Consider the following 71,877-nt stretch of genomic DNA (forward strand, 5'->3'; position numbering starts at 1 on the left):
CAGCCCAGGGCTAGGGTTAGGGTTAGGGCTAGGGCTAGGGTTCACAGCCCAGGGATAGGGTTAGGGTTAGGGCTAGGGTTAGGGTTCATAGCCCAGGGCTAGGGTTAGGGTTAGGGCTTGGGTTCGCAGCCCAGGGCTCTTCTGTCCAGTTCTCTCCTCTCTCCAGTGTGCGATGACGGCAGCAAAATGTAAACCAGCGCGTGACGTCTTTTGGAGCCAGTGCTACCTACTGTCAGTGGAAGATCAAATGTGATGGAACATTCATACAGGATGGATCTATATAACCCCAACCCTGAGGGGTGAGGGGCTATAGATAGTGGGAGATAAGATTCAATTTAAAAAAAAAGATTAAGATTATAAAATCGTCATGCCATCAACTCCATCCAAATTCTTCTCTAAGTTGTCCATAAATTAAAATTGTACACGTATTCACAATTGTACGATAGGGTAGAAATAGCAAATAATAAAATGTATGAAATACAAAAATTAACAAAGAGATGATAAAACAAGCATCCAGGCATCAGGGAAGTCTTTGGTACAGACAAACCCAAAAGAAAAGGCCAAAAGAAAATCAAATCGTTACAAACCACACAGTAGCCTGCCGTCTGCCAGACCCCAAAGTGAGTCAAACGGGTAAAGGGTAGGTGAGGGTAACGCTCTGTCCCCAAGGTGTGTAGTGTTAGAGCTGTAGTGTCCTCAAGGTGGCCAGGGTTTGAGCTGAAGTGTTCATACAGAGCAGGCGCTCAGACAGTGTAAATCTGTGTTAAAGGGGACATATCATACCACCAGGTGTGAGTGTGATTAGCCACTACAAGCAGGTTTCAAAATGTGCAGCATTGTGACATCACAGGTGGGCGTGTCCACCTAGATGTGTGACGGATAGATGAGCAGTGTTTGCTAGTCCACTGGGTAGGCTGGTCGACTGATCTATCCAGCACACATCTAGGTGGACACGGCCACCTGTGATGTCACAATGCTGCACATTTTCAAACCTGCTTGTAATGCTAATCACACTCACACCCGGTGGTATGAGATGTCCCCTTTAAAGCTGGGGTTAGGGTAAGCGCTCAGACTGTGTGTTCAGCGGTAGTAGTGTGTGTAGTCTTTAGTGTGTGTAGTGTTTAGTGTGTGTAGTGTTTAGTGTGTTTAGTGTGTGTAGTCTTTAGTGTGTGTAGTGTTTAGTGTGTGTAGTCATTAGTGTGTTTAGTGTTTAGTGTGTGTAGTGTTTAGTGTGTGTAGTGTGAAGTGTTTAGTGTGTGTAGTGTATAGTGTGTACTGTGTGTAGTGTGCAGTGTGTAGTGTATAGTGTGTAGTGTAAAGTGTGTATTGTGTAATGTATATTGTGTGTAGTGTTTAGTGTGTGTAGTGCAGTGTAGTGTAGTGTGTAGTGTGTAGTGCAGTGTGTAGTGTATAGTGTAGTATAGTGTGTGGTGTGTAGTGCAGTGTGTAGTGCAGTGTGTGTTGTGTGTATTGCAGTGTGTAGTGTTTAGTGTAGTGTAGTGTGTATAGTGTGTGTTGTGTGTAGTGTAGTGTGTAGTGCAGAGTGTGTGCAGTCAGACTACGGACTCAGGGTCGGGGGGGCTGCACCGGAGCACCACCTCGTGACGGAGTTCTACGGCCGCCGGGACAAGACACTTCTGGGTAGCGACTGTCGGGGGCGTGTCTGGCGGGTGGTCCTTCTGCCCGTCTCCATACAGCTCTCCTATTCGCTGGAAGATGAGGCCCTGGGACTCGGGCGCGGGCTGGGGGCCCGGGTGCCCCTCACGCTGCCCCCGGTAGGTGTAGGAGGCGTGGTGTACCGTCCGCCGCCACAGGTGCTTCCGGAAGGCCCTCTGGATGACCAGCGCCGCCACCTCTTCCTGCTTCCTCTTCAGCGTGCTGCTGATTGGCTCGTAGGACACCTGCATTCACCAATCATCCATCATGAGTGTATATATATATTTGTATATATTATGAGTATTATGATATCAGCACATCATTAACCATCATTTCAACAACCATCATCATGTGTATGATCACCCTGATCTATATATACAGTATATATGTATACACACATCAAGCTCAAACTAGAGTTGGGGACTAGTTAATGATTAGCGGATTAACACCAGGTTGGTCAGCTCAGTACCTTGGACGGGTTGTTGGCCATGAACTTCTCCTCCATACTCGCTTTGAGGGCGTCCATTCCTTCCGAATCGCCCAGGACCTAAGAGAGAGGAAAACCACAGAACACCGTTTATAAGGACGGATACGGCGAAAACGCAGAGAAAATACGCTTTGACTTATTATCCAGATCGATAACAACAAAAGGTTAGGGTTGTCCACTATATTGGGGACATAGGGATTAGGAAGTGGGGTTATGGTTAGGGTAAGGGATTGAGGTTAGGGCAGGGTTAGGGTTAGGGAGTGAGGTTAGGCCAGGGTTAGGGTTAGGGAGTGAGGTTAGGGTAGGGTAGGGTTAGAGTTAGGATTAGTGAGGTTAGGGCAGGGTTAGGGTTAGGGTTAGTGAGGTAAGGGTAGTAGATTACCAGGGCAGTGAGAGCCAGCAGAATGTCCAGACAGTGGATCTTGTCTCCGGGGACCAGGGGCAGGTCCATGTTGATCAGCTTCATGGCGTTTGGTTTAGGGATTCTCAGGGGATCCTTCAGCGTGTCACAGAAATCCGACAACGCACTGAACAGCGTGGAGAGTACAGAACATCACACACTGGGTTAGGAGAATACAAACACTAACCCGAGCTAGTGTCTGGGGCTAAAGGAGGAACACCACCGTTACATTTACATTTAGGGCATTTATCAAAAGGGACTCACAATAAGTACATTTGTCAGAAGAAAGAAAAACAACAATATGTCTCTGTCGGTACAGTAAGGATGTTCATAGAACCAAGTGCTAGGCACTAACAATCACTAGGTTAACCCGTCCTGACTCTGAGCAGAGTGACCTACCTGTACTGTATGAACTGGGAGGCGTCGGGGTCAAACTTCTCCCAGGTCTCGTAGAACATCTCAAAGTCGTCCTCGCACAGCGGATCGGCGCTCTCCTCAGTCGCCACGTTGAAGTTCTCCAGGATGATGGCGATGTACATGTTCACCACCACCAGGAAGGACATGATGATGTAACTGCAGAAGAACACGATGCCCACCAAAGGGTTCCCACAGTTGCCCCTGACCTCCGACCCCGGGTTCTCGACGTCGGGGTCGCAGTCGGGGGGTCCGGAGTTCAGGATGGGGAAGAGCAGTCCGTCCCAGCCGGCCGAGGTGGTGATCATAAACATGCAGATGATGCTGTTCCCAAAGGTCTCAAAGTTGAACATGTCGTCGACGATGGCCTCTTTTTTCACGTAGGCAAAGTTTGACATGCCGAAGATGGAAAATATGAACATTATGAGGAAGAGGAGAAGCCCGATGTTAAACAGGGCAGGAAGTGACATCATCAGAGCAAACAGGAGCGTGCGGATGCCCTTGGCACCGCGGATGAGACGGAGGACTCGGCCGATACGGGCTAAGCGAATCACACGGAAGAGCGTCGGCGAGACGAAGTACTTCTCTATGAGGTCGACGAGGAGGATACCTGGAGGAAAGGAAAGGAAAGCCATTACTGCTATAAAACGAGAGCACAAAGGAATGATATGGTTTAAATATGACCAACATGGACAGGGTAGGTAGCAGATGGGTTTGAAGAGCTAACCCTGTGTTTTATTGCATTTTAAAATACTTGAAGATATTAATGTTTATCAACACCACAACATGAAATATTATTAATAACCAACCTAAGATGGAGAGAATTACAACCACAAAGTCAAAGATGTTCCATCCAACGGCAAAGAAATGTTGCCTGAGAGCGAAGAGCTTCAGAGAACATTCAGTGGTGAAGACCACGATGAAGACCAGATTGACCAAATACAGAATCTCTTCCTTCTCAGGACTCTGTTCATCTGTTTCCACCATCATGGTCACCATGTTGAGACAGATCAACACCATGATGAAGATGTCAAAAAACTGCTTTGTAACCAAGTCAAAAACCAACCCTTGGCACATATTCTGAAACATAAACATTAAGAGACAAGATCTTGCGTGAATAACGGATGATGAAATGCATGCTGATATATGGGTAGTGTGTGTTGAAAAGTGGGTTGTGTGAATATATTGGTACTGTTTTATGTTAAAACACATCAAAGAAGGTCGGAGGTAGTGAGTAACTTAACCATAAGGGTAAGTTAGTAGGAGGTAGTGAGTAACTTATCCATAAAGGTAAGTTAGTAGGAGGTAGTGAGTAACTTAACCATAAGGGTAAGTTAGTAGGAGGTAGTGAGTAACTTCACCATAAAGGTAAGTTAGTAGGAGGTAGTGAGTAACTTATCCATAAGGGTAAGTTAGTAGGAGGTAGTGAGTAACTTAACCATAAAGGTAAGTTAGTAGGAGGTAGTGAGTAACTTATCCATAAAGGTAAGTTAGTAGGAGGTAGTGAGTAACTTAACCATAAGGGTAAGTTAGTAGGAGGTAGTGAGTAACTTAACCATAAAGGTAAGTTAGTAGGAGGTAGTGAGTAACTTAACCATAAAGGTAAGTTAGTAGGAGGTAGTGAGTAACTTATCCATAAAGGTAAGTTAGTAGGAGGTAGTGAGTAACTTAACCATAAGGGTAAGTTAGTAGGAGGTAGCTAGCTGATGCTACAGGCTGCATGTCCTACCGTTGGCCTTGGAATGGGTTTCTGAGGTTTCTTGGAGCCAAGTTTCTTCATTGCGTTGTAGTATTTCTTCTGCTCCTCTGTCATAAAGATGTCTTTCCCTCCCAGGTAAAGAAACAAAAGAACTAACCATTCAATTACCATCACACATTACGACCATCACCAAATCCTCCTTACACTAATCACCAAAACCTTCTTACACTAATCACCAAACCCTCTCACCCCCTATCACCTAACCCTTAAAGACAGATTTTGCAGAATCTCTTTCGGTGTATAGATGTGATACTTATCTTGGACTTCTGCTGGTTGAAGTTATCAATAATAACACCAATGAAAAGGTTGAGGGTGAAGAAGGAGCCAAAGATGATGAAGATGACGAAGTAGATATACATGTAGAGGTTGGCTTCATATGCTGGCTGCTGTTCAACCTGTCCAAGGAACCAATGACCCAACTCAATTCATACAAGTACCTACACACACAGGCCCATACTGCACACACACAAACAAACATACGCTGTGTCTACATAACGGCGTATCCCAGTCATATTGGAGAGGCCACTTTCGGCCGTTCCCAAACACTGGCCTGGGAACGATCCCCCCATCAGAGCTGGTCAATCTGGCTAATATTGCCCCCCTGCTAGAGCTGCTGCCTCAGGGTGGGGTTATTATACTTTGTGTACAGGTGTCCATCTGATATAGTTCCACAGACCTCTCTGGAGTCCACCGCGCCGTACATGATGTCCATCCAGCCCTTAAAGGTAGCCTGGGGGAGAGGACAGCAAACAAGATGATGAGGAGTGTGGGTAAGGGTTAGGGTAAGGTGTGTGTGTGTGTTAGGGTTAGGTTTGTGTGAGTGTGTTAGGGTTAGGTGTGTGTGTGTGTGTGTGTGTCAGGTTGTGTGTGAGTGTGTACTCACCACCTGCAGCAGTGACAGGTAGCCCATGCCCACGTTGTCGTAGGTGACCTTCAGGTTCCTCCAGTGGATGCTGGTGTCGCTCTCGGCGAGGGCCAGGCACTCGCTGCGGTTGTTGACCTCCTCCGGCAGCATCGTGCTCCCTGACGTCGAGTTGAAGCAGTAGTAGAACTTCCCCGCGAACAGGTTGACCCCCATGATGCTGAAGATCAGCCAGAAGATCAGACACACCAGCAGCACGTTGAAGATGGACGGGATGGCCCCCACCAGGGCGTTCACCACCACCTGGCAGAGAGACAGGCGCTCAGACACACAGGGCGCACAGAGACACACCGTCTTACCATCATGCTTATAGTGACAGAGAGACAGGCGCTCAGACACACAGGTCGCACAGAGACACCCCGTCTTACCCTCATGCTTATAGTGACCGAAAGACGGGTTAACAGAGAGACAGACTGCCTGTCTTACCCTCATGCTTATAGTGACCGAAAGACGGGTTAACAGAGAGACAGACTGCCTGTCTTACCATCATGCTTATAGTGACCGAAAGACGGGTTAACAGAGAGACAGACTGCCCGTCTTACCCTCATGCTTATAGTGACAGAGAGACAGGCGCTAAGACACACAGGTCGCACAGAGACAGACTGCCTGTCTTACCCTCATGCTTATAGTGACCGAAAAAGACGGGTTAACAGAGAGACAGACTGCCTGTCTTACCCTCATGCTTATAGTAACAGAGAGACGGGTTAACAGAGAGACAGACTGCCTGTCTTACCCTCATGCTTATAGTAACAGAGACAGGTTAACAGAGAGACAGACTGCCTGTCTTACCCTCATGCTTATAGTAACAGAGAGACGGGTTAACAGAGAGACAGACTGCCTGTCTTACCCTCATGCTTATAGTAACAGAGACAGGTTAACAGAGAGACAGACTGCCTGTCTTACCCTCATGCTTATAGTAACAGAGAGACAGGTTAACGGAGAGACAGACTGCCTGTCGTACCCTCATGCCCTCAAAGCGAGACAGGGCCCTCAATGGTCTCAGGGCCCTCAGCGTCCTCAGAGACTTGATGGCTCCCAGTTCAGAATAACCCAGGAGGTTAGCGGTCAGAGACACCAGGGAGACCTGGAGTACACAGTATTACTGCAGTACTATATACTCAGAATAACCCAAACACAGTATTACTGCAGTACTATATACTCAGAACAAACCAAACACAGTATTACTGCAGTACTATATACTCAGAATAAACCAAACACAGTATTACTGAAGTACTATATATTCAGAATAACCCAAACACAGTATTACTGCAGTACTATATACTCAGAACAACCCAAACACAGTATTACCGCAGTACTATATACTCAGAATAACCCAAACACAGTATAACTGCAGTACTATATACTCAGAACAACCCAAACACAGCATTACTGCAGTTCCAGTTATTCTGAATAATCCAAACAAAGTTGCCATCGTACTATATATTCATAAATACTATGTAATATATTATAATAATGTAATGAAGTATACACAGTATTATAACTGTAGCACTGCTGTATTTTATACTAGTACTGGAGTAAAGAACAAATGAAGAAAGCAAGAGACAGTACTCATCCTACAACGAGCTCAGTACTGCAGCCGTGTGTAGTATGGTAGTACAGCAGTAGTAGTGCGGTAGTACAGCAACACGTTGTAAACCAGTAGTAAAACGAACACCGGGTGTGTGAGACGTACGTCCACGATGAGGAAGTCGAGCCAGCACCAGGCGTTGGTGAAGTACGTCTGGAAGCCGTACGCCACCCACTTCAGCAGCATCTCCACGATGAACACGTAGGTGAACACCTGGTCTGCGTACTCCAGAAGCGTCTTTATGACGCGACGCTGCTCCAGGTAGATGTCCTCAAAGGCCTGGATGCCCACAGGGTGTCGGTCAGTCATTAAATACACAGACCGGATCGATATATAGAAAAGTAAAGTCCAAGGAAAGGCCTCCTGTGGTCATGTTAGAAGCTCCTTTGCGGTTCACGGTCAGCCATGTTAGAAGTTCAACCAAATGCCACTGGTAGGTGCTCAGCTGTAAGAGACATCAGATGTGTTAGTGGCCACACAACAAACACCACAAACACACATTCTGATTGAATTAAAACACTAGCCATTACAGTACCCACTCCAACATGTAATCCAGGGTAAGGGTTAGTAGGGGTGTTTTTACCAAATTAGGTTAGGGTTAGTTAGGGTTGACTTTCCTAAAGCATAATTAGGTTAGGCTTAGCAAGTGCCCCCCCCCCTCCCCCCCAGAAGTCTGAGGATAACATAACGTTGCCTTTACCAACACATCACTAGCTGAGGGTGAGTAGGGGTTAGTGAGGGTTACTTTTAGGGTTGCCTTTACCAACACATCACTAGCTGAGGGTGAGTAGGGGTTAGTGAGGGTTACTTTTAGGGTTGCCTTTACCAACACATCACTCGCTGAGGGTGTGTAGGGGTTAGTGAGGGTTGTTCTTAGGGTCGCCTTTACCAAAGCACCACTGCTGAGCAGGATCATGAAGATGATGAAGGTCTCAAAGTAGTTGTGTTCCACGATGAGGAAGCAGGTCCGTCTGATGGTGAACCAGGTCTTCCCCCAGCCCTGTGAGGTGTCCACGTCCAGGCAGGGGTAACGGCCGTAACAATCTGAAATATCCGTGGCCAGAATTAACCTGGGAGATGATGAGGATCCAGACAGGACCCACTGCATGCCAGAGGACACAAGGCCCCCACAACAACCCTAAACCGCTAGACTGGGTCGCCCCGCCCGTTCTGCCGGCGGTTTGAATTTGCCCTGCTGAAGGGTCTGGAGAAGAGCAATACATTTCTTTCTGCTTCCGATATGTTTTTGCGGGAGCCAATCACCAAGCTGGCTTCTCCTCTTGGCGCGCTTTTGGCTGGTTTAACACAATGACCACAGGGAAGCGGCGGCAAGCAGCCAATCGCGTACAGAGTCAGTTGAACTAGGGCCCGTTGATCGCGCCTCTTGTGCTGAAGAAAATGACAGCAGCTTCCCCAGACCAACGTGCATTCTACGATTGAGCTTGGTCTGACAATAGCCAGACTACTAAACCACTACAGTTTACAAAGGAACACATGTTAACACAATTATATCGCCTTAAAAAGTTAAAAAGGACAAAGACTACCAGACAGTTCTACTAACCGTAGAAAAATACATAGGTTAGCTTAGTGATAGTATAGGACATATGTTCACAGGTTAGCCTTATGCTACTACAGGACATAGGTTAGCTTAGTGATAGTATAGGACATAGGTTCGCAGGTTAGCCTTATGGTTGTACAGGACATAGTTTAGTTTAGTGATAGTGTAGGACATAGGTTCACAGGTTAGCCTTATGCTACTACAGGACATAGGTTAGCCTGACAGTAGTGCGGTACAGGACATAGCTTAACGCTAGTACAGCAGAGGTCACCGTGTGTGTGTGTGTGTGTGTGTGTGTGTGTGTGTGTGTGTGTGTGTGTGTGTGTGTGTGTGTGTGTGTGTGTGTGTGTGTGTGTGTGTGTGTGTGTGTGTGTGTTCGTACTGGCACTATAGCAGTCTTCAGGCGTATAAGCATCCTGTTCTTCCTCCTCCTCTTCCTCGTCAGCATCTGGAAGTCTCTCCACTGTACTGCAAACTGATGAGTGTTCACCCTGAAGAAAACAAATATTATAGAATACAATATAGAATACAGACATAATGTACCTGTATCTATACATAGATACATCTATATACACACACATCCTAGTACTACTACATATAATAGTACCTCAGAAAGATAATTTTACTACAGTATTAGTAGTACCGTAATACATTACTTCTACATCCTGCTGTGGGATAAATAAAGGATTATTTTACTACTACGTTATACAGGATTATTAGATTATTATACAGGATAGTAATTATTATTACTATAACATAGTAGCATATCATGACATGATGGTGCTTAAGTTATACCAGTGCTCCTAAAGAATATTCTTACTACACTCATCCTACTTCTACTGCCCGTGCTACCACGTTACCATCATATAGTACTGCCTAACTTCAACACGATAGTTCTAACTACACTACGACTACTGAGACTTTCCCAACTAACACAACTTCTTGAGTACTACTACTACAGAACCATCCTGCTACACGGTGGTAGTACCCCACCTCAGAAAGATCCTCCTCCTCTTCCTCCTCCTCCTCGTTCTCCTCCTCCTCCTCTTCGGGCTCACAGTCAGACTCTGCGGTGGCCATGGGAACCCTCAGTGTGATGATGTTGCCGTAGTTACTGTTGCTATAGTTAGTGCTTAAGCCGTCCGGTCTGGACCAGGGCGGCTCAGGGTTCGAGGGCTCTGGTTGAGCCCGGTGCGGCTCTGGGTTTATGCCCATCAATGACAGATACTCCTTCTTCTCCTCCTCTTCTTTCTCAGCTAAACACAAGTAAAAAAAAAAAAAATCAACACTAATTCGTTTTTTTCAGCAAATAGGTCGGCAGTAACTTCCATTTTAGGAAGACATACATTATATAAATATACATTAATCGATTGTAAATATTTATCTACCTGATTGAACTGGCACGAATGAATCGATGGGGTTAAGTTTGACCCCCAAATAAAGGTTACTATGGAAACAGCTACTAATCATACAAGTGCATTATAAGTATGTGGACATAGCCCTAAACATTACATATCAGTTGTAGCTAGCCACACTGGGGCCAACATTAACCCATAAGTGTCACTATTCACACCAGGGCTGTATACATATGTGGACGGTTGATCATACCAGTCTGTGCTGGTTCATGCAAGAACATACCGATCTGTGCTGGTTCGGTGTTGTTCTTTGCCAACAGATTCCTTATGGCTGTCAGGGCCTTCGTTTTGGTCCAGGCGATGCCATTGGTGATTCTGTTGACAGCGATCTGAAGGTTGTTCTCGCCGTCTTCCTCAATTGCAGATAGATTGTCTCCACTAAATGAGCTCAGTAGCAAGGCCAAAAAGAGGTTTAATACCTGCAACACAAAGAAAGCATTGTCAGTATATCTGACACTGTGCACGTCACAAACCTCCTGTCTCAGGCATGTGAAAGGGTCGAAGAGATTGCTGACATACACTATAGATATTTGATGATCCATTTGAGCAAACCATTTTGTTACAAGGCTAATAGACGTTGTGTATCTACACCTTTACTGCCTAAGCCACAAGCAAACCAAAGTCTCTGTGTGTAGTAGAATGATTACGTTCACCTGGACATTGATAATACTGGCAGATGTCGATCGGGTAAAAAATTTTGTGTGGGTGCAGATAAACAAAAGTTTAAATTGGGTTGCAAACATTTTCAGAGCTAGAAACAGCCAAACAATGTTGGGAAGTACAGGGTCAGGGTATGGATGATTTACGGTTCTAGGAAGGGTCAGGGTTAGGGTCAGGGTCAGGGTTAGGTTTAGGGTCAGGTTCAGGGTCAAGGTTTAGGGTTAGGGTTAGGGTCAGGGTTAGGGTCAGGGTCAGGGTTAGGTTTAGGGTCAGGGTCAGGGTCAGGGTTAGGTTTAGGGTCAGGGTTAGGTTTACGGTCAGGATTAGGGTCATGGTGTTTCTAAATCTGCTACTCAAACAGGGGAGGTCGGTGTGGTACTGGAAAGTATTTAAGGATCCACATCTAAACATCAGCATGAGACAGGGTTTACCCAGAACGGATCCACTTACCACCAGGTTCCCGATCACCATGACCATCATGAAGATGGTCAGGCACATGGGGATGCCGGCCACCTCCATGCAGTCCCACATGGTCTCGATCCACTCCCCACACAGCACCCGGAAGATGATGAGGAACGCGTGGAAGAAGTCCGTCATGTGCCAGCGCGGGAGCTCGCAGTCCGTCGAGATCCTGCACACGCACTCCCGGTACGACTTCCCAAACAGCTGCATGCCCACCACGGCGAAGATGAAGACGATGATGGCCAGCACCAGGGTCAGGTTCCCCAGCGCGCCCACCGAGTTCCCGATGATCTTTATCAGCATGTTGAGGGTGGGCCAGGACTTGGCCAGCTTGAACACACGCATCTGAACACCAGATAAACCACAAGGTCGGTCCCCGAGCGGCAAACTGAGGCTGAGATGGTCGGTCAGAAATGGATGTGGAAAAAACGGATTCCAACCGAGCAAGGTTGGAAAGCTTAATATTGTTTATTTTTAATTAAATTAAGCAATATTTTGTTTGGTTTCAAATAAAATCCTAAAGTTGCAAATCCTCAGATTACTGTTTGCGATACATTTAGCTCTGTTTGTACCTCACATTTAACAAACATTTTGTAATTTACTCTGTAGACATAATACTGTATATCGTACTGACCAATCGGAAGGACCGTAGCACAGACAGACCCTGGACATTAGCCAACCCCAGCTCCACAAGACTCATGGTCACTATGATGCTGTCAAATATGTTCCAGCCAACCTGTTAACACAAAGGGATGACATCAGTGGTGAATCAATACAAACTATCACTAACATGTAGCCCTAACCTTTAACAGATATTGTTGGGTTATGTTCAACTCATAAAGTAACGTAACCTAACCATCACTAATGTAACCTAACATAAATTAAACTAACCTACACTAACCAAACATAAAGTCTACAGCTTTGATTTCCCTCTCTCTCTCTCTCTCTCTCTCTCTCTCTCTCTCTCTCTCTCTCTCTCTCTCTCTCTCTCTCTCTCTCTCTCTCTCTCTCTCTCTCTCTCTCTCTCTCTCTCTCTCTCTCTCTCTCTCTCTCTCTCTCTCTCTCTCTCTCTCTGCCCCTGAAGGTCTCTCTGTCATTGGGTATGAGTGGGGATTGATGTCATAAGGCAGATATGTGATCAAGTGTCATAGAACAAGACAAAGGTCATCAGGGCAGGGATCGACCTGGAAGTAGTAGTAGGGATCCATGGCCAGCAGTTTGAGGACCATCTCAGCTGTGAAGATCCCAGTGAAGACCTGAGAGAGAGACCAAAGCACTTCAAGACAAGATCTTTATGAAGATAAGAGAACTGTATTTATGGATCAGGATTTGGTCAATGAAGTGCTTAAAATAACATAGATAATAGTTAGTAGTATTTATTAGAATTTATTTATTGTTCTTTTTATTTTAATATTGTTTTAGTATTAGTATAGTATAGTATTGTGTTTTAGTATTGTTCTTTTATTCAGTGCTGGTGTTTTTGTGGTGCTTTTATTTTACTGTATTGTATCGTATGTATTGTGTGTTTGTTGTCTTAATTCTATTGTATGTATGCATGTTGTGCGTCCTCACCAGGTTGCCCACACTCAGCATGTCCTCGAAGGCGGGAGTCATGGGGTAGTGCTCCATGGCCATGAACACGGTGTTGAGCACGATGCACACGGTGATGCCCAGGTCCACGAAGGGGTCCATGACGATGACGTACAGCCAGCCCTTCAGCCAGCGCCAGCAGCCACAGCAGTCCCACTTCAGACACACGTCAGCGAACACGTACCAGCACGGCGGGCACGGCCGCTGATCCTCTTCAAATTCTGTTCAGAGAGCGGGGAGGGGGGGGGGGGAGAAGGAGAGGGGGGGAGAGAGAGGGGGGGAAAGAGAAGGGGGGGAGAAGGAGAGAGGGGGGGAGAGAGAGGGGGGGGAGAAGGAGGGAGGGAGAGGGGGGAGGGAGAAGGAGAGAGAGGGGGGGAAAGAGGGGGGGAAGGAGAAGGGGGGGAGAAGGAGAGAGGGAGGAGAGAGAGGGGGGAAAGAGGGGGGGAAGGAGAAGGGGAGGAGAAGGAGAGAGGGGGGAGAGAGAGGGGGGGAGAAGGAGAGAGGGGGGAGAGGGGGGAGGGAGAAGGAGAGAGAGGGGGGGGGAAAGAGGGGGGGAAGGAGAAGGGGGGAGAAGGAGAGAGGGAGGAGAGAGAGGGGGGGAGAGAGGGAGGAGTGGGGGGAGAGAGGGGGGGAGAGAGGGGGGAGGGAGAGAGGGGGGAGAAGGAGAGAGGGAGAAGAGAGAGGGGGGGAGAGAGGGAGGAGTGGTGGGGAGAGAGGGGGGGAGAGAGAGGGGGGGAGAAGGAGAGGGGGGGAGAGGAGGGAGGGAGAAGGGGGGGAAGAGGGGGGGAGAGAGGGAGGAGTGGGGGGGAGAGAGGGGGGGAGAGAGGGGGGAGGGAGAGAGCGGGGGAGAAGGAGAGAGGGAGGAGTGGGGGGGAGAGAGGGGGGGAGAGAGGGGGGAGGGAGAGAGGGGGGGGAGAAGGAGAGAGGGAGGAGTGGGGGGGGAGAGGGGGGGGAGAAGGAGAGGGGGGGAGAGAGAGGGTGGGGAGATAGGGAGGAGTGGGGGGAGAGAGGGGGGAGAAGGAGAGTGGGGGAGGGGGGGAGAGAGAGAGCGAGAGAGGAGGGGACACTTAAACGGGAAGATTTACACATTCAAAATGGAGATCTATGACAAAAAGTGTGTGTGTGTGTGTGTGTTTGTGTGGTTGTGCGCATGCGCGCACACGTGTGTGTGTGTGTCTTTGTGTGTGTGTGTGTGTGTGTGTGTTTGTGCTTATGTGTGTGTGTGTGTGTGTGTACCGTTTGCCCCAGTGTGGTTTTGATCGAGTGCAGCCGAATCTTCTGGATGCGCTTTATTTGCAATGGTCTGCTGCACACACACACACACACACACACACACACACACACACAAACACACAATAAATGTAGATAGTTGTAGTAATAAAACATTTAATAAAAATATATTTTCTAACCCTAGAAGTAGTAATAGTAGTCAGTAGTGATTAGCAGTAGTAGTTGATAGTAGTTAGTTGTTAATACTCAGTAGTAGTTAGTAGTCAGTAGTAGTTAGTTGTTAATACTCAGTAGTAGTTAGTAGTCAGTAGTAGTAATAGTAGTCAGTAGTAGTTAGTAGTAGTATTAGTTAATAGCCAGTAGTAGTTAGTAGTCAGTAGTCAGTAGTAGTTAGTAGTCAGTAGTAGTTAGTAGTCAGTAGGTGTTAGTAGACAGTAGTTAGTAATAGTAGTCAGTAGGAGGTAGTTGCTCCTCCCACCTCCTCCTGCCTCTGCTTCAGGGCCTCCATGAGGCCGGCGTACTCCTCCTCCTTCTGCTTGGCCTCGGCGAGGCTGGCCTCGTTCTGCTCGGCGTAGGCCATGGCCACCACCGCCAGGATGAGGTTGATGAGGTAGAAGGAGCCCAGGAAGATCACCACCACGAAGAACATCATGTAGGTCTTCCCCGCTGTCCTGAGGGTCTACAGCCAGAGACAGGGTTAACCCTCACCATAACCCTAACCATAACCATAACCCTAACCACCACGGAGAACATCATGTAGGTCTTCCCCGCTGCCCTGAGGGTCTACAGCCAGAGACAGGGTTAACCCTAACACTAACCACCACGGAGAACATCATGTAGGTCTTCTCCGCTGCCCTGAGGGTCTACAGCCAGAGACAGGGTTAACCCTAACCCTAACCATAACCCTAACCCTAACCCTAACCACCACGGAGAACATCATGTAGGTCTTCTCCGCTGCCCTGAGGGTCTACAGCCAGAGACAGGGTTAACCCTAACCCTAACCATAACCCACACACAACGACACATGGGACTGAAACATTTAAATATAAATAAATAAAGGAAAACCACCTGTTTGAGGTCTGCTCTGAGGTTGAACAAATAGAATAGAATTATTTAACTCATCAACAAACCGTTCATGTATATAACAGATGATACCTTTTACATAAATAGTTTTGCCTTCAAACGGCTCAGCTAAAGTTATAATGTCTGTGTCTGTGGAGAGAGGCTTAAGGTTAAGTTTCCTGTCGGCTCTACGGACCAGCTGGAAGAGGTTCTCCCAGAAGTCTTGGGTCATGAGTCTGAAGAGGGCGAGGAAGGCCCAGCCGAAGGTGTCGTAGCTGGTGTAGCCATAGTTTGGGTTCTCTCCCGCCTTCATGCAGCTGAAACCCTCCGGACACTGGCTGTAGAGACACCACATGGTTACTGACCCTAACCCGACTAACCAACCCTACTTACCCTAACCCTACTAACTAACCCTAACCCTACTAACTAACCCTAACCCTACTAACCCTAACCCTACTAACCCTAACCCTACTTACCCTAACCCTACTAACCCTAACCCTACTAACCCTAACCCTACTTACCCTATATTGTAGCCCTAAAGTGGTATTGCTAACCCTAACCATATATTGTAGCCCTAAAGTGGTATTGCTAACCCTAACCCTATAGTGTAGCCCTAAAGTGGTTATACTAACCCTATATTGTAGCCCTAAAGTGGTATTGCTAACCCTAACCCTATATTGTAGCCCTAAAGTGGTATTGCTAACCCTAACTCTATATTGTAGCCCTAAAGTGGTATTACAAACCTATATTGTAGCCCTAAAGTGGTATTGCTAACCCTAACCCTATATTGTAGCCCTAAAGTTGTATTGCTAACCCTAACCCTATATTGTAGCCCTAAAGTGGTATTGCTAACCCTAACCCTATATTGTAGCCCTAAAGTGGTATTGCTAACCCTAACTCTTTATTGTAGTATTAGGGCCTACCCCGCGTCGGAGCTGTTTCCACACAGAAGGGGGTCCATATCGTTGTTTCTGTAGTAGTAGTTCTCTGAAACAAGCACAGGGAGCGTTTTTAGGCCGTGGTGGTTTGCAGAAACCAAGGTCCAGTCTAACAAAGCCCTACACCTGCAGACCACAGCCCTACACCCCCTTCTTAATCACCAGGGTTGTTGATGTACTGATGGAAGTCGAAGGTTGAGTTATCGGTGCCATTGAAGATGTCACCGATGCTGTCGTTGAGAAAGAGTGGAGGCCACACAACACATTTCTGACGAAGGTTTCCCATGAAGAGCTGGAGACCGATCAGAGCAAAGACACTCAGGCAGAAGACGGTCAGGATCATGACGTTAGAGAGCTTCTTCACCGACTGGATGAGGGCACCAACGATGGTCTTCAGGCCTGGCAGGAAGGGGCAGAGCGGGATCAGTGGAACCCTCCACACCTTCTGCCCTGACGCTATAGACTCTGCCTTACCTAATAGATTCTATCTTAACGCTATAGACTCTGCCTTACCTAATAGATTCTATCTTAACGCTATAGACTCTGCCTTACCTAATAGATTCTATCTTAACGCTCTAGACTCTGCCTTACCTAATAGATTCTATCTTAACGCTATAAACTCTGCCTTACCTAATAGATTCTATCTTAACGCTATAAACTCTGCCTTACCTAATAGATTCTATCTTAACGCTCTAGACTCTGCCTTACCTAATAGATTCTATCTTAACGCTATAGACTCTGCCTTACCTAATAGATTCTATCTTAACGCTATAGACTCTGCCTTACCTAATAGATTCTATCTTAACGCTATAAACTCTGCCTTACCTAATAGATTCTATCTTAACGCTATAGACTCTGCCTTACCTAATAGATTCTATCTTAATGCTATAGACTCAGTCTTAACTTATAGACTCAGTCTTAACGCTATAGACTCTGCCTTACCTAATAGATTCTATCTTAACGCTATAGACTCTGCCTTACCTAATAGATTCTATCTTAACGCTATAGACTCTGCCTTACCTAATAGATTCTATCTTAATGCTATAGACTCAGTCTTAACTTATAGACTCAGTCTTAACGCTATAGACTCTGCCCTAACGCTATAGACTCAGCCTTACCTTATAGACTCATTCTTAACACTATAGACTGTCTTAACGCTCTAGACTCTGCCTTACCTAATAGATTCTATCTTAATGCTATAGACTCAGTCTTACCTAATAGATTCTATCTTAACGCTATAGACTCTGCCCTAACGCTATAGACTCTGTCTTAACGCTATAGACTCAGTCTTAACCCTATAGATAATGATAACCGACCTACAAGTAACAACATGTAGATCTATTAATGATAACAGACCTACCAGTGACAACATGTAGAGGTACTAGAGATAAATCCTACCAGTGATTGCAGACCTACCAGTGACAACATGTAGAGGTACTAGAGATAAGTCCTACCAGTGATGACAGACCTACCAGGGATAACGGTGATGGTCTTAAGAGCTCTCAGGACTCTGAATGTCCTCAATGCTGACACATTTCCCAGGTCCACAAACTCGGTTAGGTAACTGTTAAAGCAAGAAAGACACAGATATAGGTGTTAGAGATAGATAGGATCTTATGGTACGATTCAACATATAGCTAGATACAAACACATTTTCTTGCGTTTGTGGAGCTGATGATGTAGGAGGGAACCTACGCCATGCTGATGACCATGAAGTCCAGCCAGTTCCAGGGGTCTTTGAGGAAGGTGAACGGCCCGATGGAGAAGCCTCGGGCCACCACCTTCACCGTGGCCTCAAAGGTGTAGATGCCGGTGAAAACATATCTTCACAAAAACAGAGATAATGTCAACATGTAGAATTGGTGGAGTGTTTATTTCAAAACATAGCAGGTCAGACTTTGATGAGCTTGGATGCATCAGGGTTAGTTTGTCAGGTGTGTGTGTTGTACTTAATTAGGGTCAGTTTGTTGGGGTGTGTGCATTGTATTAGGGTCAGTATGTCAGGGTGTGTGCGTTGTACTTTATTAGGGTCAGTTTGTCAGGTGTGTGCGTTGCACTTTCTTATGGGAAAAGAGAGGGGGAGAAAAGGATATCACAACACAATCTTTCTTTAGTGAGGTAGTTCCGGTATATATGTGATGTATCTGTACCAATACATACATGACCATCTATCATAGTGCATGTTAAGGCACATTTACAAAAATCCTAATAACTACTTAGCAGTGTCTATGTTAGGACCCCCAGCTCACTCACTCCACGGTCTTGCCCCAGGCTGGAGGGTCGCTCAGGGTCATGAAGACACAGTTGGCGAGGATGGTCAGCATGATGAACAGGCTGAAGAACGTGGTTCTGTTACGGAAATACTAAAGTAAAGATGGAATATTTCCAATCGCCTTCAGTGGATGACACTATACATGGCAATACAACATAGAGCCAGCAGACAAATGACCAGGAGACATACAGTAAGGTCATGGTAAGGTTAGGGTTAGGGTCTATATTTCGGCAAAATGATAGGGTTAGGGTTAAGGGGTCATATGTTGGTGGAAGGATAGGGATAGGGTTAGGGTCTTTATGCAGGTAGAAGGATAGGGTTAGGTTTAGGGTCTATATGCTGGTTAGGGTTAGAGTTAGGGTATTTTTGCTGGTGGAAGGATAGGATTAGAGTTAGGGTCTATTTGCTGGTGGAAGGGTCTATATGCCGGTGGAAGGATATGAATGGATCAGGATCTTGATGGCGGTGATCCGACAGACACTGAAGGGACTGAGCAGGTAGCAGGCTGGATCTGCGTTAAACCGTTGGATGGTGTTTCCTTTATTGATCACGATGAAGGTCTGCCGATAAATCAATACATTAGGATTAGAACAGATGCTTTAAACAACCAGGCCTGATCTAATTAGAGAGTAGCAGACGGAGACCTTGGATGATTGGTAGTAGGGATCCAGCTCCTCCAATGGGGTGTTGATTAATCCGGGGGGCGGGTCTCCAAAGATGAATGGGAGGGTCTTACCAGCCTCAAGGTCACTGCTTGGTTTGGGGAGGTCATCCTCAGAAATCTGAGAGCCAATCACAATCGCAAGCTTGGTAGGAAGGGAGCTAGTGTTTTGTAGAGGGTAAGGGTTAGCCTCTGGTTCATAGGGTTAGCTGTTGGGAAGTCTATGGTTTATACCTCTATGTTTTATAGGGTTAGCTGTTGGGAGGTCTATGGTTTATACCTCTATGTTTTATAGGGTTAGCTGTTGGGAGGTCTATGGTTTATACCTCTATGTTTTATAGGGTTAGCTGTTGGGAGGTCTATGGTTTATACCTCTATGTTTTATAGGGTTAGCTGTTGGGAGGTCTATGGTTTATACCTCTATGTTTTATAGGGTTAGCTGTTAGGAGGTCTATGGTTTATACCTCTATGTTTTATAGGGTTAGCTGTTGGGAAGTCTATGGTTTATACCTCTATGTTTTATAGGGATAGCTGTTGGGAGGTCTATGGTTTATACCTCTATGTTTTATAGGGTTAGCTGTTAGGAGGTCTATGGTTTATACCTCTATGTTTTATAGGGATAGCTGTTGGGAGGTCTATGGTTTATACCTCTATGTTTTTCTCTTTCCTCCTCAGTTTTTCCCGCTCTTCCTTCTCAAAGCGCAGCTGTAGTTCGTCCAGAGAAGCCGGGGTGAAGCGCCTGAAGATCTCTTTACCAGCAGGGGGGAGCAGGGACGCCATACTGACATCCTGCAGCACTGGGCACCGCCGACGTCACCTAGCAACCGCCTCCTAGCAACTGCCTCCTGCAGAGGGATGGATGTTAATCAGAAGATGGAAACAGTTAAGTCGACGGTCAACAGAAATGATGTTATTTAGGCTTATCCAGATGGGCACTGAGCATCACAAAATGATGCTCCGTCAAATCCATCTCTTTCTCTGGTGATTCAGACTATGGATCTCAGCCCTCATCCGGCTGATTGAACGGGTGGCGTCTATGTTCCTTCCTGGTCCTCGCCGAGCGGGGTGGATTACAGCCACATTACAGCTCCGCAGGGCTGCTATGGCACTGTACCCCTTTGAGGAACTACAAACTACTAGAAATTCGAGACTGAGTTTATTGGCTAAGTCGATATTAATATACTTTGAAGTTTTCCACACATGATATACGGTAGGTGTGAAGAGTCTATGTCTCGTAGTGATACGGTATAGAGATTTATATGTAGTTACTATTACACATCATATATTGATTTAAAGTTAGTATTATGCATGATATATTTATGCAAAGTAAGTATAACACATCATATATTTATATAAAATAAATATAACAGTTCATATATTTATATAAAGTAAATATAACAGTTCATATATTTATATAAAGTAAATATAACAGTTCATATATTCATATAAAGTAAATATAACAGTTTGTATATTCATAAAGTTACTATAGCACATCATATATTTATGTAAAGTTAGTATAACACACCACATATTTATAAAGTTAGCATTACACATCATATATTGATTCAAAGTTAGTATCATGCATAATTTATTTGTTTAAGTTAGTGTAACACATAACACATGGTGTAGTTAGTGTAGTTAGGGTGGGGTTGCACCCCAACCCCACCCTTGCGTTGCCATGGAAGCAGCAGCTGTTTTGTCGCTTTAGTGCTCGGTGTAAATTTACACACACTAAGATGACTGAGCTCATTCCAACACAACACACACTCACACACTCCTCATATCCACCACATCCTATATCCCAACTCCTACCCACTACATCCTACCTCTCACCTCCTATCCCCTTCATCTCTGAACCTATATCCTAACTCCTATCGACTACATCCTACCTTTCACCTCCTATCCCCTTCATCTCTGGACCTATATCCTAACTCCTATCGACTACATCCTACCTCTCACCTCCTATCCCCTTCATCTCTGAACCTATATCTTAACTCCTTTCCACTACATCCTACAACTGGCGATCACGTATTTCCACCATACATCCCATAATGCAGCCAAATCGAAAATAAATGGTACACTTGTTTCCTCGTGTTTACTATACAGTGATTACGATATAGTGAATGAAGGAACAAGTGAGAAAAATCGAACACAGCCTAAACCTACTCTAAACTCCACACTATACAAGACACATGGCCTTCTTAGTGACATCACATCCTCTCTCCAAGTATCCCTAGAATCATAATTTAATCCAAAATGGATGTAAACAAGCAAACATACAGCTTCAGTTCTCATCCATTTTATATCATCAATCTATACTTTTTCACCTATCATATATCATCAATCTCAACTATATCACCAATATACATTTCATCACTATCTAATCTCACTTATCTCAATTTCCTTAAACACTCTATTTTATATGATGTCCCCAATAACTCCTTTAACACCTATCTAGTTTCTCTCATATCACATAACCCCAGATTACGTCGCTAAATCTCTATTGCATATCACTATCTTCTAATTTTACATGACTTATCAATTATATATATATATATCATCAATCTATCTATTTCTGCTTCATCTTCATCTACCTTGTATCATATTAATCAACAATATCTAGTATTTCATCTGCCTTACACAAACTATATCATTAATTTTACATCAGCTATATATTTACTTTCATATTAAATATCTTGTACCAACTATATCTAGACTGCTATCCAATTTCATTGTATCCTGTGCAATGACAATAAAGAATTATATCCTATCATCTATTTTAAATAAACGATATCACCTATTTTTTTACATAAACTATGTATACATTTTATATCAGCTATCTTACTTATATAAACGTTATCTTATATATGATATCACATATATCTTAATCAACTATATAATATATTATATGGGCAATATCATATATCTTAATCAACTGTTTTATATCAGCTATATCATGAATCTTATATTAACTATATCTCTTTTTTGCAAGCTATATCATATATGACCAAAACCAAACAAATAAATCATCATGATATTTTGTATGTTATAAAAGTTATGGTAACAATAAATGTAGATAAAATATCTCAGTTCTTTATCATATTTAAGTAATTATTTATTTATTATACTATATATTAACACAATATTAAAATATTATCATTTTATTCATGTTATTAAATATTAATAAAATATCCCTTCACTGTCTCCCTTGATACTATTTAAATGTCACTACCCCCCCCCCCCCCCCCCCCCCCCCCCCCACCTGTATCGTCTTTCAGCTGAATGCTGGTTCCCACAAATATTAGGCTTCAGTCTCACGCTAAATACAGTAACACACACACACACACACACACACACACACACACACATAAACACACACAAAAAGAAAACACCTCAAACAACCAACGGTAAATGTGCTGCATTTATACAGCACCTTTCTAACCAGTGGACACTTAAAGCTCTTTACAATACTGCCTAACATTCACCCATCCATGCACACATGCACACATTCACACACCGACGGCGGAGTCAGCCCCGCAGGGCAACAGCCAGCTGTTCAGGAGCAGTCAGGGTGAGGCGTCTCGCTCAGGGACACCTCGACACTCAGCTAGGAAGAGCCGGGGATCGAACTAGCAACCTCCCGGTTACCAGCCCCAGCTAGGCTAAGCTCTTATAGTCGACTACTTTGCTGATGGAGGTGTTTTGCACGTCCATATCTACTCTACCCTTGTGTTGCTTTGTTGTTGTTGTGTTGTTGTGGTTGTGTTGTTGTGGTTGTCCTTAGGCTGCGCAGTGGGTATCTTGATCTTTTGAAATGGATACAGTTAAAGTGTAGTGTTAAAACATAACAAACAACATGTCAACAAACAACTCAAGGTTATTGGATTGTGACAACGTGTTAAGGTCAGTTAAATGTCAATAAGTTAAAGTAGGTAGTAGGTTAAGTGAGTTAATAGTGCTGTAGGTAAGGTTCAATGTCCCCTTCCTCCCTAAGTTTCTCCACAATGGAGAAGTTGTGTGTTTCACACCCGTGTGATCAGGAGGAGAGATGGAGCGTGGAGCCTTTAACTTTACTCTACATCGTCTCATAGAGAAGCAAAATATATTCTCACATTTCAGATTTCTAACAAATAACACTAAAATAAAAGCTCTTAAATCGAACCTACAGAACCAGTCAAAGGTACAATACAACACCAGTCCAATTTGATAAGAATACACACTATGGACTCACTGAACTGTCTCTATGCAGCTGCAACTCACCCTGTAGGGATCCCAAAAGTCCCCAGAAGTACCTCAAGTTCCCTAAAGTCCCCTAAATGTACTTTACATCGAGTGCTTGTTTGTTGTGATTTTTATCTCAAGTCAATAAAATAGAAAATCATGAAGTTGATTAGGTAGGTGTTGAAAGGGTATGGGTCGAAAATAAACTTTTGCTTAGCTAGGAGGGTTACCCCGGTCAGCTATTTTAATAGTCATGCGAACTCTCATTTTTATTTAAATAAGCTAAAAATAGACCACGACCTGATATCCCGTTTCAGTGAGTTTTGTATTTATGCATATAGACTAAACCATGAGGTCAGACTGCCTTTGAATCCTGAATATTAAAGCTGTGTTGTGTCAACCCAATCCCTGTCATCAGGTTTTGAATTTTAAAAGCCATGGAATTTGTTTTGTGGAAATGTAAATATTAATTTGTCATAACATTAAAATGTCGTACTTTCAAAACAAGGTCATCTGAATTTATTTATTGTTCGAATCACCTCTTAACATATGAACAGTGTTTTTGGTTTTGTTTTTGTTTATCTCTACATGGGGAGGGGTCCTCTTACACGGGGGCGGCCATGTTGCACCGCCATGTTTCTACGGGAGCCCAGAGCGGACAAACAGCGCTAGAGACGACTCGCTTTAATTTATGCATCTCACTATCTTAGGTAAGCGCTGATCTCTAGTTTAACAGAAAAAATAACTAAGTACATTTTATATATCTGTCCAGGATCCTCATCACTCAGCTGATGTGGAAGAGAATGAACCAATGGGCTCCTCAAAGGCCTTAGTTGCTCCTCCTATGTCCAGGGTAGGGGAGGGGGGGTATTGTCCTCCTGCGTCCGGGTAGGGGGGGTTAGGGGGGTATTTATCTTCCTACTTCGTGCGGTAGGGGGGTTTTACGGGGAGGGGGGTATTTAGCTGCATTCTACAACTTCACCGCTAGGGGCCGCATCGTGCACAGTGTACCTTTAAGTGTTAATAAGGCTAAGGTTAGTTCCATAGGTTATCATTTAAGTAGTGTTTATTTTCATGTGTTCATTAATACAGGTTATTTGATTAGTTATGTGTTTATAAGTTAGGGTTAGTAATAAGTTAAGGTTAGTTGAATGTGGTCATGAATGTCTTACTGTGTCTTATCTGTTCCACCTCACTGCATTCACACCTCAACACACACACACACACACACACACACACACACACACACACACACACACACACACACACACACAGGGAGAGACAGAGAGAGAGGAGAGAGACAGAGAGAGAGTGAGAGAGAGAGAGAGAGAGAGAGAGAGAGAGAGAGAGAGAGAGAGAGAGAGAGAGAGAGAGAGAGAGTGATGCAGGAAAATAGACAGAGAGGGTAGGGAGAGAAAGACAGAGCCTGAGTGTGTGTGTGTCTCTGGTGTGTGTTCCTACAGTGTACATCTGTCTGTGTCGCTTGTGTGTGTGTGTGTGTGTGTGTGTGTGTGTGTGTGTCTGTGTGTCATACACACTCTTCTCTGTGTGTCAGCCTCTTATAGAGTTGATAAGCGGCGCCACCTATGACAAACACACAAAGACACCATAGACATAAACGCACACATACAGATACAAACACACACACATCATAGACACCCACCCACCATAGACACAAACAAACACACACACAGCATGAACACACACACACACACACACACATACACACAGACCATAACCCCTAGATAGATACAGATAAAGAATGTTGCTGAACTCTATGTGAAAATGTGGCTGGTCTCTATATGAACATGTTGCTGGTCTAGGGTAAGATAGGTAGTGTGATAGAGGTTAGATACGTAGTGATAGAGAGTTGGGTTAGATACTTAGTTATAGAGAGTTGGGTTAGATACATAGTGACATAGGTTGGGGTTAGATACGTAGTGATAGAGAGTTGGGTTAGATACTTAGTTTAAGAGAGTTGGGTTAGATATGTAGTGAGAGAGGTTGGGTTAGATAAGTAGTGATAGAGGGTTGGGTTAGATACGTAGTGATTTGATACGTAGTGACTTGATACGTAGTGATAGAGAGTTGGGTTAGCTACGTAGTGATAGAGGGTTGGGTTAGATACGTAGTGATAGAGAGTTGGGTTAGATACGTAGTGATAGAGAGTTGGGTTAGATACGTAGTGATAGAGGGTTGGGTTAGATACGTAGTGATTTGATACGTAGTGATAGAGAGTTGGGTTAGATACGTAGTGATAGAGAGTTGGGTTAGATACGTAGTGATAGAGAGTTGGGTTAGATACGTAGTGATAGAGATTTGGGTTAGATACGTAGTGATAGAGGTTGGGTTAGATACGTAGTGATAGAGGGCTGGGTTAGATACGTAGTGATTTGATACGTAGTGATAGAGGGTTGGGTTAGATATGTAGTGATATAGAGTTGGGTTAGATACATAGTGATAGAGGGTTGGGTTAGATACGTAGTGATAGAGGGTTGGGTTAGATACGTAGTGATAGAGAGTTGGGTTAGATACGTAGTGATTTGATACGTAGTGATATAGAGTTGGGTTAGATACGTAGTGATATAGGTTAGGGTTAGATACGTAGTGATTTGATACGTAGTGATAGAGGGTTGGGTTAAATATGTAGTGATATAGAGTTGGGTTAGATACATAGTGATAGAGGGTTGGGTTAGATACGTAGTGATAGAGGGTTGGGTTAGATACGTAGTGATAGAGAGTTGGGTTAGATACGTAGTGATTTGATACGTAGTGATAGAGAGTTGGGTTAGATACATAGTGATAGAGAGTTGGGTTAGATACGTAGTGTTTTAATATGTAGTGATCGAGAGTTGGGTTAGATACATAGTGATAGAGAGTTGGGTTAGATACGTAGTGACAAAGTTAGGGTTAGATACGTATTGAAAGAGAGTTGGGTTAGATATGTAGTGATATAGATTAGGGTTAGATACTTAGTAATGTAGGTTAGGGTTAGATACGTATTAGTTTAATACGTAGTGATAGAGAGTTGGGTTAGATACGTAGTGATAGAGAGTTGGGTTAGATACGTAGTGATTTAATATGGAGGGATCGAGAGTTGGGTTAGATACGTAGTGATATAAGTTAGGGTTAGATACGTATTGAAAGAGAGTTGGGTTAGATACGTAGTGATATAGGTTAGGGTTAGATACGTATTAGTTTAATATGTAGTGATAGAGAGTTGGGTTTGATACGTAGTAATAGAGAGTTGAGGCGTACCTTCTGAGTGTACTCCAGGCACTGTGTCCACTGCTGTGTCTCCGCTGTATTCCAAAGTAATCCTGTGTCTGTGTGTGTGTGTGTGTGTGTGTGTCTGTTTGTGCGTTTCTGTCTGTGTGTGTCTTCTACAGCTGTGAGCTTTGCCGCTCCTCGTGGCTGAAATAGGAGAGATCAGGTACTGTGATCACCCTTGGCTGAAAACCCAGAGACACACACACACACACACACACATACACACACACACACACACAGCTCCCAATTGCCTCTCTGTCTGGCTCTCACGTCAACATGCTTAGCTTACAAACTGGGTATGTTGTTCACAGTACTGCTACTTTACAGCTAAGGTAGCAGTCCTGTGCTAGCAGGCTAGGAAGTCATGCTCAGTACTGCTACATTAAAACTAAGGTAGCAGTACTATGCTAGCAGGCAAGGACATCATGCTCAGTTAGGCTACATTAAAACCAGCCTGCTAGCACAGTACGGCTACATTAAAACTAATGTAGCAGTACTGTGCTAACAGGCTAGGAAGTCATGCTCAATAATGCTACATTAAAACTAATGTACATTAAAACAAATGTAGCAGCACTGTGCTAACAGGCTAGGTTCACCATGAAAGGTTGAACTAAACATTAGCCCCATGCTCAGAGTTCCAGGGCAGAAAGCTTTGGCTCACCTGATGGCGGGTCGGACTGGACACTGGGACCCCTCGCTGCTTCCCAACGCTCAGCTGCTCCACGTGATTGACAGCCCTGTCAGCTGTGTGGGGAGCTGTCGGTCGACAGAGGGCGCCCCACTCCCTTTCCCACAACGCTCACCACCACCGTCGCCGCGGCCCCCCACTGCTCCTCCCATCGTCAGGGGGGGTCCACCCATCCGTCACGCAACTCACCGAAACAGAAGGGATAGTGAACCGGACGGGGCGGGGGGCACAAAGACGACCGCCCGCCTAGTGTGTCTCGGTGGGCGGTCTCTAGTGTGTCTCGGTGGGCGGTCTCTAGTATGTCTCGGGGGGCGGTCTGTAGTGTGTCTCGGCGGGCGGTCTCTAGTGTGTCTCGGTGGGCGGTCTCTAGTGTGTCTAGGTGGGCGGTCTCTAGTGTGTCTAGGTGGGCGGTCTCTAGTGTGTCTCGGCGGGCGGTCTCTAGTGTGTCTAGGCGGGCGGTCTCTAGTGTCTCGGTGGGCGGTCTCTAGTGTGTCTCGGCGGGCGGTCTCTAGTGTGTCTAGGCGGGCGGTCTCTAGTGTGTCTTGGGGTTCCTCAGCAGCAGGAGGCTCCCCGAGGTGCCAGGCCAGAGTCAAGAGGTCGGGGGTCAGCTCGGCTGTGAATGTCTGGGAGGCCAGCCTCCTTGATTCAGGTGGCCGTCGGGTCCTTCTATAAGGCTTTCCCCAGGAGAACCTTCCAACCATAGGGCCTTCGACTGGAGAACCCTCCTGGACACTCCCTAACCCTAACGATAAAGCACTTACAAAACGGAGAGAAATGAAAATAAAACAAAGATATCTAATGAGGAACCTCCACCTCGAGACGACCAACACTGCCCTGTCATTAGTTAATATTTTGGTTAGTTAGAGATGGTAGTAAATAAGTTAGGTATCTCTCTAGACAGTAGTTAATGTGTTAGTTAGAGATAGTATTTAAGGTTAGTGAGTTAGAGATTGTAGTTCATATGTTAGTTAGTTAGAGACGGTAGTTAATATGTTTGTTAGTAAGAGATGGAAGTTTATGTGTTAGTCAGGGTGAGGATGTTGTTCTGAGTCTCCATGACGACACTGTTGAATAATAAAGTCTGTTCAGATCAGTAACACCGCTGAATGTTGAATGAGCCCAATGGGACAAACATCACAACATATGACGGCCCTTTCCTGACACATATGTATATATGTATTGAAATAATCCCCCCCCCCCCCACACACACTGAGCCACAAGGTTTCTCCGCTAATGAATTTAATCATAAAGTTTGACTATAAAAGACCAAACAATGCTGACCGAAAAACAGAACGATCCCTGAACTGGTTCAGAACTCACTTAGGGTTGAGACGAGGGTTTATCTCCACACCCTCCAGACCCCCTAGATCTCCAGCACAAAGAACTCCTCCGCCTCCATCACCTCCACCTCCTAGACCTCCATCACCGAGACCTCCATCACCAAGACCTCCTAGACCTTCATCACCTCCATCACCAACACCTCCTAGACCTCCATCACCTCGACCTCCATCACCTCCAGCACCTCGACCTCCTAGACCTCCATCAACAAGACCTCCATCACCTCCAACTCCATCACCAACACCTCCATCAACAAGACCTCCATCACATCACACAATCAAGTCGGTAGCTATGACCAGAGGTAAAACAAAGCAGCATCGTCTAGCCCATTAGTGATGTCACAAAGACCTCTGGCCCATTAGTGATGTCACAAAGACCTCCGGCCCATTAGTGATGTCACAAAGACCTCCGGCCCATTAGTGATGTCACAAAGACCTCTGGCCCATTAGTGATGTCACAAAGGCCTCCAGCTCGTTAGTGATGTCACAAAGACCTCTAGTCCGTTAGTGATTTCACAAAGACCTCTAGCTCGTTAGTGATGTCACAAAGACCTCTAGTCCGTTAGTGATGTCACAAAGACCTCTAGCTCGTTAGTGATGTCACAAAGGCCTCCGGCCCGTTAATGTCACAAAGGCCTCTAGCTCATTAGTGATGTCACAAAGACCTCTAGCTCGTTAGTGGTGTCACAAAGACCTCTAGCTCGTTAGTGATGTCACAAAGACCTCTAGCTCATTAGTGATGTCACAAAGACCTCTAGCTCATTCGTGATGTCACAAAGACCTCTGTTTCGTTAGTGATGTCACACAGACTCAAAACCTGTTAGCGAAGTCATAATGTTTAACAAGTTATATAAAGATTTATTACCAGAGGTAGTCTATGTATTTTACTAACATTTGCTTCAGATACCGCCTATGCATTGCACTAGTTTCTAAGATACTTTCTCTGTGTTAGCTTGTGTGTACCGTTGACTGTAAGATACTTTCTCTGTGTTAGCCTGTGTGTTGCTAGCGGTGATGCTAAGCGCTAGTCTTAGCCACCCTCTGATCGACCCTCAGCGGCTTTTCTCCACCGCGGTCAACCGCGGCCAACACCTCCACATGCTCGCACAGAGGATCTTCTTAGATTTTGTAAGTACTAGTCAGAGGAACTACGAAATTATTTATAATAACACACATATATATATATATATAATCATATAAATACACAAATATATGAATGTATGTATATATATGTAGATATACATAGTTAGTACATTTAGTTAATTATATTAAGTGTATATACTAGTTAGTTATAGTTAGCATATCCACCATTTAGTTAGAGCAAGTATATAAATTAGTGAGTTATAGTTTATCTGCTAGTAAGTAAGTATGGTAACTATCTTTTCAGAACAAGACATTTCCTTGCCTAGATAGTTAATAGATAGAACTTCTACTCATTCAGCCATTTAATTATATCTACATGAATACACCAATGTGTGTGTGTGTGTATATCAGGAACACTCTCTACAGATTGAAGAACAGAGACAGCTGAATAAAATATTTATTCCGGATTTCTGTAACTCCGATGACATCATCAGTCCCATTGACAAGCACGAGACGCAACGGAGCTCGGTAAGACATCACCAATCCATCCCTAACCCTAACCCTTAGACATCACCGATCCATCGACCCTAACTCTACCAACGCTAACCCTAACCCTACCTACTAACATTAACCCATTTATCTACCAACCCTAACCAATCCATCAACCCTAACCCTACCTACTAACATTAACCCTACCCTAACCCTTCCATGTGTGTTGAAGCGTCTCTATCATTTGATTGAGTCTAGGTGTAGAATCCACTTACTGTGTCCTATCGTTTGATTGGTCTAGGTGCTGAGGCTGCTCACTGTGTCCTATCGTTTGATTGGTCTAGGTGCTGAGGCTGCTCACTGTGTCCTATCGGCTCATCGAGTGCTGGGAGTTCCCCAGCCAGTCTCTGTCTGGAGGCTTAGTGTTCAGAAACCAGATCTCACAGAAACTCACAGAACTGAAGTCTGGCATCGATCAACTGATCAGGGTACGGACACCCTCCCTCCCTCCCTCCCCCCCTCCTTCCTCCCTCCCTCCCTCCCTCCTCCCTCCCTCCCTCCTTCCCTCCCTCCCTTTCTCCACCCCCCCCTCCCTCACTCCTCCCCCCCTCCCTCCCCCTCCCTCCCCTCCCCGACTCTCTCCCTCCCTCCTTCCTCTCCCTCCCTCCTCCCCTCCCTCCCTCCAGCCCGCCTCCCCCCTCCTCCCCTCCCTCCCCCCCCCACTAACCTCTGTGTCCCTGCGGGCTGCAGACCAGCCAGGGTGCTGGCGATGCGTTGGGGGAGGCTGACCACATGTCTCCCTATGGGGGCTACTACCAGGCGCTGGGCGCGGACGGCTCGCTGCGCCGGAGCTACGAGATGTTAGCCTGCTTCAAGAAGGACATGCACAAGGTACACCGGATACTAGTGCTTTATATACTAGTATATTAAATGATAATATACCATACTAGTATATAATATACTTATATACTAGCTACAAGCTTTTAGTGTGCTCCAAGAAGGACATGCACAAGGTATACCAGATACTAGTATATAATATAGAGAATTTGATATATATAAGCCATTTGAAAGAATACCAAGAAGGGTTAGGGATAGGGTTAGTAACGAGTTGTTCACACAGAGGGTTAGGGTTAGTAACTAGTAGTTCACACAGAGGGTTAGGGCTAGAGTTATTAACATGTTGAGTTCAAACTGTGTGGAAGACGTCTTGATAAGGGCTAGGGTCAGGGTAGTTAGGGTCAGGGTAGTTAGGGTCAGGGTAGTTAGGGTCAGGGTAGTTAGGGTCAGGGTCAGGGTAGTTAGGTTTAGGGTAGTTAGGGTCAGGGTAGTTAGGGTTAGGATAGTTAGGGTTAGGGTCAGGTTTTAGGGTAATTCGGGTTGAGGAGGCGGGGCTGAAGCTGTTCTCCGTCCGCTCTTCAGGTGGAGACCTACCTGACCGTGGCCAAGTGTCGACTCTCCCCTGAGGACAACTGTACTCTGTAGCCTCCTCACCACCACCTCAACCTGCTCCTCCTGTAGCAGACCTCCTGACCACCTCCTTAAGCTGCACCTCCTCCTCCCCACAGCACCTCTTTAGCGGCACCTATTCTTTTTTACCCCCACCTACCTTCCTGTATCCCCGCCTCCTGCTCCTCCTCCCCCCCTCTAGCCCCGCCTCCTGCTCCTCCTCCCCCCTGTAGCCCCGCCTTCTGCTCCTCCTCCCCCCTGTATCCCCTCAGTGGTTTTCCTTTAGTTCTGCGGAAAGAGAAAACTGCTACAGTAGTACTACTGGTGCTACTTCTAGTGGTACTACTAGTAGTACTAGTAGCAATAGTACCAGTAGTAATACTGCAGTACTAGTAATCATCTAAGAGAGACGTAATAAAGCCATAACTTATAATCTTAATAAACTTGTATCCCAGTATCTGTTTGCTGTTTCATATCTCATTGTTTTATTCTGGAACATTTTTCAGATGATATATATATACGCTGTATATATTTATATGAGACACTGTTTATATATAACATATATGACTCATATATACTGTATATGAGGGTTCGGGTTGGGATGATGTGTCATCATAGGTCCATCGGTCACCAGTTCTCTATTCTCTGGACCTTGAACGATCGGTCTGAGTTGCAAGATAAGACGGAGACAGCGCAGGTCCTTGGAAACCGTGAAGGAGAAGGCTGAGGAGAATCTAGAAGTGTTGTTGAAGAATTGCTGAAATAAGAAAAGCTTTTGAACTAAATCTAGTGGAAGTAATGTTTGTGTGGCTGAGAGTCGAGAGACTGGGGATGGAGAAAATGTAAGAACCATACCGCATTAACAAGTTCAACAATATACTAAAAAACAATATCTAATACACTTTTAGTTTACACATAATTGTACACTAAAAGGTGAAAAGTAGCTTGCTTGGAGACCTGATAACATAATATACCCTTTAAAGGTTATATCATTTAAACCATTATATCAACCTACCCATAACACAAACAATAACACAATATATCCTTGAAGGGTTATATCATTTAAATCATTTTATCTAACCCATAAACCTCACCCAACATGCTGCGAAGGACCTTCATAGCCGCCCGGGTCGTATTATTTTCTTCCCGATGTAGTTCCGTGTTTAAATCCTTTGGTTATAGCGCCACCCGGTGGTCATACAGGTAATGACTCCTCCTATACTATAACGAGGAGAGAGGAAGTACATTCATCTGTGATACGTTAGCACCCGTCTACTCCAGGGTTTTAAGAGGTGATATCATGCTCTTTCGACTTCTCCCTTTGCTTAAGACTGTTATATGACGTATGTATACATATGTAACAGTATAGTATTGAGGGGTATATTTCAAATGTAAAAGTTGTATAGACAATGAGATAAAAGTTACTCTCGAGCAATAAGAGAATCACATCACTGGTTTTTATTTAAATGATAAAAAGAAAATATAAAAGAAGTCGACAGACAGCAGAGAAAGAGGCGGAGCTAAAGGATGAAACAGGAATAGCAGCAGTCTGTCCTTCTGGTTCAGCCAATCACATCGCAGGAGGAGTTCATAGGTTGGGGTCAAACGCAGGTCAAATGATTCAGGGCTGATGACATCATACTGTAGGCCCAGCTACTTCCTGTTAGAATGTTGACTTTTCCGTTTCCAGGCAACAGACAGGAAGTTAAGCTACTGCAGTGGTTGAGAGGGCTTGTGGGCGGGGCTAGAGGGCGGGGCTAGAGGCCGGTTGAGAGGGCTTGGGGGCGGGGCTAGAGGACATCGTCACTCTCCGCCGTGTGTAATTGGCTGTCGTCTGCATCCGTCATACTGCTCTCTTCCACGTCTGCTGCTGATAGACAGGAAGAGATGTTATAGCACTTCCTGCTCTGGTGCTGACACACAGCAAGAGACGTTAAAGCACTTCCTGTTCTGTTGCTGACACAGGAAGAGACGTTAAAGCACTTCCTGCTCTGGTGCCGACACAGGAAGAGACGTTAAAGCACTTCCTGCTCTGGTGCCGACACAGGAAGAGACGTTAAAGAACTTCCTGCTCTGGTGCCGACACAGGAAGAGACACTAAAGCACTTCCTGCTCTGGTGCTGACACAGGATGAGACATTAAAGCACTTCCTGCTCTGATGCTGAAACAGGAAGAGACAGTAAAGCACTTCCTGCTCTGGTGCTGAAAGAGGAAGAGACATTAAAGCACTTCATGCTCTGATGCTGAAACAGGAAGAGACAGTAAAGCACTTCCTGCTCTGATGCTGAAACAGGAAGAGACAGTAAAGCACTTCCTGCGCTGATGCTGAAACATGAAGAGACATTAAAGCACTTCCTGCTCTGATGCTGAAACAGGAAGAGACACTAAAGCACTTCCTGCTCTGGTGTTGAAACAGAAAAAGACACCAAAGCACTTCCTGCTCTGGTGCTGAAACAGGAAGAGATATTAAAGCACTTCCTGCTCTGGTGTTGAAACAGGAAGATACACTAAAGCACTTCCTGCTCTGATGCTGAAACAGGAAGATACACTAAAGCACTTCCTGCTCTGATGCTGAAACAGGAATAGACACTAAAGCACTTCCTGCTCTGATGCTGAAACAGGAAGAGACACTAAAGCACTTCCTGCTCTGATGCTGAAACAGGAAGAGACACTAAAGCACGGTTCCTACCAGAGTCGTATAAAAAGTCTTCAGTGACGGGCTCCTCGTCTTCTGGTAGGTAGCGCTTGTCGATGGCTTCTTTGATCTGGTTGTTGGCTCCTTTGGGGTCCAGGTCCATCGCCCAGCTGAAGTTCATCAGAGCCAGATGGGTCTGACCCAACTTCTTATAGACCTACAGGGCATGGAGAGGATGTGGATCACAGTCACCCTTTCTGCACACTACTGGGACTCTATGCATGTTAATGTACCAGTACTCACCTTACTGGGACTCTATACATGTTAATGTACCAGTACTCACCTTACTGGGACTCTATACATGTTAATGTCCCAGTATACACACTACTGGGACTCTATACATTTTAATGTCCCAGTATTCACACTACTGGGACTCGTTACATGTTAATGTCCCAGTATTCACACTACTGGGACTCGTTACATGTTAATGTACCTGTTACGGCCCTCTACACCCCACTGGCCTTGCAGTGGCAGTGCAATGGTCTTTGGGTGGTGCAGGGGCACGTTAAACGTGCACACTTAAGCCTCAGAAGGGGGCTTTCTTCCTGTTTGTGTCCCATGGGAAGGGATTCCCCTTCCCATAGGAATGCTTTTGGTCATGGGACTGCTGGCTGGTCGTGCCACCTCTCTGGGATTTGTCTTGTCTTTATGTTTTGGACTTTGTTGTATATATTAATGTTGTATCCTTTTCATATGTTTATGTAAATAAATCCCACTGGTTGGGTTTTTGTGAAAGGTGTCCTTTGATATTTGGGGTCAAGGGTGGTTTGTGAGCCCCAGTAGGGCCAACTAGAGGTGGGGCGTAACAGTTCTATTCACACTACCGGGACTATATTAATGTCCCAGTATTCACACTACTGGGACTCTATACATGTTAATGTACCACTGTTCACACTACCGGGACTCTATTAATGTACCAGTACTCTTACCTTTCCGATGAGGAAATAGACTAGAGACTCTTTAGGGACGATCTGCTTTAATTCTTCCAGCTCCTGTAACGCCGCCTGGACAAGAACACGAGAAGAACATCAGAACCACGGCCGTAACATGAGTCGTCCATCAACCAAGATAGCATAGTCCCAAAGATCCTTCTAACAAATATACAATGACGATGTGGAATGTACCGCTTACACCGTCTCACTCTAGACAAGGGGGAGACTGTCTCACTCTAGACCAGGGGGAGACTGTCTCACTCTAGACAAGGGGGAGACTGTCTCACTCTAGACCAGCGAAAAGACTGTCTCACTCAAGACCAGGTAGAGATTGTCTCACTCTAGACCAGCGAAAAGACTGTCTCACTCTAGACCAGGGGGAGACTGTCTCACTCTAGACCAGGGGGGGACTGTCTCACTCTAGACCAGGGGGGGACTGTCTCACTCTAGACCAGGTGGGGACTGTCTCACTCTAGACCAGCGAAAAGACGGTCTCACTCTAGACCAGGGGGAGACTGTCTCACTCTAGACCAGGTGGAGACTGTCTCACTCTAGACCAGTGGGAGACTGTCTCACTCTAGACCAGGGGGAGACTGTCTCACTCTAGACCAGCGAAAAGACTGTCTCACTCAAGACCAGGTGGAGACTGTCTCACTCTAGACCAGCGAAAAGACTGTCTCACTCAAGACCAGGTGGAGACTGTCTCACTCTAGACCAGGGAGAGACTGTCTCACTCTAGACCAGGGGGAGACTGTCTCACTCTAGACCAGGGGGAGACTGTCTCACTCTAGACCAGGGGGAGACTGTCTCACTCTAGACCAGCGAAAAGACGGTCTCACTCTAGACCAGGGGGAGACGTCTCACTCTAGACCAGGAGGAGACTGTCTCACTCTAGACCAGGGGGAGTGTTTCACTCTAAACCAGATGGAGACTGTCTCACTCTAGACCAGGGGGAGACCGTCTCACTCTAGACCAGATGTAAGCTGTCACCTTGTACTTGTGGAGCCGTTACCATATTCAGGTACTAGGTAAGGAGATAGATGCTGTTACCTTGTACTTGTCGTTGGCGAAGAGTATAGAGGCGCGGTGGAACTTGCAGAGCGGGTTTTTGGGGTCGATGCCGATGGCTCTGTTCAGAGTCTCCAGGGCGCTATCCGACTTCTTCAGCGCATGCTGGACCTTCACACCCAGAGAAACCACATCATATTAGATAGAGCCTCCTATAGAAGACTGTTACTGCTACCACCTCCTCTAGAAGACTGCTACCACCTCCTCTAGAAGAGTGTTACCACCTCCTCTAGAAGACTGCTTCCACCTCCTCTAAAAGACTGCTACCACCTCCTCTAGAAGACTGCTTCCACCTCCTCTAAAAGACTGCTTCCACCTCCTCTAGAAGACTGCTACCACCTCCTCTAGAAGACTGCTACCACCTCCTCTAGAAGACTGCTACCACCTCCTCTAGAAGACTGCTACCACCTCCTCTAGAAGACTGCTACCACCTCTTCTAGAAGACTGCTACCACCTCCTCTAGAAGACTGCTACCACCTCCTCTAGAAGACTGCTTCCACCTCCTCTAGAAGACTGCTACCACCTCCTCTAGAAGCCTTACAGCACTGAAGCAATGTAGTGTGGTGCAGTATGCTCAACGTACCACCCCGATGTGACAGAGCATCACTGAGCTCTGGGGGTTGATGCTCAAGGCCTTCTTGAAGTGGATCTCAGCCAGACTGAACTTCTCCTGCTTGTAGTAAATCATCCCAAGTCCGTACCTGCCAACACATCAACACATTGTCAATAATAATAGAGTGATAAAGGTAGAGTAAGATCCTGAGAGGATGAATGAGGAATTAAAGTGAGAGATGATAAGAGACGTGGTGGAAAGACATGATAGTGATAGACATGATAAGGGTGAGACATGATAAGGGTGAGGCATGATAAGGGTGAGACATGATAAGAGTGAGACATGATAGTGATAGACATATGTGTGAGACATGATAAGAGTGAGGCATGATAGTGATAGACAAATTAAGGTGTTGTAGTGACTGTTGTAGAGTGATAGAGATGCGGTAGAGATAGAGAGATGGAGGTACCAGGCATTGTAGTGTCTGTTGTTGACTCTGATGGCGTTCCTGAAGCAGGCAAGGGCGCGGTCCAGCTCTTCAGTCAGCGCAAACTCATGACCCAGCAGAGTGTAGGCGTAGGCAAACCCTGGATCAACCTGCACACAGGAAGCCCTCATAAACACTAACCCAGCAGAGGCAACCCCTGGATCAACCTGTACACAGGAAGTCCTCATAAACACTAAGCCAGCAGAGGCAACCCCTGGATCAACCTGTACACAGGAAGTCCTCATAAACACTAACCTTGCAGAGTGTAGGCAAACCAGAAGACCTCATAAACACAAGACCCAACAGGACAGGACCCTCCAAGACAGGACCCTACAGGACCCTACAGGACAGGACCCTACAGGACAGGACAGGACCCTACAAGACAGGACCCTACAGGACAGGACCCTACAGGACAGGACCCTACAGGACAGGACCCTACAGGACAGGACCCTACAAGACAGGACCCTACAGGACAGGACCCTACAGGACAGGACCCTACAGGAGTGTGAAAGTGTGTCTCTCTGGCGGTACCTGGATGGCACGCTGGAAGAACTTGATGGCGATGTCGTGCTCCTGCTGGAGGCTGAAGCAGTTCCCCGCTACACACCAGGCCTGAGGAGACACACAAGTACCATCAGACAGAGCTTTGGTCCCGAGCCATGGGGCAGACTGCATTCCTCCCACTATAAAGGACTATAAAGGTATTTTGGGTTAGTACCTGGGTACAGTCAGGTCTTTAGGGTTAGTACCTGGGTACAGTCAGGTCTTCAGGGTTAGTACCTGGGTACAGTCAGGTCTTTAGGGTATGTACCTGGGTACAGTCAGGTGTTTAGGGTATGTACCTGGGTTCAGTCAAGTCTTTAGGGTATGTACCTGGGTACAGTCAGATGTTCAGGGTCAGTACCTGGGGACAGAGACGGTCCATATCGGTCAGGTCTTTGGACAGGGCGGACAGCGCTACATCCTTCTGGAGATGCCACAGGGTGGTGGAGTAGATCTCCATCCCCTCCACCCGATACGCCTCGATTCGACGAACCTCACTGAAGACACGCTCTGCCTACAATACACACACACGTCATTTTCAGGTCATTCTATTGCTGTGAGCAGGGTTTCTGCAAAAGGTTCACACCATAGTAGAGCCCGACCGATAAAGGATTTTTAAGGCCGATACCGATACAAATATTTGATTTAAAAATCCAATATTCCGATATATCGGCAGATATATATTTAAAAAATAAATTCCAGAAACGCGTAACAAACCATAAACAGATTTCCCTAACATTGGTTATTTGTAGTTATTTATGAGTCCTCACTAAAATAATAAGGTAATGCAGTTTAAAAATGAACTTTGTTTTAGTGTTTTATTGTCACAACAGAAAAGTCTAAATCAAAATTTATTAAAGTTCTGATAAATAAAATGTATAAAAATACAACTCAAGATATGAAACTCAAGACCTTTGAACAAAAACCACAAAAAAAATAAAAATAAAATAAAATCGGCAGTTTTCTTTTAATCGGCCGATACTGACAGTTTGGAAAATGCCTAATGCCTAATATCGGCCGATGATATCGGCCCGCCGATATATAGGTCGGGCTCTACATCATAGTAATGTGGCTTATTGTCATGAACCAGGTATAATTAGGGTGTCTCGTTGATTTAAGACCACCTGCCACCTAATGTTGAGGGTTTTTATAACATTCAAACGTTGCATAGAAATAGACTATGTATAATATTACCGAAGGACTTAGGAAAAGCATAGTAAAAAGCAGACTATGTATTGGATGGGATACGGAAATAAGGTTGACACCGATGGATCTCAACGTGTGCCCACCTGTGTGTACTCGGCCAGTTCAAAGTACGCCCTCCCGATGTGGGTGAGCACCCAGCCCGTGTTGTAGTGGTGAGCGGGGACCGACGACAGGATGCTGACCGCCTCCTGGCAGTTATAGCAGCACAGGGCCTGGTAGCCTCTTCCCAGCTCCCGCAGCATGGACAGAACCATGTCTACAACACAGAACATATACAGTAGATACTGTAGTTATATGGACAGAACCATGTCTACAACACAGAACATATACAGTAGATACTGTAGTTATATGGACAGAACCATGTCTACAACACAGAACATATACAGTAGATACTGTAGTTATATGGACAGAACCATGTCTACAACACATTAGATATACAGTATATAGTTATATGGACAGAACCATGTCTACAACACATTAGATATACCATATAAAGATGTTCTGGTTGTTACTATGGTAACCAGTGTGTAGCTGTAGCAGCCCTCTGGAGGTTGTTACTATGGTAACCAGTGTGTAGCTGTAGCAGCCCTCTGGAGGTTGTTATTATGGTAACCAGTGTGTACTAGTGTTTACTCGTTCACGAACGAATCAGTTCGAATGAACGAATCTTTAAGACGAACGAACCGAACTGGTTCTTCTCTCCCGTTCGTCTCGTTCGTTCTCAGACTCGACTCCTCCCAGACCCACTAGTCGCTGACTCGCTGACAGTTCGTTCACTCACTGTGTGAGTGGTGAGGAGGGACCGGAAGTCTAGGATGCTCTCGTTGAATGTTAGCCAATGTGAGACAGAAATCAACCGATTTCTTGGGAAAACAAAACAAATGGGCTTAGTGAGCGAGTGTACGATTAAATATCAGCGAAATGGTAAATGCATGTTGTCTTTGTATTTTCTGTGTCATGCCAGATTAATAAAATATTTGAATGTTTTTTTTCTTCGATGAGAGCAAGGAAAAGTTTTACCTTTTCATCGGTCCACACGTAGGCTATCTATTATTCACATTGGCCATCTGTTGCGTGGACGAATTTAAAGGATACATTGTACATATTAATAATTCGAAATTTGTCCAAGCCTTTATACCACAGACACTCTATGGTCTATAGCTAGACTAGTCACCGAACCATTCGTTTCAATGGGAATCGCAACGGTCTATACTTTCAACATAAAGTGTACATATTTGTAATTTGAAATTCGTCCCAGCCTTTATACCACAGATACTCTAGGGTCTATAGCAGATAACCGCATTTTCTGATTAGTTTAAAGGTCCCATGACATGCTATTTTATGGATGCTTTAGGTATTAGTTTTAGTGGGTATTAGTGGGCCACTAACACAGTATTCAAAGACGTTCCCGAAATTCAGCCGTGGTGCAGAGTTACAGCCACTCCGAGCCAGTCGCACATTGAGCTTCCCCGAAATGCCCTGTTTTGGTCTGTAGCTATAATGCAAATGAGGAGGAGAGAGGTGGGTCAAGGAGGAGGGTGGGCGTGCGGCCCGGAGCAGCTTGCAGCCACGGTACCAAGCGCTCTGTTTACAGTGGTGTATGGCGAGGCGCACACAGCCTTCAGCCGTGTTCTGTTAATATTCTAGAACACACGGGAGTCCTGGATCTAAATAATATTATACATGGATATTTATATTGTATAATATATATTATCGCAGCCAAAAGCTGTGTGAGCCTCCAGACGATATTATGAATCTCAAACGACCGTGTAGGGTTCTCTGACGTCTCTTGTTCTTCCACGTCCACATCAATCTGAAGTAGACTGAACCACGACATGGAGGAGAAAGGGATTGTTGACCGCGGTTGTCTCCCGCCAGAGCCTTGCTGCCGAGGGACCACCGCCTCGGCAGCGGTCAGCGCTTAGGCACCACCGCCTCCTGCAGCGCCGAGGCGGTGGTCCCTCGGCAGCGGGAAGCGGGGCTCAAGCGAGAGACATCCGAGGCCAACAATCCCTTTCTCCTCCATGACATGGTTCATGTACTTCAGGCAGTCAAAGCCAAAGTTCCTTTCCCCCAATTCATTCTCAACCATGGCTGAGATAACCCCCACTACGAGTATTGTTGTGGAAATACCAGAGACGAGAGTCCGACGTGTTATGCGCCATAACACCAACAGCGTGTACAACACGCGTTACAGTCCTGGAGCTCTATATCTAAATAATATCATATTATACATAGATATCTATATTATATAATACATATTATCACGCCAAGCTGTGTGCGCCTCCAGACAATATTATGAATCACAAACAACTTCGTCAGGTTCTCCGACGTCTCTGGTTCTTCCACTTCCAGATCAATCTGAAGTAGACTGAACCGCGCGCTGCCTGCTGCCCGGTGCCCACTGCCGGGCGGTGGTGCCTCGCGGCAACCGGCAGCAGGCAGCATGCCGCAGTTCATACTTCAGGGAGTCAAAGCCAAAGTTCCTATCCCCCAATTCCTTCTCAACCATGGCTGAGAGAACCCCAACTAGGCTTGTTGTGGAAATACAGACGTCAAAGAACCGACGTGTTATGCGCCATAACATCAACTGCAAACACTGTGTGTAATCACTCACACACACACACACACACACAGGTGGCGCTCGCACGGTCGTGTCTCATTGGCGGGCCAAATTCTCTGGGCGGGCCAGGGAGAGAAAGGGGAGGAGTTTAGATCCTTATGACAACATATTGGACCACATTCTAAATCAGTGCACTTGAGCCTCAGTTTTTTCAAAGGCGAGCAGAACACCTAGTGCTCGTTTTACACCGAACGCATGTTTTAGCCACTGGGGGACCATAGGCAGGCTAGGGGAACTCATATTTATGTTAGAAAACCTGATAAAGTGAGATTTTCATGCCATGGGACCTTTAATGCATTTTTCACAATTTACCAGGTCTCGTTTTGAAGGCAGTGTTAATTTTGGCAGCTATTTTAGATTTAGTCTTTGGCTGCACAGGGTTCTGTTTATGAGAGCCATAAACACCCGAGACCCCCACCATCATTGCTAAATCAAGTCTATTATCTTTCTGATATGTTAAACATCCAATAATCAACTACACTCCCCATCCCGCTGCGTTTGGTTAAAGTTGTAATGTTGACGTTTGAGAATGAGAACGAGGGAGGAGCTGAGTCTGAGACAGGGTATACGCAGGAATCAGATGAATTTACTACCTTTTACTACAGTTTTTACTACCTCCACAATATTTTTTACCACCAACACGACATCAAGCAGCGGGGCGGGGGGTATGCAAAGCACCACCTACTAATTACTAGGTATAAATGTGACACTGTCATACCCATCATAAATAGTGTTGAGTCGAGTTTCAGTTGTCCTTACCTTAACCTAGCCCTTCCGTGAATTATAACCTTGGCACTTCTTAAAAACAAAAGACACTTAACCATAAAAATGAATAAAGATGAATAAAGTGTGTCTCATCACACACACTTACCCACAAACACACATTCTCACACACAAAGACTTAAGCAGTGAATTGCCGTCCCAAAGGAGCAATTTATTTTAACTTATGTAACAATAACTTACACTGGACTTTGGACTTAAAAACTGTCCAAAGAGTCCATGGAGTGGTAATGAATGGAAATCATGGGTATTTAATAGTTGATGTGATGCATGACAGTTTGAACATGTCCGAAAACTAATTTTAAGAGAGAAGTTAACAATAACAACTTATATAACAATAACAATTTTACCTGTATTCGTCAGGTGATAACTTTAGCTGGCACACAGAGAGATAGAGAGAGAGACAGATGGAGAAAGGAGAAAGGGGGGGCTGTGGGAATTGAGATGGCAGAGGAAAGGAGAATACATGGACACATATGTAGAGAGGGAGAAAAGAGATGAGAGAAGCAAGAGATGAATGGTCAAGGAAAGATTGTGAGATTATACAGTCACAAAAGTTTCAGTTGTGAGGACTTTTCTTCAATCCTTTCCTCCAATTGGTGGAGTTCTTCTTTTTTTTCTGCGAAGTGTGTTGGACTTGGTGATAAGTTCAGCCATTTTGGACCCTGCCGTTCCCTCAGCCTGCTCAGCCAACTTGTCCGCGTCATTTCCAAGCGACTCACAAACATGGCTTAGTACTTCCCGCTGGGTTCTGTGGTCCAAAAGCTCCTCCTCCACTGCCTTCCTCTTCAGAGCTTGTGCGGCACTCTCCTTGTTTTTATATTCATTCTTCAGGTACAGTCTATACTGAGACCTTGCAGATGAGGCAGAGGCAAGGAGCTCCTTTGTCAAAGCCACTTTTAAAACACGCCCACAATTGCTGATCCGGTCACAGACTAATCGCAGTGATTCCAGCGATCTATCGTGGAGATTGCATGTTTCCACCTCTTTGTTGACTGAAAATCCTCTTTCCACAGTGGCTTGGCCATGGGATAGAAGAAGGAGACTCTTGCAAAACTGTAGTAAGTCAGGTTAAGGCGTGCTGAGAGTTGTGTGAAGAAACACATCAAGGCGGTCCTTCATTGGTTTAAAGGCCAGGAAACGTTCATCTCGTCCTTACACTGAGGTCAAGGACGCAAACTGCTGAATGATAACATCACCTACAATATTGACAAAGAAATTAAGACAAAATCATTAACATTTAAGTACATTTCAGTCTGCTTAACTGCCTATTATCAAAGTAGAACATCCTTAAAACATGGCCTTCATTTGAATGACCTTTCCACTTCTACTGTCCCTACACATACTGTATATATTTTCTTACCAGCTGGAATGCCACCTGCCAATTTCTTTCCCTGAAGGAATGTCTGCACTACACTCTTCATTTGCCTTATGCACCACTCTGGTTCTTGGTGGATTCTTGTTGGGTCAAGGCAGGCAATTTGCCTAACCACTGGAAACTTTAAGGGGGATTTGTCCTGCAATTTCCCGACAATCCTAACTGGGCACTGCAAGCATTAACTCATGGAGGTTAGCACAGAGAGCTCCCCTATCTTGCTTCCTGGTTTGCTCTGAAGGGCCTAACAAAAAGAGACCATTAATGTTCATACAAGGATATTTATTTGTCACATACATAGATACTTGTGTAAAACATGGTGAAATTATGTGTGTGTGTGTGTGTGTGTGAGATGGGATATGTGAGCAATAGTTCAGGATGCATAATGCAAATGAATCTGACATGTTACACATTTAAAACAATTCTAACAATTTAACCGGAGTAAGAGGCTTGGTATTTCCTCATGGCTGTGGTTCAGTTTAAGCCACAGTACCAAGGCCTGGTGGTGAAGACAACTAAAGTTTGGAAGGTAACCATTACCAACCACACAATTACGACAGCTATATTGCTTACCACAGAGGTGGTTAAATAAAACAGTTAGAAGTAACTCTTTATTTGTGCCGACAGCACAATTCATGCATGATATTGAAATTATTTGCACAGTAATTACCTTGATGGCAGATTCAGCAACAAGGCCGATGTCCACATTTTTAAGAGAGACCCAGTTCTTCTCCTCAGACACCTGAATTGTGATCATTTGCAGTGAGCTTTGGCCCTGTAAAAGTTCCCTTTTCACAAATCGTTGCAGTAAACCCGTAAAAGTACAAGAAAAACTGTTAGTAATCCAGTCACACCTGTCAACTGATACAGTTCAATCACATTCAAATGACAGTAACTCTACAGTAATTACAATTGTTACCATCAGGAGTTCTTTTAGATCTTTAACCAAAAAAGGCAGCACAGGCTCGTCGGTCTGATATTTGGTCAGGAATGGGTTGAAGCTTCGAGCAACTGACAAGAAGAACTGGAGCTTTGGAATTATTAACTCATCATCCCACGCTGCCAAGATGTTATCATATGAGGCTGTGTTGGGGTTTGGCAACTTTTTCTTCTGAACTGCATCAATGTATGTTAAAAGCATAGGCCAAATGTCGACAGCTCTCTCAGCCACAGGGACATTTTCCACCCATCTATGGCCACAGAAAGGTTGGGGAAAGGTAGAAGATCCTGTGGTGCTGTTGTCATCTTCTGTACGGGCAGGAATATTGTGGAAGATGTAGTGCATAGCTTGCAACAGCTTGTCTACCTGCCATGTTGTGAATCCTGCCTTCATGGCATTGTGGAGGATGTGCAAGCCACACCTGCCAACACTGATGAGTTGTACATCCCCATAAAGCTCTGAATGTTCGTTCTGAAGGAGCTTCATCATCTTGAGATTGACATTTAGGCCATCCATACTGACAGACAGCAGGTGTCTCAAGTTGAGTTTTGCAACACATTCCTATGAATTGTCACAAAAAAAATAATTTAATTTGTTCTTTGGTTTTTGGTTATTCATAAAACTCTGCTAGACAGTAAATACAGTCCCAGTAGCTAAGTATCTGTCAATCATTTTTGCGTGATCAACATTTAATTAGGTCATCTACCACATCCCAGGTGTGGACATTGGGATGATTAAATGTTCCATGTCTTTTTAGGACTTCATAAAAATCTCTAGATCCGCCACTGGGTGCAACGGATCACAAAACTCACGGTTCGGATCATGTCACGGTTTTTGAGTCACGGGTCGGTTCATTTTTGGATCAACAACAAAAAAGATAACAAGCTGTAACCAATGTGACTTTAAATAAAATCTTCAAATGTGTAAAAACTAGAGCTGTCAAGCGATTAAAATATTTAATCATGATTAATCGCATTTATGTCATAGTTAACTCTGATTAATCGCGATTAATCACAAATTCTTTCCTATGCTAAATATCCCTTGATTTCTTTCTCATTTTAATGCTCTTATCAACATGGAGAAGTGCATCAGCTTGCCTTGTGCAAATGTTTCTTTATTGAAAACAACATTGGCATACTGATCAAAAATACAAAAAAAATTACAAAGTGCAAAGGTAAACTAGGACTCAGCCTATAGTGCAATCAAACAAACATACTGCCTTGAACATTGCAGTCAGGCTACTGCTTCTTTCGTGTGCTTGGCCATTAAGTGGTATTTCAGACTGGACGTGCTGCGATGATAGCTCAGTTCACAATGGCAAATCACACATATTACTTTGTTCTTGTCAATGGAACCATTTGGCAACTTTTTAAATATAAACTTTCCATTAAGAATCGTTTTGGCGTCCATGTCTGACTTTACATTAGCTTTTGGCCGTGGCTTGCCCCAACCGGTTTGTGTGCGGCGTGCTTGATGTTTTGTTTCCGGTGTAGCTAGACCCGGTATGGTGTAGTTTTTCTAACGTGACTAGTTATTGCTAGAAAGCAGGTGAATAATCTACGTTTGCCAAGGCAAAAAAAAATAATATATAAATATATATTTTGCGTTAATCGTGCGTTAAAAAATTTAACGCCGTTAATATTGGTTTGAGTTAACGCCGTTAATAACGCGTTTAACGCACAGCTCTAGTAAAAACTAAATAAAGTGAAAAATTAGGCAATAATCCTGCTTCCTTTAAGCATATTAAATATTAAATATTATAAAAAATTGCTTGTGTCCGCGGATCACTTACGTCCCGAACCGTGAGGGTTGAGCCGTTGCACCACTACATAAAATGTTCAATCAAGCAATATCACACCAGAGGGAGTGCTGTTGTACTTAATATCAGCACTGCTGTGATTCGGTTGTAGGTACGAGGCCGTAGGCCGAGTGCCGAAGATAATCACAGCGAGACTGGACTGAACTGTTTCCAAGCAACACATACACACACTAGCTAGCTAATAACATTAACGGTACAGAACATAAACAGCGGAGTGATACATGTTTAGTTAAAAGTCCTGGCGCTGTTATACTCTATATCAGCACTCATGGAATGCCTCGTCCAACCAAATTACTTGGTCGGAACTAACTGTTGTATAAATAGGGATTTAACGACAATAAGAAAGATTATTATACATTTTTCACAGCCGTGCTGATATTCAGTACAACAGCACTCCCTCTCATGTGATATTGCTTAAACATACAATAAATGATCCACTTACTTTAATGCTTTCCAGCAAGTCTTCAGCCCTTGCATGCCCAAGGAACTGTGATCCAAAATATGAAGACGTCACGCGGTCATCTTTCCAGAACCGAACGTGAATATCCATCGGTATCCTCTTAAGCGACTGGTTAAGAGACTCGTCGAACATCAGCACAAATGGCCCAGAATCTTTGACGCTATTTGTGAGAAGTTTCTTAAAATGCGGAGCAATTCCAAAACCGATCATATAGGCTGTTTTATCTTTGCCACTCGTAAAACTTGTGGCTATTTGGGAGTCCGTGAACATGCTTGCGAACACTGCCCCTATACCTTTGTTCGAATTGTACGAGTTGTGTTTGGCTGCAGTGTTCAGGCACCAGAGAACCTCAGCCCTGAGGGATGACATTTGAAATTGTGACGGTAGTAAGGTCTGTCCGTCTATCGCTGCTGAGGTGCCAGGAGGGCTAGTGGCATTTGTTTGTGCTGCCGCGATCCCTGTAGTCCTAGTGCTGCTGCTGCTAAAACCGCAAAACAAAGACAGAGAGCTGCTCACCCCTCGCACAAAGCCAATGCTGGTGAATGCTCGAACCGTTGTGTGATTGAATCTCTTTAATGCCGTTCCATGTCACATTGATCGTTTTTTTTGCACAACGAGCAAAAAATCTTCTCTGTCATTTCCCATCACGGGTCTTTAAATGTCGGGTCGTCAACCCACGTTTGTGAAAACTTGCATTTACCCATTCTCTCATAGAGCTCGAAACTCAGCCGTACAGAACTCTGACGGTACTGCCACACTGAACGCGTTACGCGCCTAAACTGACGCTTGATCATTGTGTGTCACAAAAATGGTTCTACGCGCCTACGCAGCTAGATGAGCCCGCCCAGCGGAGGTGTCTTGCTTCGCCCTGAAGGGGCTTATTTTCGATAATGGCCGGCGATGTTCTATACATTATCCCGCTTATTACACGGCTACTTGCCAAAACGAAAAAATAACTTCACATGGTGTGTCTTTTTACAATTTATTCGTTACCAGCATTCGTAGTGTTGATTAGAAGAGAAAGTCCGCCAAAGACGTTGACGTCGCTTAGCAACCGAAGACGCTGGGGTTGACAAGTTACCGGACTACTACCCATGCAAGTGAACGGAGCGTTCCACGGCATTGAGAAGACCCGTGTAATAAAGGCCTATAATATTTCTGTTTATGGCATAGTTTTCTCCTCAGATTAGGCCAATAAAGCAATGATTAAAAAAAAAACACAAACGCTCGATCAAAGGCCTGGCCCGACCCGGCCAAAGGATAGTGATGGGAAATATCGGCCCGACACGGCCCGCGGGTCGGCTCGGGCTCGGGCAGAGAATCTAAACTCTAGTGCATGACATCCTCCGTAGGCGCTCACAGCTGGGTGAGTTTCACCACCTCCTCATCATTTCAGCAAATACTGTAACGATGTCTTGGTCGTCCATGTTCTTTCTGCTTCTGTGCGTCCTCCATCTCTCTGCCAGTGACATCGGGTCAAGCTCAACGCTGATTGGCTATCGCGTCATTGGCGCGTCATTTAGGTGCGTAAAACGAGTCTAACGCACCTAACGCGCTGCTTTAGCGGGTGTAACACATCTACGCGCCTAAACCAATGGTTCCCTATGCAAAATTGCTGATTTTCAACGCCTCTAACGCGCTCAGTGTGGCCGTACCTTGAGGGGAAAAGGCGGAAAATGTTGCTGGCGTCGCTATAGCAACCAGCGACGCCAACTCTAACAGCTACTCAGTTCAGGTCCTGTTAGCACCGTATACTGTATTTTTTAGGCTAGATGAAGTTAAAACATGTAAACACAAATATTAAGCAAAAAATGGAAACTCATATATTGAGGTGGTTACGAAAAATTTACTACCAAGTCAAATTGCGTTTTTTTACCTTTTACTACCTTTCAAGGGCCTTAATTTTTAATTTTACTACCGCGCGGACACCCTGTGAGAACCGTGCATTCCATGATTCGATTCACCGCTACCGGAAACCCGACTGAATGAACTAACAGCAGCCCTCTGCAGGCTGTTACCATGGTAACCAGTGTGTACCTGCAGCAGCCCTCTGCAGGCTGTTACCTTGGTAACCAGTGTGTACCTGTAGCAGCCCTCTGCAGGCTGTTACCATGGTAACCAGTGTGTACCTGTAGCAGCCCTCTGCAGGCTGTTACCATGGTAACCAGTGTGTACCTGCAGCAGCCCTCTGCAGGCTGTTACCATGGTAACCAGTGTGTACCTGTAGCAGCCCTCTGCAGGCTGTTTCCATGGTAACCAGTGTGTACCTGCAGCAGCCCTCTGCAGGGTGTTTCCATGGTAACCAGTGTGTACCTGCAGCAGCCCTCTGCAGGGTGTTACCATGGTAACCAGTGTGTACCTGCAGCAGCCCTCTGCAGGGTGTTACCATGGTAACCAGTGTGTACCTGCAGCAGCCCTCTGCAGGGTGTTACCATGGTAACCAGTGTGTACCTGCAGCAGCCCTCTGCAGGGTGTTACCATGGTAACCAGTGTGTACCTGCAGCAGCCCTCTGCAGGGTGTTACCATGGTAACCAGTGTGTACCTGCAGCAGCCCTCTGCAGGGTGTTTCCATGGTAACCAGTGTGTACCTGTAGCAGCCCTCTGCAGGGTGATGCTCTGGTATCCGGGTGTGGACAGGCCCTTGCTGTCGTTCATGGAGGAGTCCAGCTTCAGGATGTCCAGGCTCTCGTTCAGGTTGCTGTTGGCCGTCTTGGCCGCTTTACATTTCGTCTTCCTGTTGGGGATCTTGGTTGGAAACTTCATCTTCAGCTTCTTACTGTTCTCCTGAAGTAGAGGAAGTGGAAGCTCAGAGTTAGCTCAGAGCTGGCTCAGAGTTTTAGACACTGGAACACTTGGGATCCAAAACACAACCCTGATCAAGGGGTGCTGAGGCTGTACAGCATGCTGCTGCTGTAGAGGGTCTTCTCAGTGGTAGAGCTATACTGCTCCCCTCCACCATTAGGATCAGTCTAATGAGAACAGTCGTCTGTGCTGCCCAGCCATGCTCTGACATACTGACCCATGGCTCATAGAGTGTGTGCGTGCGTGTGCGTGCAATGCTACCTTGGCAGTAGAACTAGCACTTGTGAACAGTCGTGTGGAGCGTCTCGGTTGGATGTTTGGCGGAGCGACCAGAGTGGGACTCAGAACCTGAGGGCTGGTGCTGAAACACACAAAGATATGATGTAGTTACCTGCTGTGCTGTCACCATGGTTACCTGCTGTGCTGTTACTATGGTTACCTGCTGTGCGGTCACTATAGTTACCTGCTGTGCGGTCACTATGGTTACCTGCTGTGCGGTCACTATGGTTACCTGCTGTGATGTCACTATGGTTACCTGCTGTGATGTCACTATGGTTACCTGCTGTGATGTCACTATGGTTACCTGCTGTGCAGTCACTATGGTTACCTACCATGCAGTCACTATGGTTACCTGCCGTGCATTCACTATGGTTACCTGCTGTGATGTCACTATGGTTACCTGCTGTGCTGTCACTATGGTTACATGCTGTGCTGTCACTATGGTTACATGCTGTGATGTCACTATGGTTACCTGCTGTGATGTCACCATGGTTACCTGCTGTGATGTCACCATGGTTACCTGCTGTGATGTCACTATGGTTATCTGCTGTGATGTTACTATGGTTACCTGCTGTGATGTCACTATGGTTCCCTGTTGTGATGTCACTATGGTTACCTGCTGTGATGTCACTATGGTTATCTGCCATGATGTCACTATGGTTACCTGCCCTGATGTCACTATGGTTACCTGCCCTAATGTCACTATGGTTACCTGCTGTGCGGAGCGGAGCCCTGTGATTGGCTGAAGGGGATTGGGAGAACCTCTCTTCCGTTTCCACTCTGGCTGAAGACCGACTTGGACTGGCCGATCCTTGACACAGACTGGAAACACAAGACTTATTATTTACATTATATTCATATAAGATCAATATATACTGTATACATTATAGACTTGGACTGACTTCTTGCTGGGTGCGGAGACCCTGACATTTACATTACAGGATTATGCTGAAGCTTTGATCCAATGCGGCTTACAACCATTCATTCATTCATTCAGACACCGACGGCGGAGTCAACCACGCAGGGCGACAGCCAGCTGGTCAGGAGCAGTCAGGGTGGGGCGCCTCGCTCAGGGACACCTCCACACTCAGCTAGGAGGAGCCGGGGATCGAACTAGCAACCTTCTGGTGACCAGCCAACCTGCTCTACCTCCTGCCGCCCCTGAGTAGCTGTGGAGGTACGTACCTTCTTGCTGGGCGCGGTCTGCTGGGCGTCCAGAGACCCGGAGTAGTTCTGGAGGTACCCAGGATCCCCAGGGCTCGGGTCCAGGGCCAGGATTCCAAAGCTAGGACACATTAAACATGTTTTACTGACAGGACACTAATCCTGTGACACATTAAACATGTTTTACTGACAGGACACTAATCCTGTGACACATTAAACATGTTTTACTGACAGGACACTAATCCTGTGACACATTAAACATGTTTTACTGACAGGACACTAATCCTGTGACACATTAAACATGTTTTACTGACAGGACACTAATCCTGTGACACATTAAACATGTTTTACTGACAGGACACTAATCCTGAGACACATTAAACATGTTTTACTGACAGGACACTAATCCTGTGACACATTAAACATGTTTTACTGACAGGACACTAATCCTGGAACACATTAAACATGTTTTACTGACAGGACACTAATCCTGGAAGACATTAAACATGTGTTTGTGTGTGCGTGCCCATACCTAGGGGTAAGTGGACTGAGGGCTGCCGGTCCTCCCAATAAGCTCCGCCCACTCTTAGGTTTGTTCGGCTTGCCCAATAGAGAACCAGTTGATCCCATTGAAACGGTATTAGCCAATAAGGAGCAGGGATCAGGGGAGATGAGCGAGGAGTCGATGTACGAAACCGTGGAGTCCGAGGTCAACTTCCCGTTTGATGATTCTAGATTCAACCGGTTCAACTCCTGAGCAAAAGAAAGAGACAAAACATTGTTTATTATAAGATTTGTTAAGGTGTGTTGAGTTTGTACTGTAGAGTTAAGGTGCGTTGGGTTTGCATACCAGAGTGTCCTGTGGCGTCTCCATCAGGGCGGTGTCTAGGCGATGGGAGGGGTTCTGGGCGGGGCTTATTGGAGGAGGCGGGGCCACAGGGATGTGCAGAGAGGACAGCCTGAAGACCTGATCTGGATCCAGCTTCTCCCCTGGTGGATGACATCACCATCACATCTCTACACAACGGGGGTGTGTGTGTGTGTGTGTGTGTGTGTGTGTGTGTGTGTGTGTGTGTGTGTGTGTGTGTGTGTGTGTGTGTGTGTGTGTGTACCTAGATGACAGAGACTCTGGAACGGAGACCAGAGGAACGGGTTGAGGTTTAAACTCTTTTGAAAACATTCAGATCCTTTGGCGACGCGATCCGTCTTACTGCAGGGAGGGACAGGTTGAGCATCAGAAACAGTGATTGGCGGTGTGTGTGGACCTCTGTCTGGTGTGTGTGGACGTGTGGAGCTCTGTCAGAATATTACGGTATTTACCAGTATATGTGTCCCAGCAATGAGAGGGTGAAAGAGGCAGAGTCTCCGAACTCTGTGATGATGTCATCTTGACTCTTCTGTTTATTTAAAACGCCTCCTGTGAGGACCTGCTCTCCTTCTGCTAGTCTGCAACCACAAGATAATCACAGCAGAAACCCATGAAATCACAGCAGAAACACAAGATAATCACAGCAGAAACACATGAAATCACAGCAGACACCATTTTTCTGCTTTTGTCTCTCACATGCAAAGCGCCTTGAGGCATTATCACAATAGAAAAACTCTAATCCCAGTATTAAACCTCCCCTTCAAGAGACAGTAGAAACACTCTACCTCAAGGGACAGTACAAACACTCTCCCTCAAGGGACAGTAGAAACACTCCCATTTGAGTCCCAATAGAATCCCAGGGGAAAGTAGTCTCAAGGTTTTCCACAGCTTTCTATAGGCACCGTGCAGCTTCCTAGACCGAATCCCAGTAGAGAGACTGGTCTGAATGGAATCTCAGTAGAGACTGGTCTTAGAGTGAGAGACTGATCGTGAGAGGCAGAGCATGAGTGAAAGAGTGAGAGTATGAGAGTGAATGAAAGTGAAGGAGTGACAGAATGTGTTAAGAGTGAGTGGCAGAGTGGGACAGATTGAGAGAGAGAGAGTGAGCGACAGAGTGGCTGATAGTGAAAGACTGACAGACTGAAAGTAGGTGAGTGACAGAGTGAGAGACCGAGTGACAAAGTCAGAGACAGATTCTGAGTGTGTAAGTGGGAGTGACCGAGGGAGCTTGAGGAGAGAGTGAGGTTGGGGTGAGTGTGTGTGTTCATACTTGCTGAGGTCCACGCAGCACTTGGCCAGCAGGTATCGGCACTGCGGTGTAGAACAGGTGTGAGTCTTCAACAGGCGGTAGGCCTTGTACGCTTTCCCTGAGCGGAAATAACAGGTGGCCAGCAGATACAGGGCCTCCTCCGAGCCCACTGGAGGAGAGAGTTCACACACAGCCTCGTCACATCCCGCAGACATGTCTCCATACTCCCATCGTACAGAACCAGACAGCAGATATGTGTACACACACACACACACACACACACACACACTGCAGATACGTGTACACACACAGCTTCTGATATACATTGTTAACGATGCTTGATGAGGGTTACTAATTGACAGGTTTTTATGAATGGCACCCGGCACTCGTTGCCTGGTCATGAACCATTAAGCGAGAGCATAAATGTACAATAACTACCTGTACTTCAAATAAATATCATATTAACCACAGTGTAAGGTTCAATACAAAACAAACACACCGTTTCACCCCTTATAAATACATATAAACACAAACAAACATATCTACATCCCGATCATCCTCATTACCTTCAGCGTAGAGCCGCTCAGCCAGGAATACAGCATCCATGTAAGCATAGTGGTTCAGGGCCTGCCACACCGCAGCCTACAGAGAGAGGAGCGTCAGGCACACCTGGAACAACAAGGCCTTCCTCTGGGGCCTCACCAGCTGACACTTTTTTCAACTGACAGATTGGGGGCTTTGATTATATGGTTTCAGCGTTGCCAAGGAAACATTTGGTGGAATGTTCTGTTTGAACGTTAATTGTTGTTAATGAGGGAATTGTGGCATTGATCACGATCATGTATTCGACAATAATCTGTTATAAGAAACACTCGCATACAGAAGAGTGAGTTGCATCATAATTAACAATATGAGGCTCACATAGTTAATTTTGATGCGTTTACATCATTGTGAGGCTCATATTGTTCCACCAGCTGCACAGGTAACTGTTCACATACCAGTCCTACTGTCAGATGTTGTGATCCTACCCTGAAGGTAGCCTAGCCCAATGCTAACCCTGAAGGTAGCCTAGCCCAATGCTAACCCTGAAGGTAGCCTAGCCATATGCTAACCTTGAAGATAGCCTAGCCTAATGCTAACCCTACATATAGCCAAGCCTAATGCTAACCCTACAGATAGCCTAGCGCTAACCCTAAAGATAGCCTAATGCTAGCCAAGCCTCATGCTAACCCTAGATAGATAGCCAAGCCTAATGCTAACCCCAAAGATAGCCTAGCCTAATGCTAACCCTATAGATACCCTAGCCTAATGCGAACCATAAAGATAGCCTAGCCTAATGCTAACCACAAAGATAGCCCAGCCAAGTACTAACCCTAAAGATAGCCTAGCCAAATGCTAAGCCTAAAGATAGACTAGCCTAATGCTAACCCTAAAGATAGCCTAGCCCAATGCTAACCCTAAAGATAGCTTAGCCTAATGCTAACCATAAAGATAGCCTAGCCAGATGCTAACCATAAAGATAGACTAGCCAGATGCTAACCATAAAGATAGCCTAGCCAGATGCTATCCATAAAGATAGCCTAGCCAGATGCTAGGCCACTTGTTTTCTTGGCGGCGGACTCGAGTGCTGACAGCTCGCTGGGTTATGAAGCACGCCGTTCTCATTGGTCAAATAATAATGACATTAATATCACGAGATGTGGACAGGTCGTACCTGGACGGGTTCTTGTAGCACCGTCATTCCGCAGGGAGACTCCGATATCCCGGCTGAATAGATCCCGGTTAGACTCCTTGTGTTTCTCCTGAGTGCGACGGCTTGTCAGTTAGCCACCATAGCTTCAGTATTACACTAGCTCTAGTTAGTTAGCCACCATAGCTTCAGTATTACACTAGCTCTAGTTAGTTAGCCACCATACCTCCAGTATTACAGGACCTCTGCCTGGTTAGCCACCATAGCTCCAGTAGCTCCGGGGGAGAAATGTCTTCTCGTTGTGCTCCCCTGTGGTCTACGGGATGCTAGGTAGCCAGCGGCTTCAGTAACAAGAGAGTTGTTTGTTAACGTTAGCCACCATAGCTTCTGGAGGAGATCAGGACATGAATTTACTTTAGTTACTCCAATAGCAGGAAGTGGTTTGAGTTGCACTGTCTCTGTGCCTTCCTTTAGTCTGGATTCAGCGGGCTAGTTAGTTGTTAGTTAGCCACAGTAGCTCCTGTAATGCTGCGCTGCCGAACATTTGAACACACCACTGACCGTTGAGCGCCGAACACAGCCGAAGACACTCGAAGGCGTTGCGACGGAAAATCCCGAAGTGGACCCGAACGGTCGGCGTTATTTTAAACAGCAGAATATTTTCTTATTATGTATTGTTTTAAGAATAATTTCTTCATATAATTATGAATTCAATGGTAGAGTAATATATGAGCATTCTCACATTCTCTGAAACCAGATATGATGAGATGAACCAGGATATAGAGATAGATAGATATAATCAGGGTGCGATTTGTGAAAAAACCAGAGGGGGGGATAATTTTGAGAAACATTTTAAAATGTTTCAAAATGAAGACGGACCCTGTGTATTTTGGTTGTTAATTATTACGATGTAATGGTGAAAATACTTTGGGTGGGGGGGATAATTTTTATCCCCACCGAGGATAAAAATAATTCAGCAGAGGGTAGGACGTGTAAACCAGAGGGGGGGATAATCCCCACCATCCCCACCGGCAAATGGCACCCTGGATATAATATATAGATGTAATATAATATAAAATATATATCTAATAAAATCTTAAATAAATATATATATATATTAGTGCCGTCAAGGGATTAAAATATTTAATCACAATTAATCGCATTAATGTCATAATTAACTCGCAATTAATCACACATTTTTTCTATTCTAAATATCCCTTGATTTCGTGCTGCTAGCCTTTTCGTGTGAGAAGGACAGTAAGAAGATAGACCCGCAGTGAATTCAACCCGGTCAACTTGACATCGGGTAGGTGCATGACAGTGGTAGGCCTAATATAAAACTTCAATAGCCCGGGCTTTTATTTGTTTCAATCACTGAACTTTCGAACAAAACTCTTGCTCAGCAAAGATGGGTTATACTATAACATTTATTATTTAAACCAGCATGAATATTCCTATCGTACGTAGGCCTATACACATTACCAGGCTATCTAATAACACAGACACACACACACACACACACACACACACACACACACACACGGATTGGTAATCGGGAGAGTCGGGAGAATTCCCGGTGGGCCGTTAACGTTTCGGGGCTGTCAGGCTGATTACTGCGGGATAACAATATTGCGTTTATAAAAGTTCCTTGCAGCGCCGTCCGGCAGCCTGAGCTGTGCGCCCGCAACCTCTCACTCACTCAACAGACCCAACACTCACAAACTGTCAACATCGCAACCAAGTCGATTTTGTCTAGAGGGGAGTAACTGAGCGGCCCCTCCCGAAGTGGTACAGCCCAGGTGGTCCTTGAACTGCGATTGGTCAGAAAGACGTGAAAGCTAATGACAACATTGAACTCTCGTGCAGGCTCGAACAGAGTGACACACAAACACACTTTTAAAGGGGACATATCATACCACCAGGTGTGAGTGTGATTAGCCATTACAAGCCGTTTTGAAAATGTGCAGCATTGTGACATCACAGGTGGGCGTGTCCATCTAGATGTGTGACGGATAGATGGACACGCCAACCTGTGATGTCACAATGCTGCACATTTTCAAACCTGCTTGTAATGGCTAATCACACTCACACCTGGTGGTAAGAGATGTCCCCTTTAAGGATTTTTTCACCCGCTCCGTATCCTTGCTTGCCCCAACAAGTTTGTGCGGCGTGCTTGTTGTTTTGTTTCCGGTGTAGCTAGATCCGGTATGGTGTTGTAGTTTTTCTAACGTGACTAGTTGTTGCTAGACAGTAGGTGAAAAAACTACAATGTTTGCCAAACCAAAAGAGCGTTAATCAAGCGATAAAAAAATGAACAGTTAATAACGCGTTAAACTGACAGCACTAATATAAATATATATATACACACACAGACTGAAGACCACACTGAAGACCAGGGCCTTCTCCCTTCCAACCCCCGAGCTCGAAATCCTCTCTGCAGTCAAAGACCAAAAGCGTCGGTTTGAAAACTTTATTTGAAAGGTGGCAGTGAAGAGCCTTAATGGACGTACAGATCTAGATGTCTTTCATGTGTAGATGTTTTTAATCTTTACAGATTCAGATTCCTTCCATGGCTGAACGGATCAGAAATCCTTATTTGGCGTAGGGCTTCATCAGTCCTTACTTGGGCATAGGGCTTCAGGAGACCTTATTTGGGCGTATGGCTTCAGGATTCCTTATTTGGGCGTAGGGCTTCAGGGGTCCTTATTTGGGCGTAGGGCTTCAGGGGTCCTTATTTGGGCGTAGGGGTTCAGGAGTCCTTCTTTGGGTGTAGGGCTTCAGGAGTCCTTATTTGGGTGTAGGGCTTCAGGGTTCCTTATTTGGGCGTAGGGGTTCAAGAGTCCTTATTTGGGCGTAGGGCATCAGGAGTCCTTATTTGGGCGTAGGGCTTCAAGAGTCCTTATTTGGGCGTAGGGCATCAGGAGACCTTATTTGGGCTAGGACAGAGTATGAAGGATGAATCAGGAGAAGGCAAGGTCAGCTGGCTCCTCTTCCTCAGGCTCAGAGACTAACTCATTAACCTGCAAGACACACAATAACTCATTCACCTACACGAAACACAGTAACTCAATTCACCAGCAAGACACACAATAACATATTCTGTGTGTGTTTATATGCATGCAAACACACACACACAGAAATATACACATATATATACACATATATATGCCATACATAACAAACAACTCTGCCATACATACATATATATTTATATATATATATATATGGCCCTGCCCCTCTTCCTATGTATACATACATTCACACATATATGTGTATGTACATATATAAACACCTAAAACAATATATATTCTATCTGTACCTTGATGACCTCATCAGGTTGGTCTTCAAGTCGAAGCTGGTCTCCTGGTCTCAGCTCCACCATCACACGTCCATCTTCTGCGCACACACACACACACACACACACACACACACACACACAAACACACACACACACACAAAAGCAGCATTCTTGCTAGTACTTGTAGAATTTACTTGTTGTGTACTAAGGCCTTGTAGTAGTAGTAGTAGTAGTAGTACTTACCTAGTAGTATTAGCAGTACTGAGCTGAAGGCGTGTACTAAGGCCTTGTCTCTGACCCATCTCTGGAGCTTACTGTGTTTCTGTATACACACTGCTGGCCCTGAACACACACACACACACACACACACACACACACACACACAGTTACATTTAGGGTGTGTACCAGGTTTGTACCAGGTATGTATCATGTGTGTACTATGTGTGTACCAGGTGTGTACTATGTGTACCAGGTGTGTAGTATGTGTACCAGGTGTGTAGTATGTGTACCAGGTATGTAGTATGTGTACCAGGTGTGTTCTATGTGTAACAGGTGTGTACCATGTGTATACCAGGTGTGTACCATGTGTGTACCAGGTGTGTACCATGTGTGTACCAGGTGTGTACCAGGTGTGTACCATGTGTGTACCAGGTGTGTACCAGGTGTGTACCAGGTGTGTACCAGACAGGGAGAAGGTCTCCTCTATGACGGCCACTCCTCTTGATGAAACGCCGTGTTGGGGAAACGACAGCTCCAGTAAACACCCATAGCGCAGCGTCGTCTGGCTCCTCCCACTGACCTCCTGGCTCCTCCCACTTACCAGTTGGCTCCTCCCACTGGCCTCATGGCCCTGCCCCTCTTCCAGAGAATCAGAAGGCAACACTTTCAGCTGAAACCAGGAAGTAACAAAGATCTTTAATTATTAGTCATACAATTAATATTCATTTAAAGCGAGTTCATGGCGAGTAGGAATGGTTTAGGGTAAGTGGGAGGGGTTTAGGGTAAGTGGGAGGGGTTTATGGCGAGTGGGAGGGGTTTAGGAGTGTCAATAGTACGATTCTTGTACCCAAAGAGAGAGGTTAGGGCTTGCCAGCATTTTCTTTTATTTAATACATAGGTTTTAGGATGCGATTTTATTAATAACATTTAAATAACTATCGATCAGCATTTAGTACAGATATGACTCGGTGGTTTTTATCCAACCAACTAGGAAAGCAAAATAGTACATTGATGATGCGTGTGGACCAGCCGTTGAAGCCCAGGCAGTGATTGGCCAGTTCCAGGCAGCGGGAGTGGCTTAGCAGCTGGTTGTCAAATTGGAGGAAGGGAGCCTGTCGGGTACTGAGTCTTACCTAAAACATAACACAATTATATACACATGTGTGTCTACACATGACACTTCTCTGTACACACATATTTATATAAGCAGCTGTATAACCAAAGACTTAAATATACACACACAAGTAGATGCACAAATTTTCATTTGTGGCATTTATCCAAACGGTTCCAACACCAACGACGGAGTCAACCACGCAAGAGAGAGAGAGACAGAGATACAGAGAGAGAGGGGGAGAGAGATACAGAGAGAGGGAGAGAGAGAGATACAGAGAGGGAGAGAGAGAGAGATACAGAGAGAGACAGAGATACAGAGAGAGAGAGAGAGAGGGAGAGAGAGATACAGAGAGAGAGAGAGAGAGGGAGAGAGAGATACAAAGAGAGAGAGAGAGAGATACAGAGAGAGAGAGGGAGAGAGAGAGAGATACAGAGAGAGAGAGAGGGAGAGAGAGAGAGATACAGAGAGGGAGAGAGAGAGAGATACAGAGAGAGACAGATACAGAGACAGAGAGGGAGAGAGAGACACAGAGAGACAGAGATACAGAGAGAGAGGGAGAAAGAGAGACAGATGGAGAGACAGAGACACAGTGAGACAGACAGACAGACAGACAGACAGACAGACAGACAGACAGACAGACAGACAGACAGAGAGTGTGTAGAGGAGTATGACCTTGACCGGAGTGCCCTGGAACAGGAGGGTTCCATCAGTAGATCTCTGGGCCTGCAGGGCGTGTCTGGAGCAGTAGAACTTCACCAGCGAGTAGAAGCCAGGAGACACAGAGGGAGAGTTGGGGAGCACTTTGACCAGGAAGAGGGGTCCGAAGGAGGAGAACGCAGAGAACACCCTCTCCTAGAACGGTTATGGTTAGGGTAGTCAGGGTCAGGGGTCAACTTATAGATGTAGGGTTAGAGTTAGGGTCAGCGGTTAACTCATAGATGTAGGGTTAGAGTTAGGGTCAGGGGTCAACTCATAGATGTAGGGTTAGAGTTAGGGTCAGGGGTCAACTCATAGATGTAGGGTTAGAGTTAGGGTCAGGGGTCAACTCATAGATGTAGGGTTAGGGTTAGGGTCAGGGGTCAACTCATAGATGTAGGGTTAGGTTTAGGGTCAACTCATAGATGTAGGTTTAGGGTCGGCAGTTAACTCATAGATGTAGGGTTAGGGTCAGGGGTCAACTCATAGATGTAGGGTTAGGGTTAGGGTCAACTCATAGATGTAGGGTTAGGGTCAGGGGTCAACTCATAGATGTAGTGTTAGGGGTTAGCTCACATAGATGTAGGCGTGGCTGTAGCCAGGCTGGAGGTCCCATATGAAGAGAGCTTTGTTGCTTTCCGTCGGCACTTTGAACTCTATGATGTCCACCTCCATCACCTACACCTGGAACCCACACACACGCATCTATACATTTATAGAAACATGGATAGAAATATATATTTTACATATATAGAAATATCAATCTAAAGACTTTGTTGGAGCAGGAAGATATATCCACCACACACACACACACCCATATATATGTATATATATATATATATACACATACATATATACACATCTACATATATAGCATTCTTAAGAGATTATATTGTATTTTCGTTTTGTTTCGACAGAATGCCCGGATGCCCCTCTGAGGGTCAGACCAGAACCGCTCGTGTAGCGAAGCCTGACCTCACCGTGACGTTTCAACAGCGTGGTTAACAGAGAAACCGGTTAACCATTGGATCTCTAGTCCAGAGCAGAATCACAATGTAGCCTGTACTCTAAAGCGAACACAGGAACAAGTTATGGGCATAGCAAGCTACGTATGATCTAAAGAAACCTGTATGCATAGAAATATCTATATAAAGACCTTGGTGGCGCATGGAGATATATCAACCACAAACACACACATATATACATATACAGATGTGTATTGTGCATCGTGTTTATATTTATAGTATACATGTACATTTAAAATGAGATTAGAATGATTAAAGCTTACATCATTATGTGATGGATGCATTCATACTAATATTTGTTAATTTTAAACCTTTTACCCATATTTCTTAATGCCCGGTTACTTAAACTCTTAATGTAGTTTATTTTCTTATACTTCATTTATTGGTTTAATTTGAACAGTGGCAACATTTATAAATAAAATATATTTATTTGGTTTATTTATTGAATCAGATTTTACTTTCATATTGAATAAGATTGCATTAGTTAGTAGTAGTTAGTCGTTGGTGGTTCAAAGGGGATTATAATACTATAGTAGTACTAGTTAGTGGGAGTTAGTCATGGTTACATGGTGGATATACAGGGGACGGTATAGTAACATTAGTAGTACTAGTCAGTCGTTACATTGTTCATACAGTTTGGTACTAGTTAGTAGTAGTTCGTAGTGTTCATCGATGGTAAAGTTAAGAGAAAGCCTTACCTGACAAGTCGGGTCAGTAGACTAATTGATAGATAATATAAATATATTATATTTATATATAGACATAATATGTATATATAATCGATAACGCTCCGCTAGTTGGGTGAACAAAAGTTCCCGCGCCGATGACGTACCACTAATGGCATTTAAGCAGCCAATGAGGAGCTGCTTCCTCTCCTACTTCCGGTCGCTTAGTGGCGCGTCACCGCTGCCGGCTGGATTGAAGTGGGGAGTCATTTATATATAAGAGCCCTTAAAAAAAACCTTAAAATATGATATTAATATAATAATATATATTTGTCATATGAAACCCTTGTTTCCTTGAGAGATGTGATTGATTTTGATTCCATTCACGATGAATTCATTTGACAGCTAATGTGTTACTCTCTCATCGTTGTGTTGGTCCTGAGGCTGACTGAACTCCCTCCATCCCCTCCGATCCTCTATAGTAGATCATAGGCTTCCCAGACAATACATTAGAAACTAATACAAACAGGACTCATTCAAAGGGTGAAGTAATGAAAGTGAAGAACCGCACGCTCTACCAGACTGAAAGGGAAAGTGAAAGCTGGCCGAGGCCTGCTGCATCAGTTCACCCATGTTACCTCCCTGACGTCAGCCAACGTCATGAAGCAAAACGAATCACGAATTCACAACACGCTCCGAAGCATTGTGAACTCTACAGGACGACCCTGGCCAGACCCTGACCTACATATAAACAGCTGGTTATTTACACATGTTATTTATACATGTTAACGTATAAATGTAATGTCATACATGTACAACACGTTATACACGCTATAACATGTTATACATGATTTATAAATGTTATTATTAATATACATTATAAATGTTACGTCATGTTATAAATGTTATGTCATGTTAAACATGTTAAGTGCCCCCACACACATTAATGCAGATAAAGATGTATCCTGCCTTCTATGGGAACCCGGTGAGGACGGCTGGGGGTCACACCACGCCGGCCAGGTATGGAAAGCGGCCGGGGGTTCCCCGCCCTCACCTGTCTGTTCATCACCGGCCCATCACTGAGGCAGGCCACCACAGCGGCCCTCTGGGAGTATTTAAGAGAGGGACACGGAGCAGAAGAGACAAGCAGCAGAAGGTCCTCACACTCAGCTCACCCTGATCTACCTCACTCTCTACCTCACTCTGATCTACCTCACTCTGATCTACCTCACTCTGACCTACCTCACTCTGGTCTACCTCACTCTCTACCTCAGCACATTGTTTCTTGCATGATGATGATGATGATGATGATGATGATGACGATGGCGATGATGATGTCATCAGTGAGGGCGGAGCCCTTATGCTCTTGGCTGAAGAAGGAAAGCACACACTCTGAGAGCATGTTCCACCTGTGGAGCAACCGAACCATGAACACCCTGAAGACCCTGGTAACACACACACAGATGACACACATACGCACGCACACACACACACCTGACACACAGTTTACGCACTCGCACACACACACACATGACACACATACGCACGCACACACACACACCTGACACACATACGGACGCACACACACACACACACACACCTGACACAAAGTTTACGCACGTGCACACACACACATACTCACGCACACGCACAGATGTACACCTAGGTCTCTCTCACTCTGCATCATATGTCTCTCTCTCTCTCTCTCTCTCTCTCTCCCTCTCTCTCTCTTCCTCTCTCTCTCTCTCTCTCTCTAGGGTAACAGTTCAGTAGGCCTGGAGGTCTCTCTCCCATTGTTCCCAGAGCGGCAGTACGACCAAGCCGGCCAGCTCACGGTACGTCACTTATTATTATTATTATTATTATTATTATTATTATTATTATTAATGTTATTATTATTATTATTATTAATATTAATATCAATATTAATATTATTACTATTATTTTTATTATTAATAATAATAGTATTAATATGATTAATATTCTATATCAGTATTAACAGTAGTATTTCATTAGCAGGTATTACATTAGCAGGTTCTGATAGTACTGTAGCAGTATTAACAGTAGTATTTCTTTAGCAGGTATTACATTACCAGGTTCTGATAGTACTGTAGCAGTATTAACAGTGGTATTTCTTTAGCAGGTATTACATTAACAGGTTCTGATAGTACTGTAGCAGTATTAACAGTAGTATTTCAACAGGCGGGGCGGAAGGTGGTGTTCCTGTCAGAGATGTTTGGCGCCTTGCTGAACGTATCCGCCGCCTGGAGTTCAAACATCAGCAGCAGCTTACAGCCGCGCATCGACCGCCTCAACAGCGACCTCCACAGGCAGAAGACTGAACTAAACCAGTGTGTATGTGATGCAAACGCACCGTAACCCACCGACACACTAGACACTAGAGCCACATAGACACACACGTATAAACTACAAAACACTTCACGCCTAGCAACAATCAATAACACACACCAAGACACCTGTGACGACAACAATGGGGCCGACCACCGATAGAGATACTAATATCATGTCAAAATATCATTGTGTGTGTGTGCGTGTGTGTAGGTTAATTTGCTGAGTTTGTCATCGTCCTCCTCCTCCTCCTCCGTCACCAAACTGACAAAGAGAATCAAAGTTCACCTGAAAGCCCTGAAGAAGAGTCTCCATCAACAAGTAGGAATAGGATCGATCTATCTCTATATATCTATGTTAATCACAGCCCTTGATCTATATTTCTATATCTATGTTTATATATATGAGATAGTGTATTTAGAGAAGCTATGTTGGGGTTAGATAGTGTTTCTAGAGCAGTGTCTTGGGGTTAGATAGTGTTTCTAGAGCAGTGTCTTGGGGTTAGATAGTGTTTCTAGAGCAGTGTCTTGGGGTTAGATAGTGTTTCTAGAGCAGTGTCTTGGGGTTAGATAGTGTTTGTAGAGCAGTGTCTTGGGGTTAGATAGTGTTTCTAGAGCAGTGTCTTGGGGTTAGTTAGTGTTTCTAGAGCAGTGTCTTGTGGTTAGATAGTGTTTCTCGAGCAGTGTCTTGGGGTTAGATAGTGTTTCTAGAGCAGTGGTTTGGGGTTAGATAGTGTTTCTAGAGCAGTGTCTTGGGGTTAGATAGTGTTTCTAGAGCAGTGTCTTGGGGTTAGATAGTGTTTCTAGAGCAGTGTCTTGGGGTTAGATAGTGTTTCTAGAGCAGTGTCTTGGGGTTAGATAGTGTTTGTAGAGCAGTGTCTTGGGGTTAGATAGTGTTTCTAGAGCAGTGTCTTGGGGTTAGTTAGTGTTTCTAGAGCAGTGTCTTGTGGTTAGATAGTGTTTCTCGAGCAGTGTCTTGGGGTTAGATAGTGTTTCTAGAGCAGTGGTTTGGGGTTAGATAGTGTTTCTAGAGCAGTGTCTTGGGGTTAGATAGTGTTTCTAGAGCAGTGTCTTGGGGTTAGATAGTGTTTCTAGAGCAGTGTCTTGGGGTTAGATAGTGTTTCTAGAGCAGTGCCTTGGGGTTAGATAGTGTTTCTTGACGTTGTGTCATTTTCCATCAGGACCTCCTGAGATCCTCCCTGTTCGCCCACCTGGTCAGGCTGGACCTGCTGGCCTCTTCCATCTCCCCCTGACCGGGTTAGGGAAGCTAATTTCTAACCGGTCTCTAACCGGTCTCTAACCGGTCTCTAACTCATCTCTCCCTGATCCTTCAAATTTCTTCAGTGACCCTAACATGTATATTATTACCAGAGACATTACACACATTTGTTTTTTATTATTATGATGCAATAATCAGATTTTTCTGTGGTTATATTTATATATTTAAAATACATTCATGTTGTTTTGTATTGAATACAAGAATTGTTCCTCTATGATCTGCTTTTGATACTTTAATAAAGTTGTACTTTATTTAAATGTCTTCCCTGTCGTTTCTTTAAACTTATTCCAGCTGATTCCTAAGGGACTTTAATAATAACTGTGCATATATAAATGAATGCGAATAAGTGCTACAACTAATTCACCTACAAGACACTAAGTAACTCATTCACCTGCAAGACACACAATAACATATTCTGTGTTTGTTTATACACGTGCACACACACACACACACACACACACACACACACAAACACACACACACACATATTTTATACATAGGAAGAGGGGCAGGGCCATACATACATACGTATATATATATATATATATATGTATGTATGTATGTATGGCCCTGCCCCTCTTCCTATGTATAAATACATTCACACATATATGTGTATATACATATATAAACACATAAAACAATATATATTCAATCTGTACCTTGATGACCTCATCAGGTTGGTCTTCAAGTCGAAGCTGGTCTCCTGGTCTCAGCTCCACCATCACACGTCCAACTCCTGCGCACACACACACACACACACACACACACACACACACACACACACACACACACACACACACACACAAAAGCAGCATTCTTGCTAGTACTTGTAATATTTACTTGTTGTACTAAGGCCTTGTAGTAGTAGTAGTAGTAGTAGTAATAATAATAATAATGTTTGATCAGTTTTTTATAGCGCTTTTCTAAATACTCAGACGCTTTACAAATAAGAAAGGAATACATACAGACAGTACAGACACTCAAACAAAAGGGAAAAAATGAACAACACCACAACAATAGGCAGCACATTAAGAGAGCGGGAGAGGGTGGAAGATGGCGGAGGATGGCTTGTCAGATGTTGTAGGTGGTCCTGAAGAGATAGGTTTTAAGTTGACTTTTGAATGAACAGAGTGTCAGAGTTTGGGATGGCCAGAGGGAGGGCGTTCCAGAGTGTAGGGGCGGCGAAGGCTCTGTCCCCCAGGGTGTGGTACTTGGTCTTGGTGATGGAGGTGAGAAGGTTGGCATCAGCGGAGCGTAGGCGGTGAGTGGGGGAGTGGCGATGGAGGAGATCTGATATGTACGAGGGTGCAAAGTTGTTTAGCGCTTTGTAGGTGGTGAGGAGGATCTTGAAATTGATGCGTTGTTTTACTGGAAGCCAATGAAGTTGACGGAGGATGGGAGTAATGTGTTCTCTGGAGGGGGAGTTAGTAAGCAGTCGGGCAGCAGAGTTTTGTACATATTGCAATTTTTGAAGAACAGTGGAGGGGAGGCCATACAGAATGCTATTGCAAAAGTCGAGTCTGCAACTGATGAAGGCGTGGATCAGTGTTTCGGCAGCTAAGGATGAAAGAGTGAGTCGAAGGCGTGCAATGTTGCGGAGGTGGAAGAAGGATGTTTAGTAGTAGTACTGACCTAGTAGTATTAGCAGTACTGAGCTGAAGGCGTGTACTAAGGCCTTGTCTCTGACCCATCTCTGGAACTTACTGTGTTTCTGTATACAAACTGCTGGCCCTGCAAACACACACACACACACACACACACACACACACACACACACACGCACACGCATTTATCCAAACGGTTCAAACACCAAAGGCGGAATCAACCATGCAAGAGAGAGAGAGACAGAGATACAGAGAGAGAGGAGAGAGAGAGAGAGAGAGAGAGAGAGAGAGAGAGAGACGGGGGGGGGGGGGGGGGGAGAGAGAGAGACAGCGAGAGAGAGAGAGAGAGAGAGAGAGAGCTCACCCTCTCCTAGAACGGTTAAAGTTACAGTAGTCAGGGTCAGGGGTCAACTCATAGATGTAGGGTTAGGGTTAGGGTCAGGGGTCAACTCATAGACGTAGGGTAAGGGTCAGGGGTCAACTCATAGATGTAGGGTTAGGGTTATGGTCAGGGGTCAACTCATAGATGTAGGGTTAGGGGTTAGCTCACATAGATGTAGGGTTAGGGTCAGCGGTGAACTCATAGATGTAGGGTTAGCTCACATAGATGTAGGCATGGCTGTAGCCAGGCTGGAGGTCCCATATGAAGAGAGCTTTGTTGCTTTCCGTCGGCACTTTGAACTCTATGATGTCCACCTCCATCACCTACACCTGGAACCCACACACACGCATCTATACATTTATAGAAACATGGATAGAAATATATGTTTTACATATATAAAAATATCAATCTAAAGACATTGTTGGAGCAAGAAGATATATCCACCACACACACACACACACATATATATATATATATATACATATATACACATCTACATATATAGCATTCTTAAGAGATTATATTGTATTTTCGTTTTGTTTCGACAGAATGCCCGGATGTCCCTCTGAGGGTTAGACCAGAACCGCTCGTGTAGCAAAGCCTGACCTCACCGGGACGTTTCAACAGCGCGGTTAACAGTGAAACCGGTTAACCACTGGATCTCTAGTCCAGAGCAGAATCACAATGTAGCCTGTACTCTAAAGCGAACACAGGAACAAGTTATGGGCATAGCAAGCTACGTATGATCTAAAGAAACCTGTATGCATAGAAATATCTATATAAAGACCTTGGTGGCGCATGGAGATATATCCACCACAAACACACACATATATACATATACAGATGTGTATTGTGCATCGTGTTTATATTTATAATATACATGTACATTTAAAATGAGATTAGAATGATTAAAGCTTACATCATTATGTGATGGATGCATTCATACTAATATTTGTTAATTTTAAACCTTTTACCCATATTTCTTAATGCCCGGTTACTTAAACTCTTAATGTAGTTTATTTTCTTATACTTCATTTATTGGTTCAATTTGAACAGTGGCAACATTTATAAATAAAATATATTTATTTGGTTTATTTATTGAATCAGATTTTACTTTCATATTGAATAAGATTGCATTAGTTAGTAGTAGTTAGTCGTTGGTGGTTCAAAGGGGATTATAATACTATAGTAGTACTAGTTAGTGGGAGTTAGTCATGGTTACATGGTGGATATACAGGGGACGGTATAGTAACATTAGTAGTACTATTCAGTCGTTACATTGTTCATACAGTTTGGTACTAGTTAGTAGTAGTTCGTAGTGTTCATCGATGGTAAAGTTAAGAGAAAGCCTTACCTGACAAGTCGGGTCAGTACACTAATTGATAGATAATATAAATATATTATATTTATATATAGACATAATATGTATATATAATCGATAACGCTCCGCTACTTGGGTGAACAAAAGTTCCCACGCCGATGACGTACCACTAATTGCGTTTAAGCAGCCAATGAGGAGCTGCTTCCTCTCCTACTTCCGGTCGCTTAGTGGCGCGTCACCGCTGCCGGCTGGATTGAAGTGGGGAGTCATTTATATATAAGAGCCCTTAAAAAAAAACCTAAAATATGATATTAATATAATAATATATATTTGTCATATGAAACCCTTGTTTCCTTGAGAGATGTGATTGATTTTGATTCCATTCACGATGAATTCATTTGACAGCTAATGTGTTACTCTCTCATCGTTGTGTTGGTCCTGAGGCTGACTGAACTCCCTCCATCCCCTCCGATCCTCTATAGTAGATCATAGGCTTCCCAGACAATGCATTAGAAACTAATACAAACAGGACTCATTCAAAGAGTGAAGTAATGAAAGTGAAGAACCGCACGCTCTACCAGACTGAAAGGGAAAGTGAAAGCTGGCCGAGGCCTGCTGCATCAGTTCACCCATGTGACCTCCCTGACGTCAGCCAACGTCATGAAGCAAAACGAATCACGAATTCACAGCACGCTCCGAAGCATTGTGAACTCTACAGAACGACCCTGGCCAGACCCTGACCTACATATAAACAGCTGGTTATTTACACATGTTATTTATACATGTAAACGTATAAATGTAATGTCATACATGTACAACACGTTATACACGCTATAACATGTTATACATGCATTATGAATTTATTTATTATAGTTATTATAAATATACATTATAAATGTTACGTCATGTTATAAATGTTATGTCATGTTAAACATGTTACGTGCCCCCACACACATTCATGCAGATAAAGATGTATCCTGCCTTCTATGGGAACCCGGTGAGGACAGCTGGGGGTCACACCACGCCGGCCAGGTATGGAAAGCGGCCGGGGGTTCCCCGCCCTCACCTGTCTGTTCATCACCGGCCCATCACTGAGGCAGGCCACCACAGCGGCCCTCTGGGAGTATTTAAGAGAGGGACACGGAGCAGAAGAGACAAGCAGCAGAAGGTCCTCACACTCAGCTCACTCTGATCTACCTCACTCTGACCTACCTCACTCTCTACCTCACTCTGATCTACCTCACTCTGATCTACCTCACTCTGGTCTACCTCTCTCTCTACCTCAGCACATTGTTTCTTGCATGATGATGATGATGATGATGATGATGATGATGACGATGGCGATGATGATGTCATCAGTGAGGGCGGAGCCCTTGTGCTCTTGGCTGAAGAAGGAAAGCACACACTCTGAGAGCATGTTCCACCTGTGGAGCAACCGAACCATGAACACCCTGAAGACCCTGGTAACACACACACAGATGACACACATACGCACGCACACACACACACACACACCTGACACGCATACGCACGCACACACACATCTGACAGTTTACGCACGCGCACACACACACACACATGACACACATACGCACGCACACACACACACCTGACACACATACGGACGCACACACACACACACACACTTGACACAAAGTTTACGCACGTGCACACACACACATACTCACGCACACGCACAGATGTACACCTAGGTCTCTCTCACTCTGCATCATATGTCTCTCTCTCTCTCTCTCTCCCTCTCTCTCCCTCTCTCTCTCTCTCTCTAGGGTAACAGTTCAGTAGGCCTGGAGGTCTCTCTCCCATTGTTCCCAGACCGGCAGTACGACCAAGCCGGCCACCTCACGGTACGTCACTTATTATTATTATTATTATTATTAATGTTATTATTATTATTAATGTTATTATTATTAATATTAATATCAATATTATTACTATTATTTTTATTATTAATAATAATAGTATTAATATGATTAATATTAGTATATCAGTATTAACAGTAGTATTTCATTAGCAGGTATTACATTAGCAGGTTCTGATAGTACTGTAGCAGTATTAACAGTAGTATTTCTTTAGCAGGTATTACATTAGCAGGTTCTGATAGTACTGTAGCAGTATTAACAGTAGTATTTCTTTAGCAGGTATTACATTAGCAGGTTCTGATAGTACTGTAGCAGTATTAACAGTAGTATTTCAACAGGCGGGGCGGAAGGTGGTGTTCCTGTCAGAGATGTTTGGCGCCTTGCTGAACGTTTCCGCCGCCTGGAGTTCAAACATCAGCAGCAGCTCACAGCCGCGCATCGACCGCCTCAACAGCGACCTCCACAGGCAGAAGACTGAACTACACCAGTGTGTATGTGATGCAAAAGCACCGTAACCCACCGACACACTAGACACTAGAGCCACATAGACACACACGTATAAACTACAAAACACTTCACGCCTAGCAACAATCAATAACACACACCAAGACACCTGTGACGACAACAATGGGGCCGACCACCGATAGAGATACTAATATCATGTCAAAATATCATTGTGTGTGTGTGCGTGTGTGTAGGTTAATTTGCTGAGTTTGTCATCGTCCTCCTCCTCCTCCTCCGTCACCAAACTGACAAAGAGAATCAAAGTTCACCTAAAAGCCCTGAAGAAGAGTCTCCATCAACAAGTAGGAATAGGATCGATCTATCTCTATATATCTATGTTAATCACAGCCCTTGATCTATATTTCTATATCTATGTTTATATATATGAGATAGTGTATTT

At 44.8% G+C, this 71,877-nt stretch overlaps 4 protein-coding genes across 6 annotated transcripts; 1 reads left to right on the forward strand and 3 right to left on the reverse strand.

Moving 5' to 3' along the window:
• Positions 1–1,553: 1,553 nt before the first annotated feature.
• On the reverse strand, positions 1,554–19,854 carry scn4ab (sodium channel, voltage-gated, type IV, alpha, b; the record flags this gene model as incomplete). Its single annotated transcript, XM_079745896.1, has 31 exons — positions 1,554–1,901; positions 2,126–2,203; positions 2,526–2,670; positions 2,943–3,567; positions 3,767–4,037; positions 4,687–4,808; positions 4,970–5,111; positions 5,393–5,446; positions 5,600–5,881; positions 6,600–6,722; positions 7,332–7,505; positions 8,116–8,270; positions 9,167–9,275; positions 9,778–10,040; positions 10,423–10,618; positions 11,310–11,666; positions 11,956–12,057; positions 12,506–12,577; positions 12,894–13,132; positions 14,148–14,217; positions 14,620–14,799; positions 14,904–14,924; positions 15,400–15,541; positions 16,127–16,190; positions 16,304–16,540; positions 17,614–17,705; positions 17,837–17,965; positions 18,395–18,490; positions 18,855–18,973; positions 19,058–19,195; positions 19,723–19,854. The coding sequence occupies 31 exons, from the start codon at positions 19,852–19,854 to the stop codon at positions 1,554–1,556; spliced, it is 5,277 nt and encodes a 1,758-aa protein (XP_079602022.1).
• A 7,375-nt stretch (positions 19,855–27,229) lies between these two features.
• On the forward strand, positions 27,230–31,644 carry gh1 (growth hormone 1; the record flags this gene model as incomplete). Its single annotated transcript, XM_079746204.1, has 7 exons — positions 27,230–27,323; positions 27,810–27,902; positions 29,585–29,718; positions 30,085–30,201; positions 30,507–30,650; positions 30,913–31,053; positions 31,582–31,644. The coding sequence occupies 7 exons, from the start codon at positions 27,230–27,232 to the stop codon at positions 31,642–31,644; spliced, it is 786 nt and encodes a 261-aa protein (XP_079602330.1).
• Positions 31,645–33,051: 1,407 nt separating this feature from the next.
• cdc27 (cell division cycle 27) lies at positions 33,052–55,686 on the reverse strand. Its single transcript, XM_079745902.1, has 21 exons — positions 55,369–55,686; positions 55,167–55,254; positions 54,019–54,094; positions 53,474–53,621; positions 52,656–52,781; positions 52,448–52,545; positions 52,186–52,325; positions 51,868–52,088; positions 51,357–51,456; positions 50,884–50,993; positions 50,154–50,253; positions 49,679–49,874; positions 39,176–39,348; positions 38,248–38,400; positions 37,875–37,955; positions 37,326–37,453; positions 36,887–37,004; positions 36,286–36,414; positions 35,233–35,307; positions 34,298–34,460; positions 33,052–33,478 (listed from the first exon to the last, which is right to left on the reverse strand). Exons 2-21 carry the CDS (start codon positions 55,191–55,193, stop codon positions 33,399–33,401), a joined length of 2,442 nt encoding a protein of 813 aa, XP_079602028.1. The 5' UTR covers positions 55,194–55,254; positions 55,369–55,686; the 3' UTR covers positions 33,052–33,398.
• Positions 55,687–57,700: 2,014 nt separating this feature from the next.
• On the reverse strand, positions 57,701–62,319 carry rdm1 (RAD52 motif containing 1). Of its 3 annotated transcripts, XM_079745889.1 has the most exons (8): positions 62,193–62,319; positions 61,046–61,153; positions 60,446–60,625; positions 59,667–59,792; positions 59,122–59,329; positions 58,684–58,782; positions 58,462–58,538; positions 57,701–58,162 (listed from the first exon to the last, which is right to left on the reverse strand). In XM_079745889.1, the coding sequence occupies exons 2-8, from the start codon at positions 61,142–61,144 to the stop codon at positions 58,103–58,105; spliced, it is 849 nt and encodes a 282-aa protein (XP_079602015.1). In that variant the 5' UTR covers positions 61,145–61,153; positions 62,193–62,319; the 3' UTR covers positions 57,701–58,102. The 3 variants fall into 3 exon arrangements, with proteins under 3 accessions (XP_079602015.1, XP_079602016.1, XP_079602017.1); XM_079745890.1 differs by lacking the exon at positions 59,667–59,792; XM_079745891.1 differs by lacking the exon at positions 57,701–58,162 and having other exon boundaries at positions 58,460–58,538; positions 59,111–59,329.
• Positions 62,320–71,877: the final 9,558 nt, after the last annotated feature.

This window comes from Pollachius pollachius, assembly GCF_949987615.1.
Source record: "Pollachius pollachius genome assembly, chromosome: 11".
Taxonomy (NCBI): domain Eukaryota; kingdom Metazoa; phylum Chordata; class Actinopteri; order Gadiformes; family Gadidae; genus Pollachius; species Pollachius pollachius.

What these genes read in the sequence shown, in the direction of transcription:
- cdc27 (XM_079745902.1), bottom strand. Translation starts at nt 55,193, where the DNA reads ATGACGGTGCTACAAGAACCCGTCCAG. An exon ending in CCTGCAGAGGGCTGCTACAG is followed by an intron (nt 39,349 to 49,678) that starts GTACACACTGGT and finishes TCTGTGTTGTAG; the next exon opens with ACATGGTTCTGTCCATGCTG. An exon ending in AACTGGCCGAGTACACACAG is followed by an intron (nt 38,401 to 39,175) that starts GTGGGCACACGT and finishes TGTGTATTGTAG; the next exon opens with GCAGAGCGTGTCTTCAGTGA.
- rdm1 (XM_079745889.1), bottom strand. Translation starts at nt 61,144, where the DNA reads ATGGAGGTGGACATCATAGAGTTCAAAGTGCCGACGGAAAGCAACAAA. An exon ending in TCCAGGGCACTCCGGTCAAG is followed by an intron (nt 59,793 to 60,445) that starts GTCATACTCCTC and finishes GTTATGTTTTAG; the next exon opens with GTAAGACTCAGTACCCGACA. An exon ending in AACCTGATGAGGTCATCAAG is followed by an intron (nt 58,163 to 58,461) that starts GTACAGATAGAA and finishes TGTGTCTTGCAG; the next exon opens with GTTAATGAGTTAGTCTCTGA.